At 43.7% G+C, this 52,814-nt stretch overlaps 2 protein-coding genes across 3 annotated transcripts; both read right to left on the bottom strand.

Annotated features, from left to right (window-relative positions):
• Positions 1 to 1,796: 1,796 nt before the first annotated feature.
• LOC107132300 (glutathione S-transferase Mu 1-like) lies at positions 1,797 to 12,868 on the bottom strand. Its single transcript, XM_015464223.3, has 4 exons — positions 12,317 to 12,868; positions 7,793 to 7,888; positions 7,595 to 7,705; positions 1,797 to 1,868 (listed from the first exon to the last, which is right to left on the bottom strand). The coding sequence occupies exons 2-4, from the start codon at positions 7,844 to 7,846 to the stop codon at positions 1,797 to 1,799; spliced, it is 237 nt and encodes a 78-aa protein (XP_015319709.2). The 5' UTR covers positions 7,847 to 7,888; positions 12,317 to 12,868.
• Positions 12,869 to 12,957: 89 nt separating this feature from the next.
• On the bottom strand, positions 12,958 to 19,567 carry LOC783879 (glutathione S-transferase mu 1). Of its 2 annotated transcripts, none has more exons than XM_010803234.4 (8): positions 19,412 to 19,567; positions 19,009 to 19,084; positions 18,515 to 18,579; positions 18,134 to 18,215; positions 17,934 to 18,034; positions 16,739 to 16,834; positions 16,541 to 16,651; positions 12,958 to 13,503 (listed from the first exon to the last, which is right to left on the bottom strand). In XM_010803234.4, exons 1-8 carry the CDS (start codon positions 19,520 to 19,522, stop codon positions 13,414 to 13,416), a joined length of 732 nt encoding a protein of 243 aa, XP_010801536.1. In that variant the 5' UTR covers positions 19,523 to 19,567; the 3' UTR covers positions 12,958 to 13,413. The 2 variants fall into 2 exon arrangements, with proteins under 2 accessions (XP_010801536.1, NP_001073823.1); NM_001080354.2 differs by having other exon boundaries at positions 19,487 to 19,540.
• Positions 19,568 to 52,814: the final 33,247 nt, after the last annotated feature.

Genomic DNA, 52,814 nt, shown 5'->3' on the forward strand with positions numbered 1-52,814 from the left:
CAGAAGAACTATACAAAAAAGATCTTCATGACCCAGATAATCACAATAGTATGGTCACCTAGAGCCAGACATCCTGGAATACAAAGTCAAGTGGGCCTAAGGAAGCATCACTACAAACAAAGCTAGTGGACGTGATGGAATTCCAGTTGAGCTATTTCAAATCCTGAAAGATGATGCTGTGAAAGTGTTGCACTCAATATGCCAACAAATTTGGAAAACAGCAGTGGCCACAGGACTGGAAAAGGTCAGTTTTAATTCCAATCCAAAAGAAAGGTAATGCCAAAGAATGCTCAAACTATCACACAATTGTACTCATCTTACACACTAGCAAAGTAATACTCAAAATTCTCCAAGCCAGGCTTCAACAGTACATGAACCAGGAACTTCCAGATGTTCAAGCTGGATTTAGAAAAGGCAGAGGAACCAGAGATTAAATTGCCAACATCCGTTGGATCATCGAAAAAGCAAGTGAGTTCCAGAAAAACATCTATTTCTGCTGTATTGACTACACCAAAACCTTTGACTGTGTGGATCACAATAAACTGTGGAAAATTCTGAAAGAGATGGGAATACCAGACCATCTTACCTGCCTCCTAAGAAATCTGTATGCAGGTCAGGAAGCAACAGTTAGAACTGGACATGGAACAGACTGGTTCCAAATTGGGAAAGGAGTACGTCAAGGTTGTATATTGTCACCCTGCTTATTTAACTTATATGCAGAGTACATCATGCGAAATGCTGGGCTGGATGAAGCACAAGCTGGAATCAAGCTTGCCAGGAGAAATATCAATAACCTCAGATATGCAGATGACACCACCCTTATGGCAGAAAGAACTAAAATGCCTCAATGAAAGTGAAAGAGGAGAGTGAAAAAGTTGGCTTAAAGCTCAATATTCAGAAAACTAAGATCACAACATCTGGTCCCATCACTTCATGGCAAATAGATGGGGAAGCAATGGAAACGGTGAGAGACTTTATTTTTATGGGCTCCAAAATCACTGCAGATGGTGACTGCAGCCATGAAATTAAAAGGCGCTTTCCCCTTGGAAGAAAAGCTATGACTAACCTAGACAGCATATTAAGAAGCAGAGATATCACTTTTCCAACAAAGGTCCGTCTAGTCAAATCTATGGTTTTTCCAGTAGTCATGTATGGATGTGAGAGTTGGACTAAAGAAAGCTTAGTGCCAAAGAACTGATGCTTTTGAACTGTGGTGTTGGAGAAGACTCTTGAGAGTCCCTTGGACTGCAAGGAGATCCAACCAACAATCCTAAAGGAAATCAGTCCTGAATATTCATGGGAGGACTGACGCTGAAGCTGAAACTCCAATACTTTGGCCACCTGATGGGAAGAACTGACTCATCTGAAAAGACTCTGATGTTGGGAAAGATTAAATACGGGAGGAAAAGGGGACAACAGAGGATGAAATGGTTGGATGGCATCACCGACTTGATGGACCTGAATTTGAGTAAGCTCCAGGAGTTGGTGATGGACAGGGAGGCCTGGCGTGCTACAGTCCATGGGGTCGAAAAGAGTTGGACACGACTGAGTGACTGAACTGAAAGTCTATCAGCTCCGGGGCTGGCAGCTGCCCGCTAGAACTCCAGCTGGCTTTGTGTACAATTGGTACACAGCCAATACCTGAAAGTCCTTATCTTGCCCCAAATTGGCCAGGATAGGGTTCTTTCATCATTCCCAAACTGGTTTTTTGTTTCTGAAATTAGAGAAAAACATTTACAGATTCCGAACTTGAGGGAACAGAAGTGCTCCCAGGAGAAAGCTTGTGATTATAATTCTTACCAAGTCCTGAGACCTGTAAACACAGTCCGTATTGCCTGAAACAGCAGCCTTGGGTCCATCGGTAGAACCTAAAAATGAAGAAAAAAAGGGGAAAGAGTTATAGGTCTTTCTTTAAATTCAAGGTGTAAATGAATTATTCCAGCTTATAAATTAGTGAATTTACAATACTTGATTCATGACTAAGCATTTTTTTTTTTACTTTTAAAAAATATTTCATTTATTTATTTGGCTGTGTGAGGGCTTAATTGTAGCATGTGACCTCTTAGTTGTGGCATGTGGGATCTAGTTCCCTGACCAGGGATCAAAACTGGGCTCCCTGCATTGGGAGCATGTAATCTTAGTCACCGGACCACCAGGAAATCCCCATAACTAAGTTTTAAAATAAAACTGTGAGATCTCTGTGTCTATCTAGATGTATGCTTGTCTGTGCACATTATAAATATGATATGCTTTTCCCTCAGAATAGCATTATTAAAATTAATTAATAAAAGAATTCTATTTAATTGACTTAAAAGTGTTTACAAATTAAATATTTCTAAATGTAACAGAAACTTGTCCCCAATTTTAAAACTATATTTAATATTTAATGAATGAAAACCAGTTTAAGTTATTGGTTTAATTAATACAGCCACGTCTTTAGGGTTATGGATATTGTGGTTGCTTCAGAAGCACATATACTAAAAGTAGAGTCACCAACATTAAGAGCCATCCACCAGAGATTCAGGGAAGAGTGCCATCACCCTCCTATGAACAACGCTGAATTCTAGAAGCTCTGACTAATTTCATCAGAGGCTTGAAGATCTTCGTCTTAGACTTCTATACCCAACCAAAATGTTGGTTTAATGTACACTAGCAATACATCTGCAGATATGCAAGGACTAAAGAAATGTATCTCCTAGGGAGCCAAGAAAATGAGGAAGCAAACCAAGAAAGAAGGTCCTGAATAATAGCTGTGTGGCAGCCAACAGAAGGCGCCTTGAAGGCAGCTGAGAAAAGAGTGGAGATGGGACCCTAGACACATTCCAGATGTGATAAAGCCAGGCACTATAAAGGGAAACGAATCCTGTTCTCTCCACTAGGCATTCCCACCACTCTGAGCCCTGCTAAGACACACAGCTCTACAAAGCCATGAGCTCTTAATAAGGAGGAGGGATGGATGAGAGATGGAGGCTCAGGAAGAGGCTTCCCTTCTATTAGTAGAAGGAGCCCTCTGAGGACTCCTGCTCTGAGGGCCTCAGAAATGGGAACAAGAAGTCTCAGAACATCTTACTACCAGACAGGATCCCCATGCACCCAGCCACTGCCAGTGTCACCACTCTATCCCTAGGAAGCAGCAGGGCCAGTTGGACAATTCAGATGGTCAGGAGGAAAAAAGATAAGACATAGCAGGTGTGGTTAAAGCTTAATTGGTGATTGGCAATGCTGGGCAGGGCCCACGCTGGGAGAGCAAGGCCTGCACACTAGGCCTATTCTGGTCTTCAGGGCAGTGCTGGGGGCTCAGGCTTGAGCTCTCCAAGCCAGGGATCTGGTCAGGCTACTCACAGCAGGAAAAAAAAAAAAAAAAAACATGGAAAGGAAGGATGATCTGGTTGGCTTTAGAGCAGAAATGATAACATCAGGGGATGACTTCTCTGAAGAAAAATGGGGTATTGTAGAGCTTAGAGATCCTAAATGAATGGGATTGGAAAGAGTTGGGGCAAAATAGGGCCTGAGTGGGGACGAACAGAAAGAAAGACGGAGAAAATAAGACATCTGGTCCTGGGGTGTAGGAAGCTCCAGCTGTTCTCCAGGGCCCTGGTGCAGCAAGCATGGCGCTGGCTCCTTCATGTAGGCAGAAATCCTCTCGAGACCATAAGGATGAGAAAAAGGAAGTCGGATCATGATCAGCTGCCCCACTGGGGCTTCAGCAGCTCCATGTCAGATACCCAAGTTGGTAAGCCCAGTACAGCCCCTCCTTGTGGGGGCAAGTGTTACAGAAGGCACAGTCTTCCTGCAATCCCTAGTGGTCAGAACTCAACCCCTTCAGTTTCCTCTAACTAATGTGCTATCTTACTAAGACCTACCACACACGGAGACTCCACTCTGAGGATATCCACCAGAGAGGGTGATGTATAGGCATCTCTGGTTCTATCACACTTCACTTAATTGTGCATCCCAGGTATTGTTTATTTTACAAACTAAGGTTGGTGTCAACCTTGCATCAAGTAAGTATATCACCAATATTTATTCCAAGAGCATTTATTTGCTCACTAAAGGTCACTAAATGTCTCTGTCACACTTTGGTAATTATAGCACCATTTTCAAATTTTTCATAATCATTACATTTGTTAAGGTGGTCTGTGATCATTTGATCTTACTATTGCAAAACTCAACATTCAAAAAACTAAGATCATGGCATCTGGTCCCATCACTTCATGGCAAATAGGAGGGAAAAAAGTGGAAGCAGTGACAGATTTTCTTTTCTTTGGCTCCAAAATTACTGTAGATGGTGACTGCAGCCATGAAATTAAAAGATGCTTGCTCCTTGGAAGGAAAGTTATGACAAACCTAGACAGCATATTAAAAAGCAGAGACATCACTTTGCTGACAAATGTCGCTATAGTCAAAGCTACGGTTTTCCCTGTAGTCATGTATGGATGTGAGAGTTGGACCCTAAAGAAGACTGAGCACTGAAGAATGGATGCTTTCAAATTGTGGTGCTGGAGAAGACTCTTGAGAGTCCTTTGGACAGCAAAGAGATCAAACCAGTCAATCCTTAAGGAAATTAACCCTGAATATTCATTGGAAGGACGGATGCTGAAGGTACAATACTTTGGCCACCTGATGTGAAGAGGTGACTCACTGGAAAAGACTGATGCTGGGAAAGATTGAGGGCAACAGAGGCAACAGAGGATGAGTTGGTTGGATGGCATCATTGACTCAATGGACACAAGATTGAGCAAACTTCAGGAGATAGTAAAGGACAGAGAAGACTGGTGTGCTGCAGCCAATGGGGTTACAAAGAGTCGGACTTGAATTAGTGACTAAACAACAACAATTGCAAAAACACTACAATTCCCTGAATGCTCAGATGGTGGTTAGCATTTCTTAGCAATAAACTATTTTAAATTAAGGTAAAATACATTCTTTTTGTAGACATAGTCAAGGCTATGGTTTTTCCTGTGGTCATGTATGGATGTGAGAGTTGGACTGTGAAGAAGGCTGAGTGCCGAAGAATTGATGCTTTTGAACTGTGGTGTTGGAGAAGACCCTTGAGAGTCCCTTGGACTGCAAGGAGATCCAACCAGTCCATTCTGAAGGAGATCAGCCCTGGGATTTCTTTGGAAGGAATGATGCTAAAGCTGAAACTCCAGTACTTTGGCCACTTCATGCGAAGAGTTGACTCATTGGAAAAGACTCTGATGCTGGGAGGGATTGGGGGCAGGAGGAGAAGGGGATGACAGAGGATGAGATGGCTGGATGGCATCACTGACTCGATGGACGTGAGTCTGGGTGAACTCTGGGAGTTGGTGATGGACAGGGAGGCCTGGCATGCTGCGATTCATGGGGTCGCAAAGAATCGGACACAACTGAGCAGCTGAACTGAACTGAACTGAATGCTATTGCACACTTTGTAGATTACAGCAGGGGCTTCCCTGGTGGTTCAATGATAAAGAATCTGCCTGCCAATGCAAAAAAACACAAGTTTCATCTCTGATCCAGGAAGATCGCATATGCCATGCAGCAACCAAGCCCAGGCGCCACAACTATTGAGCCTGTGCTCTAAAGCCCAGGAGCCACAACTGCTGAGCCCACATGCTAAACTACTGAAGCTGCGTTCCTAGAGCCCGTGCTCAGCAATAAGAGAAGCCACTGCGGTGAGAAGTCTGCCCAATGCAACTAGAGAGTAGCCCCTGCTTGCCACAACTAGAGAAAAGCCAGCCCAGCCGTGAAGACCAGGCACAGCCAAAAATAAATAAATTAGAAAAAAAAAATTTTTTTTAAAGATTACAATATACTATAAACATCTTTTATCAGAGACAGGCTCCAGGCTTTGCCCACAGGGGGCCCCCTAGCACCACAAAGAGGCTCAGAAATACATAAACAACTTGCAGAAGAGACCACTGTACCCAATGACTCAGCAAACCTGGATGAAAGCTGATAGAAAAGTATAAAGCTCAGTACCAGATTCTAATTATTTCTCTTAAAGGACAAAGTCCAACTGCCTGGCCTGAGACTTGAGCTTAGTCTCACTGGGCCCCTAGAGTTTCAAGGATCCAAAGATCCTGGGGCTGCCTGTATCCAACAGTCCAGGCCCCAGAGGCCACACACTGCAGCCCACATCTGTCTCCAACTCACTTCCAGGCAGTCGTCTGGGTGATGATCCAGATGACTCTTGAATGATCCCCAAGGCGGATCAGCTTGGACCGAACCAGAACTGATGAGAACTAGCTGAGAAAGGAGATTCCATGATGGAGAAGGGGAATAGAAAGCAGACTGTAGGCTGAAAATCTTTTGGACTAGAGCTTCAAATTCGCAAACCTTACATAAAGCAGACTTTGTCGCTCTCTAGTTAGTTGACTGAGGGTACCAGTGGTGAGTTGGGAAATGAGATCAAGCTGTGCTCTTCCAGAACCAAGGTGGCTCCACCCACACCACACAGCTTGGGGTTCTTATAGTTCTCCAGCTACGCTGAGCCCCAGAGGTTGGGCACCAGGACTCCCTGTGCCTGATTCAGTGCCTCATGCACAGGAGAGGGTCAGATCAGTGAATGTGACTTAAAATCATGTACTATCACATCTCTGAGACAGAATCTGGGGTAACTGGAAGGAAGAAGGAAAGGAAGACAGAAAGGGAAGAGTAGTGATCACCATAAGAGGTGTCAAGAAAAATACTTCCACATGGGTATCTACCTGTGTTTTCAAATGTCAGCGTCAATTAGTCCTGGGGCTGCTGCTTAGACGTTTCTGTCGTGTCTGACTCTGTACAACCCCATGGACTGCAGCCACCAGGCTCCTCTGTCCATGGGATTCTCTAGGCAAAAATACTGGAGTGGGTTGTCATGCCCTCCTCCAGGAGATCCCCCTCAACCCAGGGATCAAATCTGGGTCTGCATTGCAGGCAGATTCTTTACTACTGAGCCCCCAAGGAAGCCCCCAGTTAGTCCTAGGAATCATAATACAACCCCAGGCAGGGATATGATTGCTGCTAAGCTCCCCAGGAACCAGGAGAAAAAATTGTGTCCGTCTTTGGTACTTGATATCAATCCTTCTGTGTCTCATTATATCACTCACAGCTGCATACCATCTCTTGAAAGTTCTGCTTCCTCCATACTGTCCAGGGCTGTGAACTCAGACAAGGAAAGGACCTGAGCTTTTCTTTTCAGTACAAGAAACAGAGAACCACTGACTGTTGCACACAGAAGCCAGATGCTCTCACTGGGAGCCCAGCACAGGCTGTCTGTGATCTTCAGCAATTACTGTCCTTTCAACTTAATTCCTTACTATAAGACAGAGGTGATAATGTGCACCCATGGGTGATTCATGTCAATGTATGGCAATAACCACCACAATATTGTAAATAAATTATCCTCCAATTAAAATAATTAATTTAAAAAGATGGAGGTGATAATTCTTCTACCACGTAGAAATGCTGCAAAGATGAAACACAATATATGTACGATGTTCAGCAGATATCCTGGTATAAATCAATCATTGATAAATGGTAGGTAGTCTTAATTTTTAGCCCTGAGACTAAGAAAGTATCATGGAGAAGACAGAAGAGATATAAATAGTGAGAAGACCAGGAGAATTACTTCAAAGCGGTTGAGGAAATCTTTTAGGTTTGTGAATTCATACAGGCACTTGGGTTCCAATCTGTGGTGCAGGTCAACGATGTCATAAGCAGATAAATCCACATAGGTGAGCTGCAGAAAGGCAAAGCAAGAATGGGCTTTAAACTCTGAACCTGGGCAAAATGAACTCCTGGCTCTCAAATCTGCCCCTGCACTTACCTTCTCTCCTGAAAACCAATGCCTTTTCCCCAGAAGTTGGGATAAAAGCTTCATCTTCAGAGGGATTCCCTCCAATTATGCAGGTTTCATTTTCTCCTGAAGGGAAACACAGCTGTCACTGCCCTCAGACACTGACTCCCTGGCAGAGAGCAGGCCTCCTGGGGCTGCGTCTGAACCCAGCTGCCAGGTGAGCAGCGATGTTTTCCGCCTGAACCTGGGTCGGTGCCCGGGCTGCAATTCAACCCACCTGTGTTCACTAGACTCCTATGGGTACCACCGCCCATGTGTGAGAGGCAATGGGAAGGCAAAGGGCAAAAACCACACTGTTCCTAACCTAACTCAGCTCCAGACACCTGCCCTGGGTGTCTCAAACTGGAGAGTGATGCAGGGTGTGACGCAGCCAGTGGTTGCCTCGCTGATATTCAGAGTCAATGCAGCCGCATCTTCTGGATTCACACGTGCTCTCTCTTGCTTATAAAACGTTGACGAGTTCTAATATTTTAGAGAACACGGTGCAGGACATCAGAACATATAGTGCCCAGTATCCAGTCAAGAAGTCCAGCCTCTGATCTCCTGCATGGCCTTCCATAATTCCCTCCAACTCTAGTGCTGACAGACACTCTGAACTCTCTAGTGAATTAACAGAAATTCTATGTGGAATAACCTCAGAATACTAAATTATGTCGTATAAATAAATACAAACAGTAAGATTTAAATGTGTCCTGCTGCTAAGTCGCTTCAGTCGTGTCCAACTCTTTGCGACCGCATAGACGGCAGCCCACCAGGCTCCCCCGCCCCTGGGATTCTCCAGGCAAGAACACTGGAGTGGGTTGCCATTTCCTTCTCCAATGCATCAAAGTGAAAAGTGAAAGGGAAGTCGCTCAGTCGTGCCAATGTGTCCTAATTTATGTTAATTTTTTAAAGATTGTTAAATGTTGTCTGTGTAAGCTTAGAATATGCCAAACAAAGGAATATATTTTTCACTTGAAAATAAGAAAATGAAAATAAACATTAACAAGAATCTGCCAAGTGGGATATCAGAAAAGAAAATTGCCTACTTATATTACTTTGAATAAAGAAATGCGACAAACTAGGGCTGCAGGATTTTAGAAAAGAAACTAAGTTCAAGGTGAAAAATATGGAAAATAAGAAACAATGCTAAGAAGAAAAATTTCAAACCTACACCGGGAAGAACTGAATGGATTGTTAAACCGTGTCCACCGAGGGGCAAGTTTGGGGGAGGTCTTTGGTGCGGCTGTCACAGCACAGCCCTGCTTAGGTGCCCACTTAGACTGGAGGAGCTGGGTCAGGCGGTCACCAGGACACCTGTGTCTGAAAAGCAGTGGTGTGCTCAGGAGAAGACTGGACGGCCACGCTCCCCACAGCCAGGCACTGGGGTCCACAGCTCCTGTGACAGTCTAAAGGCCATCCTCCAGCCCTGGGCCAGTGGGGTGGCCCTGAAACAGAGGTGGAGCAACCCCATTACACCAGAGGTGAAGGGCTGGGTTGGCTGGCCGTGCCTCTAGAATCACAGCTGGAAACCTCCCTGGCACTGAGAAACAGGAAAAGAAATTTGAAAAACAAAATAATAATAATAAAAACCCCACATGACTGAGAAGATTGTACAGAAATTTGCAACACGTCACTGCAAACTCAGTGTCTAGACTGAGAACTGTTTTTATCACCCTTGTAGGGTGATCGAAAGTTGAATATGTAAGCATCTAGTGACTGCCACACAAGGATATTGGTGATGGACAGGACCACAGTGTATCTCAATTACCACTGCTGGCCCATCACTCAAGGCCTTCCAGAGACACTCATATACATCAAATTGGCAAAACACGCAGACTGACACGACTTGCCCTTTAAAGTCCTTAAAATAATGACAATGTCAAGGAGATTGACCAGTGGAAAAGAGGATCTCTTCTCTCCAAACCTACTTAAAGTTCTTTTATAAGGCGTCTCAGCCAGTCCCCTCTAATTCATAAGTCCTGTAAAAACAGATTGCTTTAGCTCTTATGTTTTGCTTTAAAAACATATTTATTATCATATTCAATGTGTGTGTTCATTTGCTCTAGATAATAAGCTAGAATAGAACCACAATGAGTTCCACTTTGCCCATTAAAAAAAGGTTGTGACTACCATCACTTCACCTTTTAACTGTGATCCAGAATTAAATGAGTAATGGGGCGAGCATAGGACACAGGGAGATTTATAGACTGGGATTTATTCAGCAAGTGGAAACATGCACAGCCAATAAACAATTGGAAAAATGTAAAGGTCGGAAACAGCAGGGTAGATAATGAGCCCATAAAATTAGCATACAATGAAATTGTGACACCCCAAGTGCCTAAGGAACAGGAAAAAGAGGCCCACGTGCCTTGCTGGGGGCACCATCAAGTAAGTTACTCTCTCTACAGAGCAATAAAATAGTCTGCTATTAAAGCTTAAAACCATTCTCACGTTTTGCCTTCTAGTATCTGCTAGGGGATCTACCAAATAAAGGCCACAAACCAGAGGAAAACATCAGTTTAAGATGACACTATCGTAAGGAAAAGTAAAAAATAGAAAACCCCACATTGCCCAGTAATGAGTGACTGACTAGGCAAATTACACTTTATCTACTGGATCCAGGAACTATTTAGTAGAATGTGCACAAATGTATGGCTAATAGGTATAGATTTTTAAGGGAAACCTTAAGAGAAAAAAGAGCAGAACCTAAAAATGTATGTACACACAAATTACATGTACCCAAAGAAGTAGGCACAAGTAAAAATCAAGTGAGTACTTGAAGTGATCCCCCTAATATTAAATACAACTAGCTTAATAACTCTTCATTGAACACCCAGTATCTTCCAGGTGCTGTTCTGGTTGTATAAAAACACCTGTAAGACCAGGAACAAGAAGAGACAGAAATGCCTGCTTTCATGGTATTTATATCCTACAGGGAAGACTGATGATAAAGAAAAACATAAGCAATATAACAATGAGACCATGTCTATGTCCGTCACAAGCAGTAAGGTGCACCATCTTAAGTGGACAACTCAATGGGTTTTTAGATATGTATATTTTTATGGAATCACCACCTGGGTCAAGATAGAGAACATTTCCAGCCCCACACAATCTCTTCAACAAAGACAAGCTCACCATTCAGCTGACCTCTGTTACCCTGGACTTATTTTGCCTACTAATAATCATGTAAATAGAAGGATGTGGTAAGTGCATTTGGTGTCTACATCCTGTTGTCCACATTGTGTCTCTGAGAGTCATCCATGTTATTGTGTGTAGCAGTAGCCCTTCATAATATTTTCATCATATGTATATATATCGTGTAATACTCCATCATATGAATAATGAATTTGTAGCAGATCCAACCAGTCCATTCTAAAGGAGATCAGCCCTGGGATTTCTTTGGAAGGAATGATGCTAAAGCTGAAACTCCAGTACTTTGGCCACTTCATGCGAAGAGTTGACTCATTGGAAAAGACTCTGATGCTGGGAGGGATTTGGGAGCAAGAGGAGAAGGGGACGACAGAGGATGAGATGGCTGGATGGCATCACTGACTCAATGGACATGAGTCTGAGTGAACTCCAGGAGTTGGTGATGAACAAGGAGGCCTGGCGTGCTGCGATTCATGGGGTCGCAAAGAGTAGGACACGACTGAGCGACTGATCTGATCTGATCTGATGATGGACTTATATAACATATCACAGCTTATTGGTCCACTCTTGCATTGCCAGACATTGGAAAGTTGCCAGTTCTTGGCTCTTTCATATAAAGCCGCTTTGAACACTATGGTACATGTCTGTTGAAGACATAAGCACACATCCCCATTAGTATATAACAAGGCATGGCATTCCAGGGGCATAGGGTAGATGTTATGTTTAGTTCCAGGAAGTGCTGTTGGTTTCCAAAGTGGTTGTTCCACCAGCAGTGACTGATGGTTCCAGTTACTGCACATATTTGTGAACAATTGTTGGTCCTTTTCATTTTAGCTTCTGTGAGTATATAATTGGATTAACTGTGTTCATAACTTCCCCAAATCCAATATTGTTGGGCACCTTTTCATATACTGACTGGCCTTTGGAATATTCTCTTTTGTAATACCCAATCAAGACTTGGGCCTTGGAGTTGCCTGGTGGCCTAGTGTTTAGGATTCTGGGCTTTCAATGCCAGGGCCTGGGTTCAACCTCTGGTTGGGAAACTGAGATCCTACAAGCCACATGATGCGGCCAAAAAGCCACTTAGGCCTTTTTTTTCATTGGTTATATTTTTAGCTAAATATTTTTGGATAAAGGTCCTTTGTGATTTGTAATATTTTCTCCCAACTGAGCCTTGACTGAATACTAGACCCCAAAATAAACAACTATTTATGGTAGCATGGTCTGGGAACTCCTGAGGTCCTAGAAACTTTCTCTTAAGCAGACCACTGGACAGTGTGATTTGAAATTACTTCCAGAGGATGCAAAGCAGTGATGAATGGTGCCTGATAAAAAGGAGACCAGGAAACTTAGTATACTCACAGAAGGATGTGACGTGAAAACACAACAGCCCCAAGATCTCTATATAGACTCTGGACTCGGATACCTCACATGGGCAAGAACTGAAAAGCAAGTGCCTTAAGTTAAAAAATATATGTATCCATCAGATATTCAAGAGAGACTGGCATCACCCATCCCGTGAACAAGGCTTAATTCTAGCTGTGTCTAATTGCATCAGAGGCCTGAAGGTCCTTATCCTAGAATTGTATAACCAACAAAAACATTACTTTAGTGTACACTAGCAACACATCTTCAGATATGTGAGGACTAAAGAAATTTACCTCGCAGGTAGCTAAGAAAATGAGGAAGTAACCCAGAAAGACAGTCCTGAATAACAGCCACAGCAGCCAACAGAGAGCACCTGAGCTCTTAACAAGGAGGAGAAATGGATGAGAGATGGAGGCTCAGGAAGAGGCCTCCCTTCTATTAGTAGAAGGAGCCCTCTGAGGACTCCTGCTCTGAGGGCCTCAGAAATGGGAACAAGAAGTCTCAGAACATCTTACTACCAGACAGGATCCCCATGGACCCAGACACTGCCAGTGTCACCACTCCATCCCTAGGAAGCAGCAGGGCCAGTTAGACAGTTCAGATGGTCAGGAGGAAAAAAGATAAGACATAGCAGGTGTGGTTAAGGCTTTATTGGTGATCAGCAGGGCTGGGCAGGGCCCACACTGGGAGAGCAAGGCCTGCACACTAGGCCTGTCCTGGTCTTCAGGGCAGTGCTGGGGGCTCAGGCTTGAGCTCTCCAAGCCAGGGATCTGGTCAGGCTACTCATAGCAGGGGAGAAAAAAAAAAAAAAAAAAAAACAGCAACATGGAAAGGAAGGATGATCTGGTTGGCTTTAGAGCAGAAAGCATAATGTCAGGGGGTGACTTCACTGAAGAAGAGTGGGGTGCTATAGAGCTTAAAGATCCTGGATGAATGAGGTTGGGAAAGAGTTGGGGCCAAATAAGACCTAAGTGCGACAAATGGAAAGAAAGAAGGAGAAAACAAGACATCTGGTTCTGGGGTGCAGGAAGCTCCAGCTGTTCTCCACACACAGCACTGGCTCCTCGCTCCATCTCCTGCCATCCAGAGCACTACTTGTTGCCCCACACAGCCATCTTTGAATATACAGGGTGTGGGAGGAAGCGGCTGGACTTCATGTAGGCAGAGATCCTCTTCAGGCCCTGAGGGTGGAAAAAAGAAGGTCAGGTCTGCTGCCCCACTGGGGCTCATGCAATTCCACTCCAGACTTTGAGTTGGAACCCTGGTCCAACCCTTCCTTGTGGAGTGAAGCAATCAGCAAAAATCTATCTTCCTAGGGTCCCCAGTTCTGATAAGTTACCTCTTCAGTTTCCTGTGACTAATGTGGTATCTTACTAAGACCTGCCACACATGGAGAACAGGCTGTGTTAGCTGCTGTATATACCCAGAGATGAGAAAACACAGCCATCCCTCATTCCAGTCCACTTCAAATTACTGTGATTCACACGTTTTGTGTATTTTACAACCTGAAGCTTTGTGCCAACCATCATTAAGCAAGTCAACCGATGCCATTTTTCCAACCACATCTGCTCACTTTCTGTCTCTGTGTCATCTTTGGTGATTTTCCCAATATTTCTACTTTTTCATTATGATTATGTTTGTTATGTTGATCTGTGATCAGGGATCTTTGATGTTACTGTGGCAAAAAAATCAAACTCCTGATGTATTGAGGGTTTGGGTCTAGATGCCCACAATACAGTGAAGCGAGTCATAGCTTTTTTGGTTTCTCAGGGCATGTAAAAGTTGTTTATAGTATACTGTAGCCTGTAAAATGTTCAATAGCATTATACCTAAAATATAAATATATATTTATCTTAATTTAAACATCCTTTATTGCTGGGCATTAATTCTCTGGCAGTCCAGTGGTTAGTTAGGACTCCATGCTTTCACTGCCAGGGGCTGGGTTTGATCCCTGCTCTGGAATCTAAGATCCCACATGCTGCACATCTCGGCCAAACAAACAAACAAACAAACCTGAAACTTTCTTGCCAAAAAATGCTGAGACCCTCAGTACATCAGGGAGGGTTGTACCTTGAAGTCTCTATAGTGGGCAATTTCCTTCCCTCTCTTTCCTTCTTCCAGTTACTCATGATTCTGTCTCAGAGACAGGATCGTATATTCATTTTAAGTTACATTCACTGATCTGAGCCTCTCCCCTGTATGAGTCACTGTATCAGGCCCAGAGGGGATGCAGAAGTCACACAATCCTGGCGCCCGGCCTCTGGGGCTCAGTGCAGCTGGAGAACTACAGGAATTCTGAGGTATATGTGACAACTGAGAACCTCCACAGAAGTAACCTAAGAGTGGTTAGTGTGTCCTTATCTGGGGGGAAACGGGATCACAGAGGTTAAGTACCTTCCTCACGTTCAAGCCACTAGAAAGTGATAGCATGGAACACAGCTGGCTCTCTCTCGAACTCTGTGCTCTTGGCAAAGCACTCCCTTCCTCCATTTCCCCACAGGAGGGCTTGTCTTTCCTCCTGCACACAAACCTGGTTCTTTTGAAGAGGCAGACTCCAGGCTTTGCCCACAGAGGGACCCCTAGCACAACAAAGAGCCTCAGAAAGTACATGAGCAGCTTGCAGAAGACACCAGATCTCACCCAATGACTCAGCAAAACCCAGAAGAAAGGTGATAGGAGGGTGAGAAGCAGCAAGACCAGGCTCTAATTATTCCACTTAAAGGACAGAATCCAACTCCTGGCTGGGACCTGAGCCCACTCTCACTGGGCCCCGACCTACCTCATCCCCAGTCCTGCTACAGCCACCCAGGCAGTGAGACACTCAGATGTACCTGTGCACCATCTTCTCAAGACCCAGAGTTCCCAGGAGTTCCAGACCTAGGGCTGACTGTACCCCACAGCCCAGGGCCCACAGGCCACACACTGCAGTCCACATCTGTCCCCATCCTCCTTCCCAGGCACTCATCTCAACTCTTTGTTGCTCTCCAATTATTAATAGTTGACTGAGGGTGACGATGAGCTGGGAGGTGAGGTCAGGCTGTGCTCCTTCAGAACCAAGGACGTTCCACCCATACCACACAGCTTCAGGGTTCCTGAAGTTCTCCAGCTGCACTGAGCCCCAGAGTTAGGACTCCAGGATTGTGTGACTTCTGTATCCCTCCTGTGCCTGACACAGTGCCTCATACAGAAGACGGTCAGATCGGTGAATGTGACTTAAAATGAATGGGCCATCCTGTCTCTGAGACAGGATTATGAGTAACTGGAAGAAGGAAAGAGAGGGAAGGAAACTGCCTACTATAGAGACAAGATAAGATCTTCCCAAGAAGGCGTCTACCTATGGAAGAAAATCCCAGAACGAATTACATTCTTGGAAATCTCGGTACAACCCCAGAGAGGGAGCCAATAAGCCGCAGGGCCCTTGGGTGATCAGGAAAAAACATTATGTCTTTGACACCTAAGATCACTCTTACTGTGCCTCAACTCAACTAATGCCAGCCACATCCAAACTCCTGAGATTTCTGCTTCCTCCACACTTTCCAGAGCTCTGAGCCCAGACAACAAAAGGACCTGAGCTTTTCTCTTCCACACAGGAAACGGAGAGCCATTGACTGCTGCCCATAGAATCCAGACACTTTAACTGGGAGCCCAGCACAGCCTGTACTGGCTCTGTGACCATCAGAAATTACACATCCTTTTGGCTTATTCCTTGTCTTTAAGATGGAGGTGATACTTCTTTACCTTGTAGAAATAAGGCAAAGATCAAATCTGATACAATGTATGTAAAGTCCTGAGCAGAAAACCTGGCATAAACCAAGTTCTCAATAAATGCTAGTTATACTTGGTTTTCAGAGAAGGCAATGGTATCCCACAGTACTCTTGCCTGGAAAATCCCATGGACGGAGAAGCCTGGTGGACTGCAGTCCATGGGTCACTGAGGGTCGGACACGACTGAGAGACTTCACTTTCACTTTTCACTTCCATGCACTGGAGAAGGAAATGGCAACCCACTCCAGTGTTTTTGCCTGCAGAATCTCAGGGACGGGGGAGCCTGGTGGGCTGCCGTCTATGGGGTCGCACAGAGTCGGACACGACTGAAGTGACTTAGCTTAGCTTAGCTTAGCTTAGCTTATACTTGGTTTCAGTTCCAATTAGGAAAGCTGCAGGGAGAAGAGTGTAGAGAAAAGAGATGTATTAATAGTAGGACGATCAGGAGAGTACCTCAAAATGAGAGATGAAGTCTTTCAGGTTTGGGAATGCATCCAGGCACTTGGGCTCAAATATGCGGTGAATGTCAAGAACATCATAAACCAGGAAATCCACAAAGGTGAGCTGCAGAAAGACAAAGCATGAATGTGCACCAAACTCTGAACCTCAGGAAAGTGACAGCTCTCCCTCCCCTAAAGCCATCCCACTTACCTTGTCCCCTGCAAACCAAGGCCTCCTCCCCAGAAACTCTGAGTAGAGCTTCATCTTTCCAGGGATCTCCTTCAAGTATTGAGACTTTAGTTTCTCCTGAGACACAAAACAGCTGTCACTGCCCTCAGACACAGACTCCCTGGCAGAGCAGGCCTCCTGGGGATGATTCTGATCCCAGCTGCCAGGTGAGGAGCCATGTCCCCCAACTGAACCTGGGTTGGCACCCACCTGCCATTCAACCCACCTGTGTTCATCAGACTCCTATGGGTACTACCTCCCATCTGTGAGAGGTAATGGGAAGGCAAAGGCCAAAACCACACTGTCCCTGACCCTGTCACCAGTCAGCTCCAGACACCTGCCCGGGGTCAGACCAGCAGTTCTGTGAGATTTGGCAGAGCTCAGGCCTCAGACCTCAGGCTGATCAACACTAAAATAACTACGAAAGAAGTCCTTTGTTCCAGTGTGGGAGACAGAATAGTCTGGATGCCTGGACAGTTGGAAAGAATTGGGAGCTGAAAGGAAGGAAGGAAAGGAATAAAGTCTGACCCTGGGCTGCCCACTGGACACAGGTCCTGATCCCTGAGATGCCAAGGAGGAGGCACTGGTTGAACTCATAAACACCTATATAGGATGTGAATTTCTACCCTGGGAGGCTGGACTCTACCCTAAGATTGATGGGAACTGAGTCCAAGGTTGCATTTCATGCACTGGGAGTTCTGAGGGTCACTCTCAGAACTCTGTAGGGACTAGCTTGGTGAATCAGTAGTTTCCAAGGAGTTTAAATGGCAAAAAGACCAGTGTAGATAGGACCCTGTCCAACTCAGCAGGAGTGGACTCACAGTCAGGACTTTAACAGATCCTGACCATGTAAATGTAGACCCAGCCCTGCCCACCGGGCAAAATGGGTTTATGCCTGAGATGTTGAAGAAGAGGCATTGCACTAACAAGGTAAATATCCTGTCTAGGAACTGAATTTCCACCTTGGGGAGTCTGGATTCTATCCTTAGATTGGGGAGAACTGAGTCAGAGCTTCTATATCCTGAATTATGTTATGAGAATCACTCAGGGGACTCCATATAGACCAGCTCAGTAGCTCCAAGGAGATCAAATCACAAAATGATCTGTGTAGAAGGGATAAACTAATCTAGTCTCCTTTTAAAGCACATCCAGCCCAGATCAGCGGGAGGAGACTCACAAATTCAGGGTTGTAGCAGAGTATAGCCAATTCATTAGCAGTGTCCATAGTCTGGTTCTCCAATACATCCACGCGAATCTTCTCCTCCTCCGTCTCCCCACCTGTACCCACACAACAGAGACTCACCCTCAGTATCCCCTCCCAGCCCAGCCCAGGGCATGGCCACCTATATCCCTGCCCCCAACCCCAGCCCCACTCACACATGTTGTGCTTGCGAGCAATGTAGCGAAGGATGGCCTTGCTCTGGGTGAGCCTGTGAGCTCCATCAATTAAGTAGGGCAACTGGAAGAACAACAAGGCCAGGTGAGGTGGGCCACCAGGCTCAGTGCATCTGGTCACTTGAGGAAGGGCAGAGATGAAACCTAGCACTCACAGAGCCTGCCCCATGGTAGGCACTAGATAATATGCTATAAAATGGAGGGACGAGCTGGACACAGAGTATCATTGAAGGGCAGGGGAGAGAACCAGGAAGCTGAGAGACGGAGCAGAAGGCACCTGTTCCTGAAACCTCTAAGCCAGGAAAGGAGATGGATTGAGACACTGTCCACTTCCCCTCCCAGCACCCCAGCCCCTGCACCTACATTGGGAAAGTCCAGGCCCAGCTTGAATTTTTCATTCAGCCACTGGCTTCTGTCATAGTCGGGAGCTGAGAAAAAGAAGATGCAGTGAAACAACCTCCCAGGAATCCAACCCTCCTTCCCAGGGGACCTACAAAGGAGTCAGGGGCAAGATGCCCCTGAACTGGTGGATCTGGAATCTGAACCACTAATCTCACATGGAGCTTTGAGGGGAAAAACAAACAGAAATTTCCTGAAACTACATGAGTAATCCTTACAAAGGATTTAGGTAAGCGCTAAAGGGAGCCTGTGCCAATGGCTGATACAGGACCCAGCTGCGGACTCTCAGAGCCTTCCTTGGAGGCCAGCTGCACCCTAAAGGGTTCGGGAAGGGGCAGGTCCCTGCTCCAGCTGGTGGAAGGCGATAGACGTGAACAACAGGGGTCAGGACATGGGATGCTTGGCACCAAACCAGCATGAGTTGAGCAGAAGTCAGGACATGACAAGGATGCCATTACCGTCCCCCATCGTGTACTTCTTTTCCTCATAGTTTGAGTCTGTGTACTCCAGGAGCAGGCGGATGGCGTGGGCTAGCTGAGAGAGATGCCAGGACACAGGGCAAATGTCAGGTCTTGACTGCAAAACTTTCACTGTTCCAGTCACTCCCATACTCCCAACCCTCTCCCCCTATCCACCCACTTCTGAGCGCGCGCGCGCCGGCACACACACACACACACCTGGGAAGGAGGCGGCGGTGAGAACACACACATACACAGCGGTGCGAACACACACACACACTCACACACACACACACACACACACTCACACACACACACACACACACACCTGGGAAGGAGGCGGCGGTGAGAACACACACACACAGCGGTGCGAACACACACACACACACACACACACACACACCTGGGAAGGAGGCGGTGATGCGAAGGGGCTAGGCTGCAGCGGCCATCCCACCCTTCCTAGCGGACCCCCGCTCACCCCGCGGATGTCCCAGTAACCCAGGGTCATCGCCATAGTCAGCGTCTGTGGATCGGATTTCCAGCTCTGCACCGTTGATTTGGAAGTTTATCCGGTGCCTGGGTCAAGTCTGGGTGTGGCCTGAGTGAGGCCACGCCCCATCGCCTCTCTCCGCCCCGCCCCCAACTATTGCCCAATCTCCGAAGCTTCCTGGCACTCTGGTGGGCACCCCGGACTCTTCAACGAGGCATCTGCGCCCAGGGCAGTCGAAATAGTCCATTTCCCCCTCCAGCCTCAAAACTCGGGAGCCGAGCTCTGGACACCAGGACGCTGAGGGCAGCCTGGTTCCCGTCGCCAGTTCGATCTCAGCTAAATCGGAGGAGTTGGTAGCACGCTCGGGAAACAAGCCTGAATCCTAACGACAGCACGAATCTTCCACCTCCCCTGCCCTCCTACAATCATTCAGACTTGCTCCTGGATTACCGAGTTCCCTTGGGCTCTGGGAAGCTCTTAACTGCCAAGTTAAGACTAAGAGTGGGTGCCCCTCAAATCGAAACTCTAAATGAGCCGCTGGCACAGGAAGATCAGTACTCCAAGTAATCCTCACGCTCCCCCGACTCTTTATAATTCCTGACGGCAGCATGTCTTCTAGAACAAACTATTAATGGGATACAAGAAACACCCACAAGGTGCAGGAAGAAGTTTGTCAGTGCTTTTCTTTCAGGGACTAGAGGGGACTCATCCCTTCAGTCGTGTAGCTAAGAGTGATAATCATCAAATGTAAATTAATCAAGCAGATTTATGGCCTAAATAATGGATCTAAATACAGAAGCAGGTCCAGCAAAGAAGATATCCAGGTGCAACTCCAGAAATAACCCGACAACCAGCTAGATGTACTCCATTTTGACTGGGTCAATGACCTGGGCTTTGGTAGTCACAGAGGGCTCTGAATGAAGAGGGGAGAGCTGTTCTTTGAGCAGCTGGGAGCCTCTCCTGCTGCAAGGGGGACCGGTAGGGGAGGCCAGCAAGGAGCCTGGAGGACACCACACAGGACTGCAGTCAGAGTGGGCCCAGCACAGCTTGGCTGTCCCAGTCCACAGATTCCTGCCCTGATCTTGACCCAGGTGTGGTTCTTGTAGGAGAGGGTGGCTCAGGTGGCCTCTGATGTCACTCTGTGATACAACCTCCTCAAAAACAGTGTCCTACCTGCCAGCTTTCCTCTTTGAAGATTGAAGGCTATTTCAAAATTACGAGAAGAGGACAAGGTTGGCCTGTATTTCCTTTTCCCTTGTTTAAAGTACACTACAAAGTAATGGATACACAAAAAGAGATGACAAGACCTTTTAAAAACAAATCGATTTCAGAAGTTAAAAGGCAAGCTTGGAACTCTACAGGAAAGTCAGTTTAAAATTAGCTAACACTTTTTAAGGATAGAAAGGTCCCAGTATTCAATAAAGGTTTCAGACCACCAAGATAAAGTATGGAGTGGGGGTTTGAAGAAGACAGACTTTCTCTAATCCATGTTGAATCACAGACTCAGAGTCTACACATCTCTGCTAAACTGGGGAGCAGGGAAAGTGTATCATCAGAGACCGGCAGAGCTCAGTCCCTCTGTGGATGCCCCTAGCCATTCCCACCCTGCCAGTCTTCAGAGCTCAGCTCTGGGTCCAGACTCAAGAGGCAGATCAGGGAAAGGCAGATTCCCTTGTCGTTTTGCCCAAAGGGAGGAAATAGTGGCTCTGGCCGCACAAAAGTGCTGCCTGTCTTAATAGTTATATTTTTCATATAATAAAGGGGTTGTCATTCTGAGTTTTACACATCTTGAGCTTGGAAAAGACACATGACTGGATTCCACTGAGAAAATAACTTTCTTAAAAACACTAAACAGAATAATAACAGTTAAATAGATATTGTTAATAACAGTTAATAATAACTGTTAATTGTTAGTTAACAGTTAATAATTGTTAGATATTGTTAAAAACAATTAATAATAACTGTTAATTGTTCATTAACAGTTAATAATTGTTAATAACAGTTAAACTAGAAATTGTTATGCTAGTATTCAGTCAGTCAGTCATTTATTTACAAAAATCATTGAAATTCTGTCATAGAGCAGCACTAAGAAAAAGAAAATTCTAGGTAGTAAAGGCTGGAACTCAGCTAGGAAATACAAGGAGAGATTTTAAAATATAGAAGAGGTTTTTAAGTGTTCAAAATCTCTGAGGGGCACTGAGAGAGAGGGAGGCTGAAGGCAGGAGAAAGAGGCCGTGCCTGCTGGGACAAGAAACTGAGGACACAGGGATGGGCCCCAAGCACAGGCGGCCTGTCAGGAGGAAGACGTCAATCCTGCAGGAGGAGGAGGGGGGCTGGCGGAGAAGGCTCTCAGACTCAGCCTCCAGGCCCAGGGGTCCCACCGATGGGGGCAGCGGGTGTGGAAGGCAGTAGGGGGCAGGGGGACTCGGGAAACTGGAGAGGGGGCTGAAGGGCCTGATGCAGCCAGTGGTTGCCTCGCTGATATTCAGTGTTAAAGCGGCCACATCTGGATTTACAGGCGCTCTCGCTTGACTGGAAGTATTGATAGATTCTAATATTTTAGAGAGCACTGTGCAGGACGTCAGAACACATGGTGTCCGGTATCCAGTCGAGAATCCTGCCTAACTCTGCACTGTACTCCATCCTTCCAGCTCTACTGCTGACATTCTGAACTCCCAGAGTAAATTTAAAATTCTATGTAAAACAGCCTCAGAATACAAATCAACACATTAAATACCAACAGTAGTATTAAATTGTGTTCTACTTGATAGAAATTTTTTAAAGGTTTTTAAAGTATTATCTAGATAAACTTTTGTAACCCAGGATACAAAGGATATTTTTTAATCTGAATAGAAAGTAAAAACCATAATTTATAAGATTCTGTCATAGCAGTATATAGTTTAAGATGGGGACTTTACAGGTGGTGCAGTGGTAAAGAATCCGCCTGCCACTCCAGCATTCTTGCTTGGAGGATTCCATGGACAGAGGAGCCTGGTGGGCTACAGTCCGTGGGGTCACAAAGAGTCAGATGTCATAGTTTTAAGAACAAATAAATATAAACAAAGGCTTCAAGAATTTAAACAGGAATTAAATTTAAAATAAATAACATGTGGAATTGTATTTCTATGTGTTTCTGTCCTGTCGTGTTTTGTGTTTCTAGGAACATTTTTATTTTATCTAGATTATCCAGTTTGTTGGCATATGATTCTTGGTAGTATTCTGTTGCAATATTTTTATTTCTGTAGATTCAGTAGTCCTGTCCCACTTTCATTTCTGATTTTAGTAATTTGCATCTTCTCCCTTCTTTCTTAGTCTAGCTAAAGGTTTGTCAATTTTGTTAATTTCATAAAATCTTTCAAAGAAATTTCTTTAAAATTTTCATTGATTTTCTCTATTGTTTTTCTATTTTATTTTTCTATTTATCTCTGCCATAATCTTTATTATTTCCTTTCTTCTATTTATTTCGGTTTAGTTCTTTTCCTAATTTCTTAATTTATAAACTTAGGATGTTTATTTGAGATCCTCTTGTTTTTAAAGTAGACATTTCTAGCCATAAATCTCCCCCTTAGCAATGCTCTTGCTGCGTTCCTTAAGTGTTTGCATTCTGTGTTTTCAGTTTCTCTCCTAAGTGTTTGTGCTTTCTTATTTTTTGTTGTTATTGTTCAGTCACTAAGTCATGTCTGACTCCTTGCGACCGGATGGACTGCAGCATGCCAGGATCCTCTGTCCTCCATTATCTCCCGGAGTTTGCTAAAATTCGTGTCCATTGAGTCAGTGATGCTATCTAACCGTCTCGTCCTCACCTGCCCCCTTCTCCTTTTGCCTTAAATCTTTCTCAGCATCAGGGTCTTTTCCAATAAGTCTGCTCTTTGCATCAGGTGGCCAAAGTATTGGAGCTTCAGCATCAGTCCTTTCAATGAATATTCAGGGTTGATTTACTTTAGTATTGACTGGTTTGATCTCCTTGCAGTCCAAGGGACTCTCAAGAGTCTTCTCCAGTACCACAATTGGAAAGCCTTCTTTAGGGTCCAACTCTCACATCGGTACATGACTACTGGAAAAACCATAGCTTGGACTATAGGGACCTCTGTTGGCAAAGTGATGTCTCTGCTTTTTAATATGCTGTCTAGGTTTGTCATAGCTTTCCTTCCAAGGAGCAAGCATCTTCTAGTTTCATGGCTGCAGTCACCATCCACAGTGATTTAGGAGCCCAAGTAAAGAAAATCTGTCTCTGCTTCCACTTTTTCCCCTACTATTGGCCTTGAAATGATGGGACCATGTGCCATGATCTTAGTTTTTTCAGTTTGAATTTATACCAGCTTAATTCAAATAGCTCTTAAATACTTTGCTCTTATACATCTCTGTCCTTTCTCTTTGATTATCGGTGTCACAAAATTACATTTTTATGCACGTGTGTCCAAAACCATAGACTAATAATTCTTATTTAATGGACTAGTCTGTTTAATTACTGTGATACTGAATGGTTTGCCTTGGAAATAAACAGATCATTCTGTCATTTTTGAGATTGCATCTAAGTACCACATTTCAGACTGTTTTGTTGACTATGATGGATACTCCATTTCTTCTAAAGGATTCTTCCCCACAGTAGAAGATACAATGATCATCTGAGTTAAATTCACCCATTCCAGTCCATTTTACTTCACTGATTCCTTAAATGTTGACATACACTCTTGCCATCTCCTGTTTGACCACTTCCAATTTGCCTTGATTCATGGACCTAACATTCCAGGTTCCTATGCAATATTGCTCTTTATAACATCAGACTTTCCTTCCATCACCAGTCACATCCACAACTGGGTGTTGTTTTTGCTTTGGCTCTGTCTCTTCATTCTTTCTGGAATTATTTCTCCACTGATCTCCAGTAGCAATTATTGGGCCCCTACCAACCTGGGGAGTTCATCTTTCAGCTGCTAAACTGCTATGTCGTTTCAGTCGTGTCCAACTCTGTGCGACCCCGTAGACAGCGGCCCACCAGGCTTCCCCATCCCTGGGATTCTCCAGGCACGAATACTGGAGTGGGTTGCCATTTAGTCCTATCTTATTGCCTTTTCATACTGTTCATGGGGTTCTCAAGGCAAGAATACTGAAATAGTTTGCCATTCTCTTCTCCAGTGGACCACATTTTGTCAGAACTCTTCACCATGACCCGTCCGTCTTGGGTGGCCCTACATGGTATGGCTTATAGTTTCATTGAGTTAGACAAGGCTGGGGTCCATGTGATTAGATTGGTTAGTTTTCTGTGATTGTGGATTTCAGTCTGGATTATCACAGTAATCCAAATCTATGCCCCGACCAGTAATGCTGAAGAAGCTGAAGTTAAACAGTTCTATGAAGACGTACAAAACCTTCTAGAACTAACACCCAAAAAAGATGTCCTTTTCATTATAGGGGACTGGAATGCAAAAGTAGGAAGTCAAGAAACACCTGGAGCAACAGGCAAATTTGGCCTTGGAGTACAGAATGAAGTAGGGCAAAGCCTAATAGAGTTTTGCCAAGAGAACACACTGGTCATAGCAAACACCCTCTTCCAACAACACAAGAGAACATTCTACACGTGGATATCACCAGATGGTCAACACCAAAATCAGATTGATTATATTCTTTGCAGCCAAAGATGGAGATGCTCTATACATTCAGCAAAAACAAAACTGGGAGCTGACTGTGGCTCAGATCATGAACTCCTTATTACCAAACTCAGACTTAAATTGAAGAAACTAGGGAAAACCACTTAACGATTATACAGTGGAAGTGAGAAATAGATTTAAGGGACTAGATCTGATAGACAGAGTGCCTGATGAACTATGGAAGGAGGTTTGTGACATTGTACAGGAGACAGGGATCAAGAAATCCCAAAGAAAAAGAAATGCAAAAGAGCAAAATGGCTGTCTGAGGAGGCCTTACTGCTGCTACTGCTAAGTCACGTCAGTTGTGTCCGACTCTGTGCGACCCCATAGACGGCAGCCCACCAGGCTCCCCCATCCCTGGGATTCTCCAGGCAAGAGTACTGGAGTGGGGTGCCATTGCCTTCTCCAGAGAAGGCCTTACAATAGCTGTCAAATGAAGAGAAGTGAAAAGCAAAGGAGAAAAGGAAAGATATACCCATTTGAATGCAGAGTTCCAAAGAATAGCAAGGAGAGATAAGAAAGCCTTCTTCAGGGATCAGTGTAAAGATACAGAGGAAAACAATAGAATGGGGAACATGAGATCTCTTCAAGAAAATCAGAGATACCAAGGGAATATTTCATGCAAAATGGGCCCAATAAAGGATAGAAATGGTATGGACCTAACAGAAGCAGAAGATATTAAGAAGAGGTGGCAAGAATACACAGAAGAACTGTACAAAAATGATCTTCAACCCAGATAAATCAATGGTGTGACCACTCACCTAGAGCCAGACATCCTGGAATACAAAGTCAAGTGGGCCTTAGGAAGCATCACTAAGAATAAAGCTAGTGGAGGTGATGGAATTCCAGTTGAGCTAATTCAAACCCTAAAAGATGATGCTGTGAAAGTGCTGCATTCAATAAGCCAGCAAATTTGGAAAACTCAGCGGTGGCCACAGGACAGGAAAAGGTCAGTTTTCATTCCAATCCCTAAGAAAGGCAACGCCAAAGAATGCTCAAACTACTGCACAATTGCACTCATCTCACATGCTAGTAAAGTAATGCTCAAAATTCTCTAAGACAGACTTCAACAATACATGAACCATGAAGTTCCAAATGTTCAAACTGATTTTAGAAAAGGCAGAGGAACCAGAGATCAAATTGCCAACACCCGCTGGATCATGAAAAAAGCAAGAGAATTCCAGGAAAACATCTATTTCTGCTTTATTGACTATGCCAAAGCCTTTGACTGTGTGGATCACAATAAACTGTGGAAAATTCTTCAAGAGATGGGAATACCAGACCACCTGACCTGCCTGTTGAGAAATCTGTGTGCAGGTCAGAAAGCAACAGTTAGAACTGGACATGGAACAACAGACTGGTTCCAAATCAGGAAAGGAGTACATCAAGGCTGTATATCGTCACCCTGCTTATTTAACTTATATGCAGAGTACATCATGAGAAACGTTAGGCTGGATGAAGCACAAGCTGGAATCAAGATTGCTGGGAGAAATATGAATAACCTCGGATATGCAGATAACACCACCCTTAAGGCAGAAAGTGAAGAAGAACTAAAAAGCCTCTTGATGAAAGTGAAAAAAGGAGAGTGAAAAAGTTGGCTTAAAACTCAACATTCAGAAAACGAAAATCATGGCATCTGATCCCATCATTTCATGGCAAATAGATGGGGAAACAGTGGCAGACTTTTTTTTTTTTTGGCTCCAAAATCATTGCAGATGGTAATTGCAGCCATGAAATTAAAAGATGCTTGCTCCTTGGAAGAAAAGCTGTGACCAACCTAGACAGCATATTAAAAAGCAGAGACATTACTTTGCCAACAAAGGTCCATCTAGTTAAGGCTATGGTTTTTCCAGTAGTCATGTATGGATGTGAGACTTGGACTATAAAGAAAGCTGAGAGCCAAATAATTGATGATTTTGAACTGTGGTGTAGGAGAAGACTCTTGTGTCCCTTGGACTGCAAGGAGATCCAACCAGTCCATCCTAAAGGAAATTAATCCTGAATATTCATTGGAAGGACTGATGTTGAAGCTGAAACTCCAATACTTTGGCTACTTGATGCGAAGAACTGACTCATTTGAAAAGACCCTGATGCTGGGAAAGAGTGAAGGCAGGAGGAGAAGGGGATGACAGAGGATGAGATGGTTGGATGGCATCACCGACTCAATGGACATGAGTTTGAGTAAGCTCCGGGAGTTGGTGATGGACAGGAAGGACTGGCATGCTACAGTCCATGGGGTTGCAAAGAGTCGGACACGATTGAGCGACTGAACTGAGTCTCTTCAATTATATAGAAAACAAAAAGAGTTATAAAACAAAGTAACGATAGTAGTACTAGCTTTTATCACTATACATATATTTACCTTTTCCAGGATTCTTTACTTCTTCAACATGGTTTCTCATAACTCTCTAGTTATCCTTTCACTGCAACCTGAAGGACTCCTTTTAGCATTTTTTGCAGGAAAGGTCTACTGGTGACAAACTCAACTTTCACTTATCTGGGAATGTCTTAATTTCACCTAATAAATGAAGGACAGTTTTGCCAGATATTGGATTCTTGGTTGACAGGAAAACATTTCCTTTATCACTTTGAATATATCAACTCACTGCTTCTGGCTTCCAAGGTTTCTAAAGGAAATCTGATAACAGTCTTTTTGAAAATCTCTTGTATGTGTTGTTTCCTTCTTGCTGCTTTTAAGTAATGGCCTTTTAATAATTTGCACTGTGTCTTGGTGTGCATCTCTTTGAATTCATCCTACTGGGAGTTTCTTGAGCTTCTTGAATGTTTATATTTGTGTATTTCATCAAATTTGGTAAGCTTTCAGACATTATTTCTTCAAAAATCTTCAGTCTCTTTCTCTCTCATCTCCCTGTAGGACTCCCACGAAGTATAGGTGTTCCACAGGTCCCTTACATTCCATCCAGTTTTCTTCTTTTTTCTTTCTATTCCTCAAAGTCAATCATTTCACTTATATTGTCCTCAATTTCCCTGACTCTTCTTCCTTCTTGAACATTCCTTCAAATTCTTCCAGTGAATTTTTCATTTCAATTATTGTAATTTTCAGCTCTAAAATTTACTTTTGGTTCCTTCTTATGTTTTTTATATCTTTTTTGATCTTTCCATTTTGTTCATTCATTGTTTTCTTAACTTTGTCCACATCTTCTTTTAGCTCTTTGATCATCTTTAAGACTATTGGCTTAAAGTCTTTGTCTAGTAAGCCCATAATCTGATCTTTCTCAGAAATAGTTTCCATTGTTTTTCCATTGATTTACCTCCTCCCCTTTGGAGTGGGCCATACTTTCCTGTTTCTAGTATGCTTTGTGACTTATTTAAATGGATATTTGGATCTTATAATGTAGTAACTGTGGAAATCAGATTCTGCCCCTTCTTTAGAATTTGCTGCAGTGTATGTGTGTTTGTGTTATATGCTGTCTCTATGGGATCAGTCTGAGATGTACTTGTAAGGTCTGTGTGGTACCTTTCTAAATCCTCCCATATATATGCTTGCTTTTGAATATCCTAGACCTTAAACATCTGGCTTCCAAAAGGATTAAAAGTGAAAAATAAAGAATGGGGAAATATGGTGCTGGCCCTTTAAATCTCCTAGAAGCAGTGGGGCTAGTTGGTGAGTCCAGGTATCCAGGAGGGAAAAAGACAAGACACAGCAGGTATTAGCCAGTCTTTACCTGGTGATCAGACATGTCAGGGACAGGGACCAGGCTAGCTGCTGCAACTGAGAGCAGTGAAAGGCCCGGCTGGCCAGGAGGCCTCCACACAGGCTGGTACTTTCCTGGAAGGACAGTGGAGGAGAGGTCCAGTTGAACTCTTCAGGGCAGAGGCAACCACAGGATTGGGTTCTCCTCAAGGTCTACGCTTTTTCCACTGCACTCTCCTCACTGCCCCCTAACCGCCTTCTGTCCCTCAGGCTGCCCTATCACTCACTCCATCTCTACAATATTCTTCTGTTTCAGAAGGAGGCTCATAGTTCCTTAAGAGCTGCAAGCACAAGAGGTACCCCAGAAAAACAAACTTGCAAGAACATGCCTATACAACTTGCAAGATAGGCTGAATGACACAGTAAAACTGGATAAAATTGGATGAGGAGGAGGTGGCAGACCAGGTTCTAATTATTCCCCTTAGAGGAGAGAGTGAAACTCCTTAGCCTGGTTCAGGAACTGTTTCAGATTTCCTAACTTGCCCCTGTAGCTTTTTCTCCTGATCACTGAGGCAGAATGGCCCTCAAGTATGTAACATGACTGAGGGGTTTAAAGATTAACAACTCCCTCAGAACCTGGAGAGATTAACATGACCTCATCTTCTAATGCCAAAACCTTCACACCACTTCCTCCCACACTGACCCTGATGGAGTTAACAATCCTCCTATCTTTGGCTGTCCTCCACCCACCTCCCAAGAAGAACATTCCGGCTTGAAAGAAAGGGCCTAAATATACACTAGGCTCCCCTCTGCAGAGACTGACCTGGAGGACATGCCTGCCACCCCAGTCTTCTCTGTTGTCTTGTCCCTGAGGGGCCATCAGTGATGGGATGGAAGTGCCCACTGGCCTTAGCTGTGGCTGGAGCACAGAACTCTTTCTGGATGGTCCTTCGAGGGGCTGCGAGGGTGACTCCACTCACTCTTGCCCCCTTGGCCTGCCAGGTGCTCTGAGACCTGAGAAAGGCAGAGCCTGTATTGTGGAAACATCTGGGAAAGAAATAAAGTCTGTTTCTACCTCTCAACCCTAGGGATCTGAAAGCCAAACTCTGGAAGGCCTTAGAAGCCAAATGAGAGGGTAGAAACAAGAGCTGGGTTGGTGCTGGGGAGAAGGTTCTCTAAAACCTAAAAGGATTTAAGAGAGGGAAGAGCATTCCAGAGAAATGCCGTGGTGAGCACTGACCCCAGCAGGCTTTGATCTGTAAACATGATGTTTTCCTCTTGTTTTTCCCTTTCTTAAAAGTCCCAGCTCTGTTAGTGACTCATTCAACAAACATTTCAGTACCTCTGTGTGAGGCTGGGAGTATGACTCTGCGAATGCAAAGAAACAATTCCTACCCTCAGGAAGCCTATGGTTGAGAATTGTGCTGAGTCACTGGGGATCCACCAGACACATGTGGCCACTGAGAGCTTGAAATGTGTCCAGTGCCACTGAGGAACTCAGATCTTCATTTTATTTAATTTTAATTAACTTCATTTTTTAAGCTGATACTCAGTTCCATCATTGAAATCTTTTAGGTATATTTGGGATGATCTGGGTATGTGACTCAATTTTTTTCAACTGTAAATGCTTATAAATCTAGACACAGGTTAAGTATTTCCAATGAAAATTTAGGATCTGAATTGAGACATGCTCTAAATATAAAATACACTCTGGATTTCAAAGACTTAGTAGGGACAAAAGAGCTTGTAAAATATCTTATTAATCATTTTAATTTGATTTACATGTTGAAATTATGATATTTTGGATATTGGGTTAAATAAAATATATTGTTAAAGTTACTACTATAAACTTTTTAATGAGGCTAGGCAATGGCAACCCACTCCAGTACTCTTGCCTGGAAAATCCCATGGATGGAGGAGCCTGGTAGGCTGCAGTCCATGGGGTTGCTAAGGGTCGGATACGACTGAGTGACTTCACTTTCACTTTTCACTTTTCTGCATTGGAGAAGGAAATGGCAACCCACTCCAGTGTTCTTGCCTGAAGAATCCCAGGGACGGGGGAACCTGGTGGCTGCCGTCTATGGGGTCACACAGAGTCGGACACGACTGAAGTGACTTAGCAGTAGCAGTAGAACACTTAAAATTAGACAGGTGGTTGGCATCATGTGAATATTCCTCGATTTAGGAGACATTATGTCTCCATAAACCCACTGTAAGTTGAAAATGCATTTAATACACCTAGCCTAACTTAAAAGTTCTCAGAGCACTTACATTAGCCTGCTGTTGGGCAAAATCAATAACACCAAGCCTATTTTATAATAAAGTATTGAATATCTTATGTAATTTATGGAATATCATGCTGAAAGTGTGAAACAGAATGACTGTCTGCTACCAAATGGTGGCCAGTGCATCAGGTTGTTTATGCACATGTCTGGCTGGGAGCTGCTGACCGGCCACTGCCCAGCATCACAAGAGGGTGTCATACCTCACATCCCTAGCCCGAGAAGAGAGCAAAATACAAAATTCAAAGCACCACTTCTGGGCTTCCTTGGTGGTCTAGGGGTTAAGAACCCGCCTGCCAATGCAGGGGACTCAAGTTTGACCTCTGGTCTGGGAAGATCCCACATGCCTCAGAGCAGCTAAGCCCATGTGCCCAGCAAATACTGAAGCCCACGCAATACAGCCTGCACTCTGCAACCAGAAAAGCCACTGCAATGAGTAGCCCTACATGCCACAACGAAGAGCAGCCTCTGCTCACCACAACTAGAGAAAGCAATGGAGACCTAGTGCCGCCGAAAATAAATAAATCTTAAAAAAAAAAAAAAGGCCCTGCTTCCACTGGACCCTTATGCTGGTTCGACTATCGTAAAGTCGAACCAGCATAAATGAGGGACTGTTTGCATTTCCTGAGGATGGCGCTGGTAGAGAGCTTGAGGAAATCCGAGAAGGGCCAACTGGTGTGGCAGTGTCTGGAGGACCAGGAGAGAATAGTCAGGAAATTCTGAAGAGCCAACTATGAGTGGGACCTTGGAAGGTACACTTATTCTGAGCAGAGGGAGGAAGGACACAAACAGAAGGCAATAGGCACTTTCAGGAACTGCAGGGGGATGGGAGTGCTGGCCAGAGAGGAGGCAGGGCTCTTCAGTTCACCCTGCACTGGCAGCCACAGCCCATAATCAAGGAGGCAGTTGAGGAAAGCAAAGGCAATGGCAGGTGCTGGGGTAGGGGGCTGCCCCTCTGCCCCCACACTTAGGCTTCCCTCGACCTGAGAGCACGTTTGTGCTGCTTTCCTTGGGCTTCCAAATTGAGAGAGACTACTGGGTCCTGAAGTCCATCTAGACATTTCAACACACACTTAATGATGTGAGCTACATCCTATGTCTAAAGGCAGTGCAGGGATCTTGGCTTGAGATAAAGAAAATCCAAAACCTTGCCTCAGTCGCCAAGATGACAAAACGATGTACTTTCTGAGTTGTTCACGGGGCAGGGTGGGGGTGCGCAGGGGGCGGTGATGAATTTCACTTCTCAGGTGTAGCATTTGAAATGAACACTAAGTCCACTGAGTTGTGTCTTGCAGGGACTTCCAGAGCAAGCTCCAGGGCAAGTTGAGCCAAACTTCCAGGGCAAGTTGAGCTAAAGTGCTTTCAGAGGCTGCCTAGGGAGAGCATCACTCAGAACTGTCAGCAGCCTCACAGAAGCAGCTGCCACAGGGCTGAGTTGGGAGGCAGAGGTGCTGTGGAGACCCCAGGAATGACGGTCGGAATTCCTGCATTTTATAAGTCCAGAGGGAACCAGACTCAAAATGCAGGTGCTTGGAGTCCCTGCAACCCTGTTTTTATTCTGGGCCCTGGGAATATGGATCACATTCTTTACAGAGCATAACAAAAGAAGTACCCATTTAATTGATTCTAAAATTCACTCATTGGGACTTCCCTGGTGGTCCAGTGGCTAAGACTCAATGCAGGAGGCCTGGGTTTTTACCAGATTCGGGGAACTAGATCCCACATGCCACAACTAAGGATTCCTCAGGCAACACCAAAGATTGAAGATCCCAGATTCTGCATGCTGCAACTAAAACCTAGCACAGCCAAAAATATTAATAAATAAAATATTTTAAATGCACTTATTTTTTCCACACGCGAACATCTCTAAAATCAAAATGTCTTACGATCAGCAACACTTTGTTGTTTGCATCGTCGCTGTTGTTGTTTAGTCACTGAGTTGTGTCCGACTCTGTGCGACCCCATGGTTTATATAGCCCACCAGGCTTGTCTGTCCATGAGATTCTCAGGCAAGAGCACTGGAGTGGGTTGCCATAGGGTTTCTAAAACTTCTTATTTGTCCATAAAGTAACAGTGCATCTGACCACTGAGGAAATAGAGTCTGTGTGCTTTTTTCTTCTTTGACATCTTTGGTTACAGTCTGCTTCTCAGAGCAGATTTGTGTATTCCGTTAATATTTTGTTACGCAGAGTGTGTGTAGGGCCTAAAAGAACACTTCAGCGCAGACCTAGAACTGCACGGGTTCCTTTAGTGGGCCAAACGGCCAAGGGCCACAGTGGTGTGGGGAACACTCACCCAAGCTAGTGACAGCGGGCTGTGTCACAAGATTTTAGGACACGGGCCATCAGTGGGGTGTCTCTATCTCACCTCTCACTCACATCCAGTGGCTAGTTGGTTAATTGGTGCCTTCAGGCCGAATATAGATTTCCTTCACCTGGAAAATAAGGATGATAAACCCATCCTGTCTCACAAGGTGGCTATGTGAATCAAGCGACAGTGATCTGCAGACTCTGAAGGGTTGTACCCAATTACAGTATAAGCAAAGGAAGTTGTCATTTGAGTAGATTCGACTAAGATTAAAAGATAGAAACTGTATCAGAGAGACACAGGCAATCCTTGATCCTCTAATCCAGGCACATGCCCTGTATGTACTGCTTAACTTTTAAAAAAAATATTAATTTATGATTTTTGGCTATGTCAGATCTTAGTTGTTACAATGCGTGGACTTCCTTCTAGTTGGGACTTGAGATCTCAGTAGCTGCTGCACACACAGGGGCTTTAGTTGCCCTACAACATGTGGGATCTTAGTTTCCTGACCAGGAATTGAACCTGCATCCCCTGCATTGGAAGGTGGATTCTTAACCATTGGACCATCAGGGAAAGTTCTATGCTTACTTCTTTTTTTTTCAATTTGTCAGCCTTTCCTCAATCTCGCTGACTTTTAAAGGCAGTAATTCTCAACCTGTCTGCCAAGAATTACCTGAAGAACTTTTAAAACGATACTGGGTCCAACATTACAGGCCAGTGAAGTAGGAATCTCTGAATGTGGTGGCATCTGGAGGTTTAAAAGCTCTCTGGGTGATTCTCTCGTGAGCCAGGATTGAATAGTTGCTTCACAGAGCATGCTGTTCTCATCAGAAACATGGGATGTCTGCACTCCAGGATTTTGCCAGATGTCAGTCTAAACCCTCTTGAGAATTATCAAATGCTCCACTGCAAGAAATAATTTTCTTTAGATTATTTCTGTACTTTATTCATTCCTTTAGATACTGATAATGCTAGATTAAAACAGACTTTCAGAAAGTGAGTCTTTAGACCATAATTTTTTTTTAAATTGAGGTAAAATACACCTAATATAAAATTCACCATTTTAACCTTGACCACACTGCTCTGTCATAAAACCGCTTTAACCCAGCAGAGCTTTGGCATCTTGTCGTCCGCCTGCCGTTACGGGAGAACCTGGGGGAAGTCCCCTCTATGGACTGGAGACCCTCTGACATCACCACAAGACAGGTGCTTCTGCTGTGGGAAGCAGAAGGGAGGCACAGCCTGTGGCTGTGAGTTATTGTTCTTACAAAAGGTGCTCAAAGACCTGTGTGTCCCTTCCCTGATTGCTTATTATAGACTTTTGACAAAGCAGTAAACTAAAGTGTTTTCAGTCCCACTCTTTTTGTGTGTTTACTTCAGAAAAGAGGGTGAGCACTGTAGCTCAGGGCCCAGGAAGAAGTGAGGGACGTGTGACTGGCTGTCACCTGCTGCCCACAGTGCTTGCTAAGGAAACCAACAGTCCTCCGCCTCTGTGAGCTGCCCAGGGTGTCCTGCGGAGGCCTGGGCCTGTCAGGGACCAGTCACTCCACAAAGTCCAGTGGATGGAGTCAGACCTGGATCATCCAGACAATGGAAGAACGGCAGCTCCTGGGAGAGGGCAGGGTGGGCACTGGCCCTCGTGGCAGGGGCCCTGTGATGCCCTGGGCATTGTGCTCATGAGAGGCCCAGTGCAGCCTGGCCAAGAGGGAGAGGCAGTCCTCATCTTGGTGGATGCTAAACCAGTTCTTCAGAAGGATGTTGGAAGAAATAGCCTCCTGAAGCCTGTCACTGAATTTTCCCTTGTGAGTGATGTGGAGAGCATTCACTCTAACAGGATCCTCCAGGAAACGTTCCTCTAAAGGGTCATTACCAGAACAAGGGCACTTTCTCCAAGCAGCTTGCTCATTTTTTAAAATTGTTCTAGACCCAGAATTGGATAACAAATTGTACTTCACTCTTTGCCTTTCCTTGTAGGAAATTTACAGCCAAATTTTGTCACCTGGAGAGAACACAAGGTCTCACATTGTTCATTCTGTATTAATCTGGCCTCTGACTCGGCAGTATTTCTTTTCCTTTTGTTGTACTTTCCCCTGATTTACCTCACTTTTAAAAATTCCGTATGTCTTTTTTATGTCTCTTGGAAACAAGGAGAGACCAGAGTGGGGGCGAGAGAGAGACATGGGCACCTGAGAAGAACAACTGTTACAAAAGAAAGCAGCACTGGACAACCTACATCACCAGACAGAGAAATGTTTTGAAAGATGGGCCAAGAATTTTAATCGCTGGACACTGTCCCTTCCCTGCACTGCAGCCAGGGACAACCAGGAACATAGCCATGGTAGTAAGACAGCTTTACTGACCCTCGCAGCCAAGAAAAACCCTCGGAAAGCCAGAGAGTGTCTCAGGAAGAGGGTTCTATCACAGAATTTGGGTTCTGGTTGGCTAATTTGGGAGAGGTCCAAAGAAGCAGGGGCTACCTCTAGATTTAACGCTGTCAGAAAGCGGGGAGCAGATTCTGTGGTTGGGTATTTTGTGGATTACACAGTGATCTTGTTTTTGTCTGTGATTAGATAAAATTATAGGGTGGTCTTGTTTTGTCTTATTTTATCATGAGCTCAGAGTAACTATAAGACTGTTATTCTGTGGGGCTACTTGTCCAAGAGGAGAGCAGGGCCCTGCTGCGAGCATCAGAGCAGCTTGCAATAACATTGAGGCCTTGCTCGAAACGGCAGATCAGCTCCAGACACCAGGGACTGCTTCCTTTCTTTCTCAGCACCACCCCTCTGCTTTCCCCATCCCCATCTTTGGACCAAAGACAGACAAAGTCAGACCACAGGATGCTTATCCAGGGATCCCAGAGTTCCTCCAGTGTCAAGATTTTGCTAAGAGAATAGTGTACATTGACAGCAGTCTAATTAAACTGAAGGTACTCTTTTCCTCTCCTGTTGCAGGATGAATGGCTGAACTACATGATGTGACAGTGGCTGTGCAGTCGCATTTAAGACTCAGTACATGAACATCAGCCAACTGTCAAATATGCAGTTGTCAGAAACTAAATGGCTTTCAGTCCTTGTAATACATCTCCAAACAGAAAGGTAAAGGGCTACTTCCCTTTTCAGGAAAACAAAGGAATTAAATTATCCTCTTAAATAGAATTGATGCTATTAGCTTTTGAATTTTCTAAGTTCTGTTCCTATATATATATATATATATATATATATATATATATACTCAGTCATGTCCAACTCTTTTGGGACCGCATGGACTGTAGCCCACCAGGCTCCTCTGTCCATAGGATTATCCAGGCAAGAATACTGGAGTGGGTTGCCATTTCCCCCTCCAGGGGAATCTTTCTGACCCAGGGATTGAACCTGAGTCTCCTGCACCTTCTGCACTGCGGGTGGATTCTTTACCACTGAGCTACCTGGGAAGGCCCTAGTTTTTTAATTGATATAAGTTGATAAATTGATATCAAAATATTAAATTTTTTTTGACTGCACATCATGAGGGATCTTAGTTAGATCCCCAACCAGGTATCAAGCCCACACCCCTGCAGTGGAAGCACAGAATCTTAACTACTAGACCACCAGGGAAGTCCCGGTATCAGAATGATCATCTTGATCTGAAGTCTTCAGCAGAAATTGTCTACTCCTGAAGTCAGCATCTCCTCATAATCTCAGTTTAAGATTTCTGGTGGAATAGTCAGAAGGAAGTGTTTAATCTTTTGAACTGGGAAATATTAACCTAAGGATCAATACATTGGAGTTCCGTTAGTGAGTCAGTTGTTAACAATACCTTAATAGGTCCTTTTTTATCAAAGAATTAGGGCAGCTTATCTCAGGTATCTTTTCCAGAACACTTAATCTCCTGTTGTAAATGACAAATAAAAGAAAGAAAGCGAAGTTGCTCAGTCATGTCTGACTCTTTGCAACTCCTTGGACTGGAGCCTACCAGGCTCTTCAGTCCATGGAATTTTCCAGGCAAGAGTACTGGAGTGGGTTGCCATTTCCTTCTCCAGAGGATCTTCCCAACCCAAGGATCGAACCCGGGTCTCCCAAATTTCAGGCAGATGCTTTACCATCTGAGCCACCAGGGAAGCCCTAAATGACAAGTGAGTGGTTTGGAAATGTAGCTTATAATCACTGATGATAAAACTGGAGGTATTGTATGCATTCCTCCCAGTGCTTGATCATATATCATTGCTATAGGGTAGAACTTAGACTGAGCATGAAATTTTCAAAGGCATGGACTAGACTTTAATTCATAAGGAGATAAAATGTGAGTCCCAGAGGAGATTGATCTCACACACCTTAAAGTCAATGGCAATATTTTAGGCCATGGACATTCAAAGGAGCTTGTTAATTTTAGTACTTAGAATTCCATTAGTTCTCTATTTTTCTTAAAGACAGTGGATGATAAAAAACAGTAAGATTTGGGGTAAAAGGCAAACATTCTAGCATCCCTTAATAATGATACCAGTAAAATAAGAGAGTATCATTATTAGAGAGACAGGTAGAAATTCTCCAGGCCAGAAAACAAAATCAAGCAAAAAAAGATTTTTTTTACAACAATTAGAGCCACATCTCTCTGATAAAGGAAAGCTTTAACCTACTCTGAGAAGAAACCAGAAAATAACTAGAACATGGTATTTATAATCCACTGCAAGAGGCATTTGTACAAAGTCCATTTGGAGAATCAGACTTCGGTCCTTGAGTTACCGCACCAATTGTACCTTTAGTACTGTTGGCAGTGTATGTGCTACTGTAAGTAATATCAGGAAGCGTTTTTGCTCAGCTCCATTTTAAATTGTTTGGTGTTATCAGTCAGCCATTCTGAGAGCACCAAAAGTTATCATTATATAACTTTTCCCACATCTCAATGTTTCCAATTTCCACTTCTCCAAGTTAGGGATTTGTCTCTGACAGTTAAGAATAGCCTCTTTGGGACTTCCCTTATGGTCCAATGGCTAAAACTCCCAATTAAGGGGACCCGGGTTCAACCCCTGGTCAGGGAGCTAGATCCCACATGCCACAATTAAGAATTCACATGCCGCAACTAAAGATCCCACAGCTAAGACCTGGCGCAGTCAAATAAATAAATAAATGTAAAAAAAAAAAAAAAAGAATAGCCTCTTTGAATCCCTCCAGGATCTCTCTCTTCTACAATTACAGGAGGCATTGTCTTGGTTACCACTGCTTATGTAGAAGAATGGCCAGCTAAAGCATTACCAGGAGATTGTGGGTCTTGGTGCTTTGAACGGTTCTACTTTTATTATAGCTATTTCTTTAGGTAATAGCAAATCAGCTAAAAGCTTTTTTTTAACTTGTCCAATTTTTACGTTGCAGTTGTTCAGTCACTAAGTCATGTTTGACACTTTGCGATCCCATGGACTGCAGCACACCAGGCTTCCCTGACCTCCACCATCTCCCCGGAGTTTGCTCAAGTTCACGCCCATTAAGCTGGTGATGCTGTGTTTTTATATGTTTTATACATTTTTTTCAAAATTAGAAAACTCTTCGTTTCTAAGGAATTCCAAATTTACAGACTACTCCCAAAGCACACCTCCTATTAGTATACATGCTTGTTCTTTTAAGTTGTATCAGTTGGCAGACTCAGATGGGGGCAGTTATTTTAGTCTTTGGAGCTGATTTAATTGCTGGGCTGGTCTATATTTCAAGGGTGAATTTAGGTCTGTGATAGCATTTTAAAATACAAACGAACAAAATTATGTAAGGGCTAACCAGGGGAATTTCTAACAATATTATTTCAAAGTATGAGAAAAGCACTGAAAATTATGAGAATTATTTTGTTGTTTTTTTTTTTTTTTTTAAAGGAAACTTTGCTATTCTGGGCATAAAATAACTTAGTCATTTTACATGAAATATCCAAATTCTAATTTTACTGCTTTGGTACATTATTTTTGTAACAGATTATAGTAAATGATCTGTTAACTTTTCTTTATTTGTATGTATTTAGGCAAATGTATTTAGGCAAATGAAACAGATGATAATCTAAAGCTTTTAACTATAGCTTTAAAATATAATTAACTTCTCTGTATATTAAATTAAGCAATGTGTCATATTAAATTTACATTTGAACAAATTGTAAGAATTTCTCTAATTAAGCAGAAAGTTACCTCTTACTCTGTACATATATCTATATCTCTCTGCAATTACAGTAACCAGGACAATTAACCATCTACACTAATTATTATCTTTAATTAGAGTAATCAATATTTTCTCTTATTTTTAGACAGAAGAGGCACTGAGAGAAAGGAAAGTTTAGAAACCATCCAGCTGTTTTTTAATGACCATTTATCTTAAAGCATGTAAACGCTTTGAGAAGGTCAAAGGAAATATACATTATATTTCATTGCATGTGCATTATTATCCATATTCTGTTATTGTCTGGCATTTTAAGAAATAAAGACAAATTAAAATTATGTTTAGTAACCAATGTTTTGTATCTTCCCACTCTGCTTAGAAACCACCTTATTTCTGTCTCTCTGGTATCAGGAGCTCTTGTCTGACCCTGGCTGGGTGATTCTTAGTCTTTGACCAAGTCCCAGAGATACAGGTCACACTGAACGTTCTTATGGATGGTCACACCACAGTTCTAATGCGGGCTTTTCCATCTGAACCTGTGCCCCCTTCCAAGTCAGACACCTGCCCCCCTTCACTTTCACTTTTCACTTTCACTCATTGGAGAAGGAAATGGCAACCCACTCCAGTGTTCTTGCCTGGAGAATCCCGGGGACTGGGGAGCCTGGTGGGCTGCCATCTATGGGGTCGCACAGAGTCGGACACGACTGAAGTGACTTAGCAGCAGCAGCACCCCCTTCATTCTTTCTCACTATAATGCTCCCTCCTGTGTATTTTTCTAACTGACACAGCTTCATCAGTGACAATTTTAAATTACACTGGCCACTTTAGGGGAACTTTAAGATGGAAAAATTGTTCATTTGAGAGGCACCTTCAAATAAAACAAACAAAAGCCCCACTGTCCACAAGTCAGCATTCTTTCATTGGTAATAGGAAGCTAGCTTCTAATCATAATTCAGACTCAAAAATTGCCTCTCCAAAATATTCTTTAGCTAAAGCAATTACAAAATGTGAGAAACTGTCTCCCTAATAATCCCCATAAGACTTTAATCAGAATTAGCTCTTGAAGTTATTCTAATTCCCTTTCCACTTTTTTATTGATGGCTTAATATCAAAACGTAAACCAAAATTGGCAAACCACTCCACTGCATGAACTTTTGGTTAAGCATTTTAAAGAGACTTTGAAGACCAGAAACAAAAGAACTCCTTTGAGAAATTGTTTGTCCTCTTTGTCTGAAAAGATCATTTGTTTAACATGGAATGCACGCCCTCGTTTATTTGCATACTTTGGGGTTAGTGGGTGCTTGTGCTTTAATCTTATGGCTAGTTTTTGTGTCCCAGAGAAGGCGAGGGCCTCAGAGCTAGCCTGGGATGTTCCTCTTTGGTGTCTACTTAAGTCCCCAACTCAAATCTTGAGAAAAGTAATGGTGAACGATGTGTATGTGAGTATTCAGTCATGTCAAACTCTTTGTGACCCCCACGGACTATAGCCCACTAGGCTCCTCTATCCATAGGATTTTTCAGGCAAAAATACTGGAGTAGGTTGCCATTTCCTTCTCCAGGGGATCTTCCTGACCCAGGGATTGAACCCACGTCTCTTGCATTTGGACAGAATTTCCCCAAAGGGGATATTTGTTCTCACTAATGGTCAGAGATGGTTGTATTAGACCAGAAGGGAAGAATGGGACAAGAATGAAGTGGAGAGGGAGGCAATTTGACCCGGAATCCCAGATTTGCAGGGCCACGTTGACAGAGGCTGAATTTGCATCTCCGGTTTAAAGATTTCTGGGAGGTACATGGGACTCTCAGTAATGCTCATGCCTGTGGGATGCTGCAAGTAAGCCCCTCTAGAGATACACTGGTTTTACTTAGCTGCCCGATGTTGAGAGATTTGTTTCCTCATCTGTTCAATGGGGTTAACAATAGTACCTACCCCAGAGGGTTGCTGGGAGGATGAAATGTAATGAAGCAGTTGGAGCTGCTTGGCACAGTGTGAGCTGTGAAGATGATAATGATGATGACGATGATGGTAATTCCTTCCATGTTCCTCACACCTGGAGGAAAGTCTGGTTAACTGCTTTCCAGCTGTTTTTACTTCTAGGCTCTGAGGTGGAAACACAGGGCTATCAAGGATGGCAGCAGCTATGCCTGGCTCAAGGCCATCACATGGGGTCAGAGCAGGGGAAGCAGTGCTATGGGGCAGCTAGCAGAGAGAGAGTCTATGTGATCTGGCACTTGATTCAAGGAGGCTCCCGCTATTCACCAATCAGGGTGAAAATGAAGTGTTACCTCAGTGTAATCAGAATGAGAACATACAAGTTACAATAACCTGAGTAGTTCTGCACAGCAAAAGAAACAATCAACAAAATGAAAATGCAACCCACAGAATGGGAGAAAGCATTTTCAAGCCATGTATCTGATAAGAAGTTAACATCCAAAACATAGTGAACTCATACAGCTCAACAGCAAAAAAAAAAAAAAATTTTAACGGGCAAAAGTGTTCACCTGAAACTATCACACATTATTTGTTAATCAGCTATGCCCCAGTACAAAATAAAAAGTTTCAAATAAATAAGTAAACGGGCAAAGGGCCTGAATAGACATATTTTCCAAAACTGAAGTGAAAGTGTGAGTCACTCAGTCGTGTACAACTCTTTGCAACCCCATGGACTTTAACCTGCCAGGTTCCTCTGTCCCTGGAATTCACCAGGCAAGAATACTGGAGTGGGTTGCCATTCCCTTCTCCAGGGGATCTTTCTGACCCAGGGATTGAACCCTGGTCTCCTACATTGGAGGCAAATTCTTTATCATCTGAGCCATTAGGGAGCCCACAGTTTTTATTTTCCAAAGACAGTATACAAATAACTAACAGGTACATGACAAGATGCTCAACATCACTAATCATCAGGGAAATGCAAATCAAAACCACAATGAGATATCACCTCACACCTGTTAGAATGGCTATCGTCAAAGAGATACAGCAATTACTGGTGAGGATACAGAGAAAAGGGAACCCTCGTATATTATTGGTGGGAATGTAAATTGGCATAGCTACTATGGAAAACAATATGATGGCTCCTCAACAAGTTAAAAATAGAACTAGCATATGATTCAGCAATCCCACTTCTGGGTGTTTATCCGAAGGAAATGAGATCACTATCTCAAAGAGATATCTGTGCTCCCATGTTGATTGCAGCATTACTTACAGTAACCAAGACAGACAAATACTGTATGATCCCACTGATATGTGCAATCTAAAAATGCCAGATTCATAGAAAGAGAATAGGTTGGTGGTTGCCAGGAGCCAGGAGGTAGGGGAGGTGAGGAGTTGTTGGTAGAAGGGTACAAACTTACAGCTGTTAGAGGAACAAGTTCTGGGGACCCAATGTACAGCATCGTGGCCATAGTAAACAATACTGCATTGTACACTCGAAAATTGCTAGGAGTCAATCTCAGATGTTCTCAACACACACTGCATGAAAACAGTAACTATGTGAGGTGATGGATGTGTTAACTAACCTTGTTGTGGTAATCATTTCACAATATATACACATATCAATTCATCACACTGTCTGACTTATACTTATGCAATGGTTTATTCAGTTCAGTTTAGTCACTCAGTCGTGTCCAACTCTTTGCGATCCCATGGACTGCAGCACACCAGGCTTCCCTGTCCATCACCAACTCCTGGAGCTTGCTCAAACTCAAATCCATTGAGTTGGTGATGCCATCCAACCATCTCATCCTCTGTCATCCCCTTCTCCTCCCGCCTTCAATCTTTCCCAACATCAGGGTCTTTTCCAATGATTCAGTTCTTCCTATCAGGTGGCCAAAGTATTGGAGTTTCAGCTTCAACATCAGTCCTTCCAATGAATATTCAGGACTGATCTCCTTTAGGATTGATTGATTGGATCTCCTTGCAGTTCAAGGTACTCTCAAGAGTCTTCTCCAACACCACAGTTCAAAAGCATCAATTCTTCAGCACTCAGCTTTCTTTATAGTCCAACTCTCACATCCAAACATGACTACTGGAAAAACCATAGCTTTGACTAGATGGACCTTTGTTGGCAAAGTAACGTCTCTGCTTTTTGATATGCTGTCTAGGTTGGTCATGGAGAAGGAAATGAGAACCCACTCCAGTGTTCTTGCCTGGAGAATCCCAGGGACGGCTGAGCCTGGTGGGCTGCCATCTGTAGGGCTGCACAGAGTCGGACATGACTGAAGCAACTTAGCAGCAGCAGGTTGGTCATAGCTTTTCTTCCAAGGAGCAAGTGTCTTTTAATTTCATGGCTGCAGTCACCATCTGTAGTGATTTTGGAGCCCAAAGAAATAAAGTCTGTGGCTGTTTCCACTGTTTCCCCATCTATTTCCCATGAAGTGATGGGACCGGATGCCATGATCTTTGTTTTCTGAATGTTGAGCTTTAAGCCAACTTTTTCACTCTCCTCTTTCACTTTCATCAAGAGGCTCTTTAGTTCTTCACTTTCTGCCACGAGGGTGGTGTCATCTGCATATCTGAGGTTACTGATATTTCTCCTGGCAATCTTGATTCCAGCTTCTGCTTCATCCAACCCAGCATTTTACATGATGTACTCTGCATTAAGTTAAATAAGGAGGGTGACAATATACAGCCTCAACGTACTCCTTTCCAGATTTGGAATCAGTCTGTTGTTCCATGTCCAGTTCTAACTGTTGCTTCTTGACTTGCATACAAATTTCTTAGGAGGCAGGTAAGGTGGTTTATGTCAGTTACATCTATTTTAATAAAGTTGGGGGGATATTCCAAGTAAACCTCCTGAGCACAATAGTTCTTTTCACAGAAACAGCACAGTAACTCAAATATATCCTTTCATTTCTTTTTCGTATCACCCCAAGTTAAGGAAACCTGGCAACATCAAAGGGCAATGTGTCAATCAAAGCCTGATGAGAATCATTGGTGGGCAGAGTCTGTGAACGCAGACCCCTCCACCCTCCACCAGACCTGTTGAATTCGAGTCTGGAGAGGGCGGTGGTACAGGGCACTTGCATATATTTATTCCAGACCCACAAGTGCTGCTGATGGGCAGGAAAGGTTGAGAGCCCCAGACCAGAGAGGACATCCTCAGGCTGGGCAGGACAAGACCCAAAGCCCTCCAGCTTCGGAACCAGAGTAAGAGCAGTTCTGGGGCTGAGGCAGGAGGGGAAATGGTGAAAAGAGGATGGAGGGGTGGGAAAGTCAAGGAGCAGAAGAGCTGCTGAACTGAGGCCAAGATCCAGACACCTCGAAGATGGCTGCTTTCTTTCCAGCTTGTTCTTGATTTCTTTCCAGGCTGGCCTGGAAGAAGGGCAGGTTCAGACATCATCCCTCCCATTTCTCACGTCTTCACTGAATGTGCAGAACATGCCTGGACAGTCCAGAAGGCTTTCTGATTTGGTGCAAATCACCAGCCTTCAACCTTGAAGATCTAATTCTCTGAATACCTTCATCATCAGGAAAAACTAGAGTTTGCAAACATGTAAACCAGACTCTTTTACTGAAGTATAGGGACATACGCTGTGAAAATGGGAAATCGAGTGTGGGTGAAAATAAGTGCCCCAAAGGTAATTTGTCCAAGTTTTCAAACATCTACAGATAGGCAAGGTAGGGAAAGCTCCAGGTAAGCAGATCACAAGAAAGAAAAGAAACTGGTCAGACACCCTATGAAAACAGGCAGAGGGGAAACGGGATCCGGACGCTTGCAGGCAGTTTCTCCCTGTGGCCTGGGTTCCATCCTGAGTTGGCCCTTTGCCAGCTGGGGAATCGGGCAAGTTACTTCATCTCCCTGCGTACTCGAACTTCTTCCTGATTCCAGCGCTGCTGACAAACCTCACAGGGTTTGTTCCTTCAGCAAATGTGTATCAGGCATCTACTGTGTGGCAGGAACTCTTGAGAAATTCTGCAGTAAACAAAACAGACAAATTTTGCAAAACGCATTCATGGGGGGTGGTTTGGGGCATTGAATCTGCTCACATGTGAAGAGCACCTTGAACAGTGCTCTACACAGGGCACAAGTTCCATGAGTGTGTGTGTGTGTGTGTGTCTGTGTCTGTGATCCTCAGGCCGGGCCTGGCTCACTGCCTGTGGAGCCTCAACTGCTCTGCTAAGGCTGGGGCCTGAGTTCTCACCCGAGGCTCCTGGAAGCTCTGCTGCTCCCTGAAATTGGATCCCACCTTTGGCTTCAGTCCTTTTACATAATTCCCCAGAACAACCTGCCTCTGCCTCACCTGCCCCAGGTGGAGGGCTCAGCTCCTTACACTGCAGAAACTGGAAATGGCCCTTCTCCTGCTTTTTGTCTGAGGCTGCAGATCCCTAGCACCACGGGGCAGCCCCTCTCCCCTGCTCCCTGAAATAACCCTTTCCCCAGCCTCTGCTCCTGGATGTCTGGGGGAACCACAACTTCTTGGAAAAGTGTTTAGTAAAGAGCTATGTTCCTTTTTAAAGGAGGAGCCTGTAATCCTAGTACTAATTACTAATTGACTAGTAACCCTAACCAATATTTTTCTGAGTGCCAATCACATCTACTACATATACTTTCTCACTGAATTCTCAAAACATTTCTTTGAAAAACATTTATTTAAATTTTGTACTGGGGTATCACCAATTGAGTATAGCCAATTGGATCATAGGAAAAGCAGTTCAGTTCAGTTCAGGCGCTCAGTCATGTTCAACTCTTTGTAACTCTGTGGACTACAGCATGCCAGGCTTTCTTGTCCATTACCAACTCCCAGAGCATGCTCAAACTCATGTCCATTGAGTCGGTGATGCCATCCAACCATCTCATCCTCTGTTGTCCCCTTCTCATCCCGCCTTCAATCTTTCCCAGCATCAGGGTCTTTTCCAATGACTCAGTTCTTTGTATCAGGTGGCCAGTGTATTGGAGCTTCAGCTTCAGCTTCAGCATCAGTCCTTCCAATGAATATTCAGGACTGATTTCCTTTAGAATGGACTGGTTGGATCTCCTTCCAGTCCAAGGGACTCTAAAGAGTCTTCTCCTACACCACAGTTCAAAAGCATCGATTCTTTGGTACTCAGCTTTCTTTATAGTCCAAGTCTCACATCCATACATGACTACTGGAAAAACCGTAGCCTTGACTAGATGGACGTTTGATGGCAAAGTAATGTCTCTCCTTTTTAATATGCTGTCTAGGTTGGTCATAGCTTTCTTCCAAGGAGCATGCGTCTTTTTATTTCATGGCTGCAATTACCATCTGCAGTGATTTAGAAGCCCAAAAGAAATAAAGTCAGCCACTGTTTCCACTGTTTCTCCATCTATTTGTCATGAAGTGATGGGACCAGATGCCATGATCTTAGTTTTCTGAATGTTGAGTTTTAAGCCAACTTTTTCGCTCTTCTCTTTCACTTTCATCAAGAAGCTCTTTAGTTCTTCTTCACTTTCTGCCATAAGGGTGGTGTCATCTGCATATCTGAGGTTATTGATATTTCTCCCAGCAATCTTGATTCCGGCTTGTGCTTCATCCAGCCTGGCATTTTGCATGATGTACTCTGATGTAAGTTCAATAAGCAGGATGACAATATACAACCTTGACACACTCCTTTCCTGATTTGGATCCAGTCTGTTGTTCCATGTCTGGTTCTAACGGTTGCTTCTTGATGTGCATACAGATTTCTCAGGAGGCAGGTAAGATGGTCTGGTATTCCCATCTCTTGAAGAATTTTTCACACTTTGCTGTGATCCACACCGTCAAAGGCTTTGGCGTAGTCAATAAAGCAGAAATAGATGTTTTTATGGAACTCTCTTGCTTTTTCAATGATCCAGTGGATGTTAGCAATTTGATCTCTGATTCCTCTGCCTTTTCTAAATTCAGCTTGAACATCTGGAAGTTCACAGTTCATGTACTATTGAAGCTTGGCTTAGAGAATTTTGAGCATTACTTTGCTAGTGTGTGAGATGAGTGCAACTGTGTGGTAGTTTGAACCTCCTTTGGCATTGCCTCTTTTTTTAAGGGAATTAAAAAAAAAATCTACTCCTGCTTCATTGGGACTATGCTAAAGCCTTTGACTGTGTGGACCACAAAAAACTATGGAAAATTCTCAAAAAGATGTGTCGGGGGCTGTGTTAGACATTACTGACAAAATGGAGGCATGGTCCCCAGCCCCTTCTCCTCATTCCGCAGGCATGGATCCCAGGATGAAGGAGTTAGGCCTTGTAATTCTGACTTGTCTTTTCCTCTCCTCGGCTGAGTTGACTGAAAAGGAATATTAAGGTGCTTATTGGTCTTGAGAGGAGCATGAGAAGGCACAAAGCCTTCTGCAGCATTGCTCAGAAAATAATTCATAAAGTTAATCATTGACATTTGTTCAAGGACTTTTACAAAAGAGTGTTCCAGGATGAGCACATAGGCCATACCTTGAGGCCATGGGAGAAATTGATATCTGAAGCCTATTTGTGAGGAGAATGTTTATGGCAAAGGAGTTTACTGAATTTAGGGCTTAGAAATAATTAAAATATTTAGAAGTTAAAGATTTAAGGAATGTTGTAAAGTTAGCATATTTTACTATAGCTTATAGAAGTTAGGAATTTTTAGAGACACTATAGCTAGAAGCATTTTTTAAGAGATAGTGAGCTCAGGATGTTAGGGGCAAACAGGATTTAGGAAGATACGTAATAAACTGAGGAATGTAGCGTGAGTTACAATGTAATCACAAGTTAACTATAGGACACATTAGAAGAGGTAGATAATAGATGATATTATACCGAGAGAATCACTGAAGCAGGGACTCTGTTCGAAGAGCAACAATGATTTATGGGGATAATCAATCTGGGAGAGGGGGAACTGAAAATGTCAAACCTCTGGCCTAATGTTTTTGTAATATAAGTATAAAAGAGAATCTTAAACTTGAAATAAGCAGGCAGTCCATAGAAAACTGAGAGGCTGTCTCATCACCAACACTGTTCACCTCTTCAGGTTGAATCCCTGGTTGCTGGAGTTGGACTCCAGCAGAGATGGGAATATCAATCCACCTTACCTGTCTCCTGAGAAGCCTATATGCAAGACAAGAAGTAACAGTTAAAACTGGACATGGAACAATGGACTGGTTCAAAATTGGAAAAGGAGTATGTCAAGGCTGTATATTGTCACTCTGCTTATTTAAATTATATGTAGAGTACATCATGCAAAATGCTGGGCTGGATGACTCACAAGCTGGAATAAAGACTTCGGGGAAAAATATCAACAACCTCAGATATGCAGATGATATCACTCTAACAGCAGAAAGTGAAGAGGAACTAAGGAGTTTCTTGATGAGGGTGAAAGAGAAGAGTGAAAAAGCTGGCTTAAAACTCAACGTTCAAAAAACTAAGATCATGGCATCCAGTCCCATCACTTCATGGCAAATAAATGGGGAAAAAGTGAAAGTAGTGACAGATTTTATTTTCTTGGGATCCAAAATAACTGCAGACTGTGACTGCAGCCACAAAATTAAAAGACGCATTCTCCCTGGAAGAAAAGCTATGACAAACCTAGACAGTGTGTTAAAAAGCAGCAGCATCACTTTGCTGACAAGGGTGCATATAGTCAAAGCTGTGGTTTTGCTAGTAGTCATGCATGGATGTGAGAGATGGACCATGAGGAAGGCTGAGTGCTGAAGAATTGATGCTTTCGAATTGTGGGGCTGGAGAAGACTCTTAAGAGTCCCTTGGACAGCAAAATCAAATGAGTCAATCTTAAAGGAGATCAATCCCGAATATTCATTGGAAGGACTAATGCTAAAGTTGAAACTCCAATACTTTTGCCACCTGATGCAAAGAGCCGATTCATTGGAAAAGACCCTGGTGCTGGCAAAGACTGAGGACAAGAGGAGAAGGGGGTGACAGTGCATGAGACGGTTGGATGTCATCACTGACTCAATGGACATGAGTTTGAGCAAATTTCAGGAGATAGTGAAGGACAGGGAAGCCTGGCATGATGCAGTTCATGGGATCGCCACAAGTCAGACACAACTTAGTGACTGAACAGCATTAATAGCCGATTACCAATGCGGTGTAGTTTCACATGAACAGGAAAGGGACTCAGCCATACATGTACAGGTATCCATTCTCCCCCAAACTCTCCTATCCCGACTGCCATAGAACATTGAGCAGAGCTTCCTGCACTATATAGAGGTCCTGTGCTATCCATTTTAAAGAAGTTTGGAATGGACATGTACACACTGCTATATTTAAAATGGATAACCACCAAACATCTCTTTAAATTACATATTTCTTCTCCCATTCTATGGATGAGGAAACTAAGTCTCAGAGAAATTAACTAACTTACCCGAGGACACACAGCTAGTAAGTCACTGAAGTATATTTGGCTCAGTCCAGACCACCCCAACGCCTGCTTCTCCCCAAGACACCACCCTGCCCACAAAGGCTGTAAACTGAAACCACAGGACCAGAAGATCCAACAACAACTCAAGAGTGTTTCCAAACACCGTGGGAGCTGATACTAGACAAACTTGGCAGTAAGCAAAGGGCCCTCACACACCAAACATAGTGGGTGTTTCTTAGAATGCTTTATGTCTTTTGTATTCCTTATCGGCAAGAAATGCAACTTCACAAGGCCAGATTATGTGAAAGTTAGTAGATCTTATAAATACTTTGAGTGGTGTGAACAAGGTAACTGATATACCCGAGGGAGATCATAATAAGCCAGAAAGAATGTGCTAGAAAGATTCAAAACAGTGCTGCTGCTGCTGCTAAGTCGCTTCAGTCGTGTCCAACTCTGTGCGACCCCATAGACGGCAGCCCACCAGGCTCCGCCATCCCTGGGATTCTCCCAGCAGGAACACTGCACAGGGGCACAAAAGCTTCGTTGGGCTGCAGAAGACTCATTGTATCTAACCTTTGGGCTTTTGCACACAATAAGATTAGTGAACTTCTAAATACAAAGAAAATGTGAAAGAAAGGGTGTGACTGGGTGAGGTGGAAACAAAAAAACAGACAGCATTGCTCATCACCCAGTTCTGCAAGGATTAACCCACTGCAGGTGCTGGCTGGTAGCACTCTGCGCTCCAGACAGAAGAAATGACTATGATAACAGGATGCCCTGTGTGTTGGACAACCAGGCTTATTAGATGTATTAATATTGATTTATTATTTAATTAATCTCAGGAAGAATTTTAATGACCTCAGATTCTTTTACCTTCCCATACATGGAAAAGCACTTAAACCAGCAACTTGAGGTATCTATTTTTTGTGACTAGCAGTAGTGTTTTGCCAAAATGTATGCTTGACTGCACATCAGTCAGTTCAGTTCAGTTGCTCAGTCGTGTCCAACTTTTGCAACCCCATGGACTGCAGCACGCCAGGCCTCCCTGTCCATCACCAACTCTTGGAGTTTACTCAAACTCAGGTTCATTGAATCAGTGATGCCATCCAATCATCTCATCCTCTGCCTTCTCTTCCTGCCTTCAATCTTTCCAGCATGAGGGTCTTTTCAAATGAGTCAGCTCTTCACATTAGGTGACCAAAGTATTGGAGTTTCAGCTTCAACATCAGTCCTTCCAATGAATATTCAGGACTGATCTCCTTTAGGATGGACTGGTTGGATCTCCTTGCAGTCCAAGGGACTCTTCAAGAGTCTTCTCCAACACCACAATTCAAAAGCATCAACTTTTCAGTGCTCAGCTTTCTTTATAGTCCAAATCTCACATCCATACATGACTACTGGAAAAACCATAGCCTTGACTAGACAGACCTTTGTTGGCAAAGTAATGTCTCTGCTTTTTAATATGCTGTCTAGGTTGGTCACAGCTTTTCTTCCAAGGAGCAAGCATCTTTTAATTTTATGGCTGCAATCACCATCTGCAGTGATTTTGGAGCCCAGAAAAATAAAGTCTGTCACTGTTTCCACTGTTTCTCTTTCTATTTGCCATGAGGTGATTGGACTGGATGCCATGATCTTTGTTTTCTTACTGTTGAGCTTTAAGCCAACTTTTTCACTCTCCTCTTTCACTTTCATCAAGAGGCTCTTTAGTTCTTCTTCACTTTCTGCCTTAAGGGTGGTGTCATCTGCATATCTGAGGTTATTGATATTTCTCCCGGCAATCTTGATTCCAGCTTATGCTTCATCCAGCCCAGCGTTTCTCATCATGTACTCTGCATATAAGTTAAATAAGCAGGGTGATAATATACAGCCTTGACGTACTCCTTTTCCTATTTGGAACCAGTCTGTTGTTCCATGTTCAGTTCTTACTGTTGCTTTCTGACCTGCACACAGATTTCTCAAGAGGCAGGTCAGGTGGTCTGGTATTCCCATCTCTTGAAGAATTTTCCACAGTTTATTGTGATCCACACAGTCAAAGGCTTTGGCATAGTCAATAAAGCAGAAATAGATGTTTTTTCTGGAACTCTCTTCCTTTTTCGATGATCCAGCGGATGTTGGCAATTTGATCTCTGGTTCCTCTGTTTTTTCTAAAACCAGCTTGAACATCTGGAAGTTCACAGTTCATGCATTGTTGAAGTCTGGTTTGGAGAATTTTGAGCATTACTTTACTAGCGTGTGAGATGAGTGCAATTGTGTGGTAGTTTGAGCATTCTTTGGCATTGCCTTTCTTTGGGATTGGAATGAAAACTGACCTTTTCCAGTCCTGTGACCACTACTGAGTTTTCCAAATTTGCTGGCATATTGAGTGTAGCATTTTCACAGCATCATCTTATAGGATTTTAAGTAGCTCAACTGGAATTCCATCACCTCCACTAGCTTTGTTTGTAGTGATGCTTCCCAAGGGCCACTTGACTTCACATTCCAGGATGTCTGGCTTTAGGTGAGTGATCACACCATCATGATTATCTGGGTCATGAAGATCTTTTTTGTACAGTTCTTCTGTGTATTCTTGCCACCTCTTCTTAATATCTTCTGCTTCTGTTAGGTCCATACCATTTCTGTCCTTTATTGAGCCCATTTTTGCATGAAACAGGAGATGGCAAGAGTGAACATTGACATATTAGGAACCAGTGAAATAATATGGACTGGAATGGGTGAATTTAACTCAGATCACCATTATATCTACTACTGTGGGCAAGAATCCCTTAGAAGAAATGGAGTAGCCACCATAGTCAACAAAGGAGTTCAAAATGCAGTACTTGGGTGCAGTCTCAAAAATGACAGAATGATCTCTGTTCATTTCCAAGGCAAATCATTCAATATCACAGTAATCCAAGCCTACTCCCCAACCAGTAACGCTGAAGAAGCTGAAGTCGAACAGTTCTATGAAGACCTACAAAACCTTCTGGAACTGACACCCAAAAAAGATGTCCTTTTCATTATGAGAGACTGGAATGCAAAAGTAGGAAGTCAAGA

This window comes from Bos taurus, chromosome 3 (genome assembly GCF_002263795.3).
Source record: "Bos taurus isolate L1 Dominette 01449 registration number 42190680 breed Hereford chromosome 3, ARS-UCD2.0, whole genome shotgun sequence".
Taxonomy (NCBI): Eukaryota; Metazoa; Chordata; class Mammalia; order Artiodactyla; family Bovidae; genus Bos; species Bos taurus.

Excerpts from the sequence above, each read along its gene's own strand:
- LOC107132300 (XM_015464223.3), bottom strand. The coding sequence starts at position 7,846 with ATGAAGCTTTTATCCCAACTTCTGGGGAAAAGGCATTGGTTTTCAGGA. Across the intron at positions 7,706-7,792 it reads ATTGGTTTTCAGGAGAGAAG|CTCACCTATGTGGATTTATC; the intron begins GTAAGTGCAGGG and ends GCCTTTCTGCAG. Across the intron at positions 1,869-7,594 it reads ATTTCCTCAACCGCTTTGAA|GTTCTACCGATGGACCCAAG; the intron begins GTAATTCTCCTG and ends CTTCATTTTTAG.
- LOC783879 (XM_010803234.4), bottom strand. The coding sequence starts at position 19,522 with ATGGCGATGACCCTGGGTTACTGGGACATCCGCGGGGTGAGCGGGGGT. Across the intron at positions 18,035-18,133 it reads TGCTCGCAAGCACAACATGT|GTGGGGAGACGGAGGAGGAG; the intron begins GTGAGTGGGGCT and ends GTGTGGGTACAG. Across the intron at positions 16,835-17,933 it reads TCTGCTACAACCCTGAATTT|GAGAAACTAAAGTCTCAATA; the intron begins GTGAGTCTCCTC and ends TTTGTGTCTCAG.